This window comes from Spinacia oleracea, chromosome 5 (genome assembly GCF_020520425.1).
Source record: "Spinacia oleracea cultivar Varoflay chromosome 5, BTI_SOV_V1, whole genome shotgun sequence".
Taxonomy (NCBI): Eukaryota; Viridiplantae; Streptophyta; class Magnoliopsida; order Caryophyllales; family Amaranthaceae; genus Spinacia; species Spinacia oleracea.
The window spans coordinates 48,724,733-48,785,713 of NC_079491.1; the positions used below are offsets into that span (position 1 = coordinate 48,724,733).

The 60,981-nt window shown below is 38.7% G+C and overlaps 2 protein-coding genes and 1 non-coding gene across 6 annotated transcripts; 2 read left to right on the forward strand and 1 right to left on the reverse strand.

The window, feature by feature from the left end:
- The first annotated feature begins 9,058 nt into the window (after positions 1 to 9,058).
- LOC110801127 (heterogeneous nuclear ribonucleoprotein Q) lies at positions 9,059 to 38,953 on the forward strand. 4 transcript variants are annotated; one of them, XM_022006442.2, is made up of 17 exons: positions 9,059 to 9,360; positions 9,440 to 9,513; positions 10,909 to 10,974; positions 11,079 to 11,150; positions 17,231 to 17,303; positions 17,419 to 17,456; positions 17,537 to 17,653; positions 20,403 to 20,522; positions 20,622 to 20,702; positions 20,788 to 20,856; positions 23,975 to 24,049; positions 24,161 to 24,307; positions 26,270 to 26,377; positions 26,528 to 26,596; positions 26,671 to 26,733; positions 26,803 to 26,969; positions 38,467 to 38,953. In XM_022006442.2, the coding sequence occupies exons 1-17, from the start codon at positions 9,321 to 9,323 to the stop codon at positions 38,759 to 38,761; spliced, it is 1,674 nt and encodes a 557-aa protein (XP_021862134.1). In that variant the 5' UTR covers positions 9,059 to 9,320; the 3' UTR covers positions 38,762 to 38,953. The 4 variants fall into 4 exon arrangements, with proteins under 4 accessions (XP_021862134.1, XP_056686141.1, XP_056686140.1 ...); XM_056830163.1 differs by having other exon boundaries at positions 9,060 to 9,360; positions 26,809 to 26,931; positions 38,467 to 38,607; XM_056830162.1 differs by having other exon boundaries at positions 9,061 to 9,360; positions 26,803 to 26,931; positions 38,467 to 38,607.
- Positions 38,954 to 50,040: 11,087 nt separating this feature from the next.
- Positions 50,041 to 51,190, reverse strand: LOC130461500 (uncharacterized). The gene is made up of 2 exons (XM_056829623.1): positions 50,737 to 51,190; positions 50,041 to 50,585 (listed from the first exon to the last, which is right to left on the reverse strand). The coding sequence occupies exons 1-2, from the start codon at positions 51,188 to 51,190 to the stop codon at positions 50,041 to 50,043; spliced, it is 999 nt and encodes a 332-aa protein (XP_056685601.1).
- Positions 51,191 to 52,339: 1,149 nt separating this feature from the next.
- LOC130462169 (small nucleolar RNA R71) lies at positions 52,340 to 52,445 on the forward strand. The gene has a single exon (XR_008922305.1). It is a non-coding gene; the product is annotated as a small nucleolar RNA R71 (small nucleolar RNA).
- Positions 52,446 to 60,981: the final 8,536 nt, after the last annotated feature.

Sequence of the window (60,981 nt, forward strand, 5' to 3'; positions counted from 1 at the left end):
CAAACTCTACGGATTTCAGGAATCCGAATCTGACTGCCCAGACCCTATTTTCAACGCCTGGCTCTAAGCGCCGAAATCTTCGGCGCCCAGGCCTGGGCGCTGAAAGTACCTGGGTACGTGTTTTTTCCTAATTCTTTGTGGATTAGAACTCTGCAATTCTATCTTTCCACGAAATCTTCCCTATAAATAGACCCCTAAATTCGACATGAAAAGAACACACACACAACACATAATTATATTCTGAGTATTGACTCCAACCCTTAGCCTAAGCCTCACGCTGCGAAATTATTCACGCGTTCTGTCGCAATCGATCCATAAATCGAACAGAACGTATCCTGTCCCATAATTGAGATTCGTTAAATAAAAAGGAGAAATAGCAAAGTCAAAGTGGTTATTTTTCTGAGAACCGTGACGCACCTCTCAAGGGTGCGTCGTAATGTGCCCCTTCTCGATGATTTAATTGCTTTCCTCGCCCTTTTTTATGAACTGTTAAACTAACTAAATCTGATTGTTCTATCACGCCTAACAAATATAATATTTTTGGGAAATCGGATTATCATGCTAGGTCCCTTAATGCTACTTAAATCAGATAATCACGATCGAATTAGTATTATATGTTGCATATTGCTAAAATCAACTCAGATTAGTTTAATAGTTAACGCATGTCCCTTCAATTATTTATGCTGAGCTAGTAAGGATATCCTGCCTCTGGAGTTATCGACGAGCGAAGTACTCCTCTCGGTAGTTACAGTCCCCCGAACCCTCAATCTCTACCTTGCGGGTGTATGTTGAGAGATCCCCACACCAGGGATCACAAGGGAACCTACGGCCATCGTGGTCAAACATAATTGCACTCCCTTTATGTCACGATAACCGGGTTTTGTCGGTTTTTCTCATTGTCGTTAAAAACTGAATGGCGACTCCTATATTACTAGTCAATTGGGTGTAAACTCACAGGAAATCCAATTACACTTGATTGAATAAAAAGAATCGTCACACCACGAGGGACGAGGTCACGTATTAGCCTCGTGCTTTTTCGACCCCCTCACACTTGTTGGCGATTATGACTGTGTCTAGTGGTGAAAGAAGGTCTTTAAGTGAACGGCTACGTCTAGTGGTGAAAGAAGGTCTTTAAGTGAGTTAGTTCGCTTTAGGGAGGGTCAAATCGAGTACTTTAGAGGTCATGGACGCTTGCGCTAGCCCCCATTCAATTGAGGCAAAGCGGTCTTTTGAGTCTTGGCTAAGTGTCTAGGAGTGTGTGTGCTCCTTCTTGGCAAGGGTACGTGCCCTTATTTTTTCGATGCGTGCTCATTAATTTTGGCATCTTGATGACTTGGATTCTTCCTTTGACTTAAGTTTTTCTTTCGACTTGGATTAAATTTCAATAAGGGACTCTATTTTTTATTCTTGTTATTCTATAGGCTTTAACATCTTTGCAAATTGGTTGGACCGAATCATGGATTGCCTACGTATCCGCCTTAAATAGATTTAATTTGGAATCAGGTCTTGCGTAGTTCTTAGCCAGAAAATGGTTTCTTAGAATGCCGATTTTAAACAAGTACGTTCTGAGGTGGAAACATATTATTTGAAACGGTAGAATAAGTGAAGTTTATTATTATTTTAATCTGCTGCCTTGCCGTAATCCAAAAATTTGTTTTATATTTTTTTGAGTACATGTATTTTTTGGTGGTACGTATATCTGAATACGTGCTGTACCCCCCCCCCAAGTGTTCGTTATTTTTCCGTGTATATGCGGATAAAATGACGAGCACTTCTGAACAAAATTTGGCAAGCAGAGAGACTCAGCGCCCAAGCTGGGGCGTTAAAGATTTCGGCGCCCAGAGGTGGGCGCTGAAAATGTTTTCTGGGCGGATCCTTTTTGGTGCGCTAAATGCTTCTTTTCCTTTTTAGACGAACTTTTAAAGGCGCTTTGCAAAGTTTGCTTTTTTATTATTTATTATCTTTTTGTACTTTTCATTTGTCTTCTTTTTTTACTCGTGACTCAAGACGGTTTGAAAGATGGATTGAATGAGATAGGATAATTTGTATAGGTATTGGTCAAGCATGAGGATTATATCTGCTAGGACTCACAATTTGCAGCCTCAAGCTAGTGTCACGAGTTTACATCAATCAAGGCCAATGAGTAGCATGGGGACGGCTCAAGGGTATATCAACAGGATGTATCCACACAAGTTATATGGTCATTATGCTAATGGTGGTGTAAGAACAGGTTTGGGCTTTGGAAATAATGGGTATGACGCACGTGTCAATGGCCGTGCGTGGTTTGCGGTTGACAACAAGTTCAAGAACAAGAGTCGAGGTAATGGTTTCTTGGGTTATGGCAATGAGAACATGGATGGGTTAAATGAGCTGAACAGGGGCCCCAGAGCGAAGGCGTCTAAGAACATAAAGATTGGAAAGGGTAGACCTCGTAGAATTTTATGATTTGGATTGGTTGACTCAATTCTTTTCCTTCGTTTACTTGGGTAAATTTCGCACTTTGGGAGGTAGGGGCTAAGTATTTCATGGCTCGCTCTTTTCGCTCTCCCTTTTCTCTTTCTTTATAAGTATATCATGGCTTGCTCTTTTCCCTCTCCCTTTTCTCTTTCTTTTTAAGTATTTCATGGCTTGCTCTTTTCGCTCTCCCTTTTCTCTTTCTATTTTTTCTTTTTGCTTGGGATTTCTCCCCAACATAAATCCTTCAAAATCTTTTATTTGGGCTAAGAGGTAGATGGTTGTGGTCTTTGAGTCACGAGGCGAGACTGAGTGAGCCTCGTTTGGTAGGCCTATAGTGGACCTTTAATTTTAGCGGGCCTAGGGTGGACCTTTAGTTTTAGTAGGCCTAGGGTGGACCTTTAAATTGTCTTACTTTGCAAGCGTATTTAGTCGTTTCTTAAAATGTGCAAATAGCGTAGATTCAAAATGTTGTTTTTACTTTATTGAAATTTAACGAAAGAATTACATCGAAAATAATTTTTTTGCTTCTTTTCAGATTCCCGGGATTTAATTGGAAGTTGTGATTTAGACTCGAACTTTCATTAATTTTTCTGATTATAACCCGTGTAGGAATACAAGGAGGTGGCCTAGACTCGAAATGATGACGTGGCGTAAGCCTATAATACTTTGACCAAGCAACTTTCAGACTTTAGGCTAATTGGACCATAACTTTTGTTGGTTGACACTTTAGATTTTAACCCTTGGGTGTTCATTTGTCATGCGCCATTTTGCTTAATGTTGGCAAGGTAATTAGTTGGGGAGATCGAATTTTTATTTTTGCAAGACTAGAATCACTAGTGCGGCTTCCCTCTTAGTGTGTATTGCTTTACCCCAATGGTAGCCTTATGGTATGCCGATTTGGGTATTTTCATGGTTCGTCATGTTGCATTCATGGAAAATCTTTTAGTCCGTACTTTGGAGTATTTCAAGGAGCGAGTGGCTCGAAAGGACTATGATAGTCATGACCCAATGTGATCATAAGCCTTGAGGCCATTAATTTTTGCTAATGGTATTGACACCTTAGGTTCACTTTGGGGGTTGTGCGACTATGGGGGTTTGATTTTCAGAATGCGACTGTTTCAATTTTGCAAATACTATAATATATTATTTTTATTGGTGAGAGAGAGTATTGAGGCCGTAGATTCTTAGCGAGGGATGACAATTACATATGGGTGCTTATTGATTTAAATGTTAGGAAGGGAGACTCAATATGTTTTAACCTTTTTATTTGCAGAACGACACCAAGCATTAGGACCGATTCTATGGATAAGACAACTAAGACTTAGGATTTAGATTGTACTTTGGCATAGCCTAGTCTAGACTCGGATTTATTTTTTATTCGAACATTATTTTCCCTTGAAAACTTCGTTTGAACATTATTTTTTAAATACTTTGCCCATGTGACATTCAAGGTTATTTCAATTAGCGTGCTCGGTTTTGGAGCCGAACATTGTCGTCATAGGAGGCCTAACAACGACACAAAGAGTTATTTATTTTTTATTTTTAGTCGCTTTTAGAATCGAGTGCCTTTTCATACGCCCTTGCAGCAATTTTTACGAAAAGTTTTTTTTTGCTACGTATATATTTTTTTTACGTGGGCACCGAGGCTGTTGCGCCTGACCAAAAGGCCAGGCAGCAACTTCAGCGCCCAGCGTAGGGCGTGAGAAATTCTGGCACCCAGCCAGGGGCGTTGAAAATGCGTCCCTGGCTGGTTCTCATTCTCTGTTTGCGTACACTTTTGTTTTTGCGACTTTAATTTTGCGTGCTTGCCTTATAACGTCCTTTACGTGTTGTGCAGCGTTCGTGGGATTCGTTACAGGCCATCCCGAGCGTCGCATATTTTTGTGGCGATCGTTCGGGTTTGCGGAACACGCACTTTGGTATAACTTTTGGCCAATTGGTTTATGAATGTTTGGGCAATTTTTAAGGTCGTTGGTTTTCTAACATTATTTGTCACACACAATCACGTATTTCGCTACACATAACTAACATTACATCATGAGGCAAGATAATAATATGTCATGTAGTTTATGATAGGCTTCTATGGGTAGTATTTGCGCCGGCTTGGTACCGCTTCTATCGCAGATCCAACACATGCCCCGGTCGAGGTAGTGCCTTCAACAGACGAATTTCGCCCAAGAGGCCAATCACGATGTAAGCCAAGGGGGCATGCACCAATGAGAGGGACCTAATGGGCGAGCGATTGGGTTTGGGACGGGTGTACTACTAGCGAAAGTGCCGAGTGGACAACATTCGAAGCGTATGCACCCCCCGGTTGGCGATGGGTATCCTTAGTCCCAACTCCCGAGATGAAACATCCAAGGGAGCCAAGATTCGTTATGCGGTTCTGTCCGTTCACATTAATATGCTGATTTTCAGGTCGTCCCAACTTGATGGGGAAATAAACGCGGGGTAGGATCGTTTCACCCTTCGGCTATTTTGATTACCTACAAGCACGAGTATTTCCTTCACTATCCCTAGTGGAGTCGCCACTGTGAGGGGGTCGAAAAAGCACGAGGCTAATACGTGACCTCGTCCCTCGTGGTGTGACGATTCTTTTTATTCAATCAAGTGTAATTGGATTTCCTGTGAGTTTACACCCAATTGACTAGTAATATAGGAGTCGCCATTCAGTTTTTAACGACAATGAGAAAAACTGACAAAACCCGGTTATCGTGACATAAAGGGAGTGCAATTATGTTTGACCACGGCGGCCGTAGGTTCCCTTGTGATCCCTGGTGTGGGGATCTCTCAACATACACCCGCAAGGTAGAGATTGAGGGTTCGGGGGACTGTAACTACCGAGAGGAGTACTCGCTCTTCGAAAACTCCAGAGGCAGGATATCCTTACTAGCTCAGCATAAATAATTGAAGGGACATGCGTTAACTATTAAACTAATCTGAGTTGATTTTAACAATATGCAACATATAATACTAGATCGATCGCGATTATCTGATTTAGATTGTTTTAAGGGACCTAGCATGATAATCCAATTTCCCAACATATTATCTTTATTAGGTGTGATAGAAAAATCAGATTTAATTAGTTTAACGGTTCATAAAAGGGCGAGGAAAGCAATTAAACCATGGAAGAGGGACACATTACGACGCACCCTTGAGAGGTGCGTCACGGTTCTCAGAAAACTAACCACTTTGACTTTGCTATTTCTCCTTTTATTTAACGAATCTCAAATTATAGGATAGGATACGTTCTGTTCGATTTTTGGATCGATTGCGACAGAACGCGTGATCAGTTTTGCAGCGTGAGGCTTAGGCTTAGGGGTTTAGAGTCAATACTCAGAATAATAATTGTGTGTTGTGTTTCACGTCGAACCTGGGGCTATATTTATAAAAAAGAGTTCGTGGAAAGATAGAATTGTAGAACTCTAATCCACGAGGAATTAGGAAAGAATACGTCCCAGGTAATTTCAGCGCCCAGGGCTGGGCGTCAAAGATTTCGGCGCCCAGCTCTGGGCGTTGAAAATAGGATCCAGGCTATTTCAGCGCCCAGGGCTGGGCGTTGAAAATGATGTTTGGGCCGAGTTCTTTGTCAGATTTGGACTCTTAGAATCCGGAGTGTTTGAGACTTATCCGAGTCTTTTAGCGCGTATTAACTTTATGACGGAATGCGTCTGGGCCCGTTACGAACTCTAGGCTCGTTAGGGTTTTAATTAATACGTAACCCTTATTTTCGAATCATATTAGGAATAGGATTCTCTCGCAATTTCTATCTCATTTAGGATTTATGTTGGAGTGCAACACCTAATTCTGACAGGTTTCTATCTTTTATGACTTGCCACTTTTAACAGCTACCCATTACGGCAGTTACTATTTTTAGCAGGTTTCCATAAATAGCGGGTTTCTATAAATAGCAGGTTTCGGGTGAAATGAAAAGGGGGATTGAGATTCGTTATTTTATAGGAGATGCGTTGTCAAGTGAAGATTTATGTTCTCATCATCGAACCTTCCCTTTCGGGAATGGGGACAAAAGCAGGTGTCTACACCATCTCTCCCCTGTAACTCAACATCAATTGAACCCATTGTATCACCAAAATTGTAAATTCTTGCAGCACCATAAAATAACAGAAAAAGAAATGTTGAAACAGTAAATATTCCAATTCAATTAAACCAGCCATAATTCAACAAAATCAACAATTAAACCCAAGAAACTAAACCGGCCCTAATCTGGAAACTTCTGAGAAAAGAGAATCATACCAGGAGAAAGAGCCGAATTGATGGTGAGGAGATTCAAAAGGAGTACGCGTTGTGAGGAAGAAAATTTCAATCTTCGTTCATATCAACACGCATTCTACAAAAAATAGTCTGTTTAGTATGGATATTCGCCAGGAAAAACCAATCAAAGGCATATAAATCATGAAAAAAGAAAGGGCTGACCTTCGATCGGAGATGGCCATACAAAATTCCATAAACAATCAACAAAAATAGCTTTAAATCGCATCAAATTGATCAAAACATCGTGAAGATCTGACATTTTCTGAAGAATTGAAACCCTAATTTTGCAAAAATCTTCAGAAATCATCGATCACTTTGTAAATTTGGATTTGAGATTGATAGTTATGAGTGATAATGGTTTGGTAGTTGATGGAGTGAATTATGAAAAGGAAAATGAAAGCTTAGAACCCTAGAAATAGATGGTCTCGAATGGCTGGGAGTGTTTACAAAGAAAATGAGGAGGGAGAAAGGGGAAGATCTGAATAAAGGAAGGGTTTGACGCTGAAGCAACGTGACAACGGCTGAGATGAAGGGTACAAAAGATAAATTGTAGAAACTTAAGGGCATTTTAGTCATCACACTATTAGATGAATAGTGAAAATCAACTCCTTGCTTTTAAAGGTTGTAAGATAGAAAAAATAATTGTAATTGTTGCAAGTGGATTTTAACTCAAGGACCTAAACTTTTAACTAAAGGGACTAATCTTTTGTATGTTTGGGTTAAATTTGACCGGAAAATGAATAGTAGGTCCTTAACGGTGAAAAAAAAAGGTACAGGTCCCAAACGGTGAAAATTGTGAAAGGTTGGACCCCAACTTTATGCTTAACTCCTACTCCCTCCGTCCCGGAATACTTGACCTGTTTTCCTTATCGGGCCGTCCCTTAATACTTGACATGTTTCTAAAAATGGAAATATTCTAACAATATTATATTATTTCTCACTCCACCCCTATTAACCCACCTACCCCCTACTCCATACAAAATATAATTAAAAATTCAACCCCTACTCTCCCCCAACCCCACCTCTTAACCCACCTCCCACTAACTACATTAAAATAATACCCCACTATCAACTACTACCTATTAAATTAAATAAGTCAATTCAAGTCCCTTAAACTCTGTGCCGGTCAAACCGGATCGAGTATTCCGGGACGGAGGGAGTATTACATATGTAACACCAAAGGATATTTGAGTCTTTTCTATAGGGGACACGAAAAGTTGACTTACCAAACTGCCCCTCTCCTCTTGGCTTATTCAATAGAGATAAATTTTATCAGGTAAGGATTAGTAACTCGTAAAAGTAATGTATTAGTGATGCGAGACTATTAAGAAAAGATTCAAATCACTTTTCTAATAATATTGATTTAATATAATTTTAAATGTATAAGAAACAACAAAATAAGTTGTGGCATAGTGATTAAATCATGTGACAATTAAATGAGAGGTCAGTGACATACGACGAGATGACATTTTTTGCCTTGAAGTTTTTATAATAGTGTAGATGTCCTTAATTTACCTTATGCATAACCCGTATATGTTCGGGCAAAAAAAGTAAAAAACTGGTTCTAGTTAAAAAAAAAAAATCCCGAAAGGAGGTTGGCTAGGCCGCTGGTCACCAGCGACAAATTTATCCACACCCAACCCCCCCCCCCCCAAGAAAGGAAGAGATGACCAACCCTTAAATAAATGTGTAAAAGTGTTGCTAGCTTGTTATATTGTTAGCGGTAATATAAGTGTTGTCATTGTTGTATTAAACACTGTCACAATCACAAAAAAGGAAATGAAATGAAATAGAAAAAGTAAAGGGATCATTTAAATGAATGGGTAAAAAGTAAAGGGTTCACTTAAATGAATGGGTAAAAGTGTTACATATTAAATGAATGGGTAAAAGTGTTATATATTAAATGAATGAGTAAAAGTATGTATACGAAGTGTTATATTTCCTCCGTTCCGGAAATTCGCATCATTTATTTTTTACATTATTCACACTACGACTTTGGCTGTTTTTATGATTTGTATGTAAGAAAATTTTAATCATGTGGGGTCATGTTAGATTCGGGTTGATATATATTTTTTAAATATTATTTTTTTTTATAATTTTTAGTTGTACACGATTTGAGATATTAGGAGTCAAAGTAGTAAAAGTCATCCATGGTGCAATATTTCCGGAATGGAGGATATAAATATTGTCACCGTTTGCATAAATATTATCATTATTGTATTAATTAATGTCATTGTTGCCGATGATTTGTACTTTGTTTGACTTTTCAACATATTGTATGAAAATACTATTTTACCTGTAAGTATAGATAAATTTGTCGCTGGTGACCGGGGCCTAACCGACCTCTCCCGAAAGGGACGATTTTGTAACTTTGCCGATCAATCTGTGTCTAATTCTCTATCCCTCCTCTCCCCTTCTCTCCTCTCCTCCCCCAGCAAAGGCGCAAAGCATCCACATACAGTGAGGTTCGACGAGTTCAAGGTCCTACCAATTTTCTCCCAAAAAATCCCCCTCAAAGATATTCGGCTTCAACCTCAAATTCCGCTGAACTAAGTGGTTGCTGTTATTGTCAAATTATTTTTTGTTTAAAGATGAATAATAATTATTTTGATAATAGTTCAGCAGATCACCGTAAGTATTCAATAATTATGTTGAATTTTTTTGTCAATTGTTTTTTGAATTTTATTGATTGGTTTTGTTTTTTTTGAAGAATATCGTGTCAAAGGAACGGAAATCTTTGTTGGTGGACTTGCTCAATCAGTTACTGAAGCCTTAATTCGAGAGGTTTATTCTTATACCTATCTAAATTGGTCTTTTATTTGTTGTAAACTATTTTTTTCTTGAAAGTTTTGTTTTTACGAGTCGAATTTGTGTGCATGCTATTATCCTTGAAAGGATAGATTATGGCCTGGTTGGAGGAATTGGAAGTAAAAGAAAAGAAAGGAAAGGAAAAATAACGTTTTTTGTGTTTAGTTCCAAAAATTATATGGGAAAGGGAAGGGAAGGAAAGGAAGGGAATTGGAAGGGAAACTGCCTTAATAAAAGTTTTACGAAAGAGAAAATTAATATATGTCAAACAAAATATTAAATCTTATTCCCACGTTTTCCCCTTCCCTTCTCTTACCTCCTTTACTATTGTTGTACCAAATATGAGATTCCTATCACTTCCTTTCATCATACCAAACGTGGGAAAATATATTTTATTTGTTGCAAACTATTTTTTTCTTGAATTTTATGTTTTTATGAGTTGAATTTGTGTGCATGCTATTGATATTATCCTTGAAAGGATAGATTATAACTTGACACATTTATGAGATGGGAAATTAGTAGAATACAACTTGTGCTTGTTGTTTTCTCTTGTTGATACATTATCCCCTTTCGGAAAATATTGGAGGATGTTTTCCCAGTGGTTATGTATTGTCGACATTGGTGGCGTATCCAGTAAATTTTCTGAGTGGGTCCACCTTTTCTCTAGAAGAATGCACCAACTGTTAATATAGGTTGTTTTGATTGATAACTGCAAAAAAAATATATATATGTGGCCCCTTAAGATATGAACTTGTTCCTATAAGAAAAAAATAAAAAGACTTGAACTTGAGATCCAAATACATGCATTCACCGCTATGCTACTAGCAGCTAATGTAAGATAATGTGAGTTAAAAAGTCTAATACCACTTAAGATACTATGGATCCATCTCCTACGGTTACTTTTGAGGAGCGCTGGTGTGGTATTGCAGAAAGTTCTTGGTGTGGGGTGGTGGATTTCTGTTTGGAATTCTTCTATGGTAGGAAGCCCAAAATTTTCTTAAGTCATGGTCGTTAGAATTTTGAGTTAGCCAATTGGAGTTCTTAGTAACCAAAAAGAGTGTTATTCAATTTGATTTCATTTTTCAACTCAAACTTTTGAGTCAACACAACAGGGATTTAAATCTTGGAAGTGGCCACAATTAAGATAAGCAGACAACAATTTATGGAAGAACTTTTGTGGCAGATTTGGATGGTTCATGGCTGTTGCGGCTTTATATAAAGGTCGCGGTTAGCTCGAAAAACCGCCACAACGCGGTCACTATTTTTTGATGCAACTGGATTTAGTTCCCTGTTGTCTATATTGGGTGTTTGAAAGTGCAACGCTATCTTGGTCATTTTCGCTTATCTTTATTTTTAAAAAATGCTTTTTAGGTGTTCTCCACATGTGGGGAAGTCGTGGAGGTACGGATGATTAAGGACCAGAAAGGCAATGCGAAGGTTCACTTTTCTGTCCCTTTCAATTATTGATTAGTTTTATTTTATTTTATCGTGTTATGTTATATTGCTATCAGAATTTTATTTGGCATATCATCCTATTTCAGGGGTATTGCTTTCTTCGTTTCTCAACCAAAGAAGCTGCTGTTAGAGCTGTGAAGGACAAAGCTGGAATTCTGGTAAGAGTGAGTTGCATTATGTAACTGCTTGGAAATTATTACAAAACTCAAAACTCTAACAATCTAAATCAAAACGTGCTTGAAAATAAAAACGTAAGGCCCTTTATATAGGCAATATAAGAATTTTAAAATACGTAGGAAACAAACACCTAATTATACAAGCACTCCTAATAAAAATAAAATACGTTATTGTTTAAGACTTCTACTAAAACACTAAAAGATACGACTTATCTTAGTTAGACTAAGATTAAGCCTAGAAGACTCCTTGTACGCCACTGATTCTTTTTTCTAGTACAACTCTTTAAACCCGAACTGTGATGTTGACTTTGAATCTTGACCATAACTATTCAAATCCACATCATCTTGCCTTTCCGAAATTGTATCGTCACCCTATGGCTTTAGCTCTATAATATGCTTTTTTTTTTTTTCTCATTTCATTCATAGAGCCGGTCCAGTGTAGTTGATTGGTTTTTTTGAGTGCTTTATTTAATATGGTGGGTGAGAACTTCGGCATAAGTGCTTGTCCATAAAAATTTGAGAGATCTTTTGTTGGTCAATTGTGGTAGGAGAAGGTTTTCCGTCGGGTGAATTTGATGAGATTTGTCACTTAAAGGTTATAGACAATCTTTCTCTTAAGAAAATTGTATGACTTATGGGTAAGTGGATGGTGTGACATAAATGAAAAAAGTTGAAAGTAAATTAGTTAATCATGTCCTTGGGAAAGGAAGCCTTCTAGAAGAGTTCTATTATGATGAAGTATGGGATTGATAGGTTAGGTTGGTAGGGTTAGGTTGGATGGCATGCCAATCACTTCACCTGATATTTACTAAATTAATTGAATTATTATGATGAACACACTTTTTACTGGTTGAAATTGATTTTAATCGATTCACCAGTGGATTTTTTTTAAATTGAGATTACTAAGGTTCTATTTTCTAAAATTGATTTTTACTTATTAAAACTAATTTTAGCTGAATATTAAGTATGTTTTTAAGTTGAAGAGAGCATGCCTAGTAAGACTTCTTATTGTGTTAGTGTTTGTACTTTGGAACCCCATCATGTTAGGTTTGGAGTTTTTATAGCGAGTTCTGCTAGGGTTTATAACGAGTACGTTCAAGGCACTTGTTAGATGGTTTATAAAGAGTCAAAAATCTTCTTTTGGTACCATGCCTGGTGTGAGAAGTTCTTTGAAAGGTTTGCTTTTATGTAGATTGAAGGCAGTATCTCTCGAGGGGGCTGATGTTTATCAAGTAATTCCATAGGACAATAATCACAAGCATTTGGAAAATGTACTTTTGAACATTCCCAAGTGATTAGGAACAGGAAGCTATGCTTATTTGTTGCAATTTCTCTTACCATTTAGGACTTTAAAGACAATGATGCTATGATCTTGTACTTTGATTGAATGCTGATGATCTTATGACAGTATTATCTTGTTTGTACAACATCATTGTGAGGCGTTGAAATGTTGCCACTCTACGTATCCAATAAATTATTAATTAAAAAGTAGAAAAAACAATTACGTGATAAACAAGTTAGTTCGGTGCAAATAGATGTCGTCGTTTAAACTTTTATCTTTTCTTTTCACTTGGGGTTGATGTGCTTGGTAAGATAATGGAGAAAAGATAGTTGAACTGAGTCAAGGTGGGGAGAGAGGAGAGTCATGTGTCTTGTTTACGTCACTGTGCATGACCCAAATCCATTTATGTTGATTTGTTTACGTCACTGTAGGCATGACCCAAATCCATTTATGGCGCCTAATGTATTAAATAAATGACAGTCAAATTTAAATAGGCAAATGTAATTTAAAAGCCCAAATTAATTAATTTTATTTATCATTTCTAATTAATGGAAGTCAACCTTTGACTTTTATATGGCATTTATAATTTTTTAATGCCTACATTTACATAGATTATACACACTGTTATGGTCGCTGACGTTGCTATATTCAATAGAAGGTCCAAATGTTGCAATCTTTGATGTGATTTAAGAATTGAGGATCAACGTCTCCAAATGTTGCTTAGCAGAGATTAACTCAATCATAACATTATCGGAGGTGTTATTGAATCAGATACGCAAATTCATAGCTGACTATTATTTGTTTAAGTCTGCTTCTAAGAGTGTTCAGCTGAGAAGTTCTATGGGTATCTTTTGATTGGAAGAATTGTGAGGAAGTAAGGACTTTATGAGTGGAAGGATGTCTTAGTTTCATAGGATGCTCTTAACTTGCTTACACGGTTTCCCTTTCTATTACTTTTCCTTACTTAAGATTCCATGGTTGTTGTAGATACGGCCAAGAATATTACGAGATATTGGGGGCGTTGGTTGGTTAAAAGAACAAGAAACAAGTTTGTGAAGAGGTATATAGTGTGTCGGTCAAAATGGAAGGAAGTTTGGGATTCGATAGTTTTTCTTGCAAATGTTTCTCGTGGGAATGTGGCGGTGAGAGGATGATGTGGATTCCATGTAGTATTGTGTTATTAGGGGAAAATCTAGGTAGTGCCAAAATGGATGTTTTGCGGTGACACTTGTTTGTCCGTGGAAATTTATATTTTGGGTGCCCTCTTCTTCTCCCCGTTGGCTATATTTTAGGTAGTGAGTAGAGGACGTTTGAAAAGAATTTAGCTTTTTAAACAAAAGTTGAATTTGATTTTTTTAAATGTGTATCCTTTGCCTTATTATTTCCATTTATTATCACCGGGCAATACTCTTTTTTTTTTTAATTTTTATATATATATATATATATATATATATATTTTTATATATATATTTTTTTTATATATATATATTTTTTTACCTGTAGAATGCTTGGGATTTTCATGAGTGCTTACTTCGATGTTCGAGATTCTTGATCTTCTGTTTTATGATATGTTAGATTTTTGGTTACGGATAGGTGATTCAAGAGGGACATTTTCTTTTCAGTTTATTTATTTCTTTTTACTTCGCCTCCTCGATACCTTTTCCACATGAAAGGCTAATGTTCCTCTTTAGGTGCGAGCTGTTGTGTGGAAGGCAAAAGCCAGGCTGTTTTAGATACGTGTATGGGGCGGTTTTGTGTGGAAGGCACTTCTTGCACTCTTTGTATGTGGAACTTTCTAGTTTTCCCCTTACTATTTAAATTCCTTCCATTGCATGTTTGGGGGATAACATCTTATTTGGAAAATATTAGCACTTAAAATTAATAATTAGTTGTTTGTATAGTTTTTTCATGAAATGCACCAAATACCCTTAACTTTTCAGAAATGCACCAAATACCCCTGAGGTTTTGTAAACATGCACAATATGCTATTAATGACCATTTTCCATTAATTCCGTGAACTTTTCCGTTAACATTGACTCTAATTTTTCAATAAAAAAAAACCATTGGCTCTAATTTTTTTCCCCCCTTTTTTTCTTTTCTCCATGGCAGTCTCTCTCCTTTTCTTCTCCTTCCATAGCTTCTCACCATCTCTAATTCTCAGCCAACCATCTGCGGCCCTTCCTCTACTTCTCTACCCCAAGACCATTGTTAATTAATCCCCAATTTCCGATGTCCTTAAAAAAAAAAGAATTATGAAGAAACTAGCCGCGAATGTCGGTGCTACACCAACGATAACGCCACCGTGAAGTCGTGAACATTGCAGCCCAACTACCATCTCTGCCAGCACTGGCTGCCATGGCCGCCCCCGTATTCGATTTTACTTCAATATTTTTTTTTAATTTGATGTGCAAAAATTGGGGTGTGTTTTGTTGCAAATTTTGTTAATGGTTTTATGGATTTTGACGAGAATGTTTAGGGTGGTTTTAACAATTTTTTGGGGTGATATAATGGCTTATTTTGGTTGGTATGGCTGGGTTTTATGATGATGATGATGGTGAAGAACAGGTGAGAGAAAGTTGGGCAAGAATGAGAAGGGAAAAGGAGGCGGGCTGCGGGAAGTGGAGGCGATAGTACTGGTACTCTGGTAGACAAAAGGTGGCCACGTGGGTACCCACTTCCCACCTTTTCTTTTTATGATTAATTATATGTGAGTGGTACTTTTATTTAAAACAAAAGGTAAAAAGAAATGCAAATCTCCCACTCACCGTCACCAACGACGCAAAACTCACCGGAAGAAAATAAAGACATAGCCATGGCGATTATCTAGGCTAGTCAATTATCAGCGAAACCAAAAATTAAAGAGTGCAATCAACTCGTTTTTTCTTCAACAACAAATGCCCCAATATAGTTGTTCTTCTCCCGCCTTTCCCTACCGTCAATTTCTAGATATAGGGCTTCAAATTCTTCAAGATACAATGTCTTTGTTTCCGGGTAAGGCCTGGTAAGGCCTAGATCTGAGAAAAAGAGAGGAAAAAGAGAGAAGGGTACATCTTAAAGCTTTAAAATCCGTCCCCAAAACGTCCCCATCAACTTCCCTAGCCGTCCCCTACTGAACTTGACGTACCCACCATTCAAAAGTCGTCCAGGGGACGTGTCTCCGACGTATCCGTCCCGTACCTGCACCCACACTGTACCGTACCCGTCCCCGGTACAGGAAAGGACACTCCGGGGAAGTACCCGTGCTTCATAGGTAATCTGCACCAATCTGTCCAGATTTTGTCCAGATCGGCACCGATATCTCTAGATCATGTCTAGATCAGTGGTATTATGTCCAGATCATGTACAGATCATAACCAATATGTCCAGATCAAATCAATATAAGAGAACCGATCTATCAAGATCATTTCCAAATTTACACCAATTTGTCCATGACCAGACGAGAATTGATATGTCCAAATAATATCTAATCAGAACGGATCCGTCCAAATCATGTCCACCATCAAAGCTGATATGTCTAGATCATATCCAGATTAGAACCGATCTAGATCAGAACCGAGCGATTTGTCTAGAACCGATCTGTCCAGATCATAACCTATAGTCCGGATCATGTATAGATCATAAATAATATGTCCAAACCAAACCCATTTGTCGATTTCATGTAGAGACCAGAACCGTATGTCCTACTCCTAGATCATAACATTAATACAATATTTGATGTTAATATTAATATAATGTTTCATGTTAATATTAATAAAATAGTTCATGTTAATACAATAGGTAATTTTTTTTTCTTTTTTCAATTTTTTCGTTATTATTAATATTAATACCTTATTTCATGTTAATACGTTTTATTTTTTGAATAAAAAATATTTAGATGAAGAACTCAAGTTAGAACTCAAGTTCTATATAAATAAAAAGTAGTTAAATCACGAGCATAGTCAAATCGATAATGTATAATTTACAATGACTATATTATAAATTTGAATGACATTTTTTACTAGTAATATTGATTATAACTATAATAATTTAACCTTTTAAATTAATAATAATTGTAAGTTTTTATTCAAATCTTAATTCTTAAGAATCAGACAGAAAAAAATAAGTTCATATTGGATCAGACCTGATCATATCAGGAGAAATAAGGTGAACTCTATACGTTTTCCAGTGCTTCTGATGCAGTATTGGCACTTGGTTGTATGGTGTCCTCCTTAGGAAGTATTGTCTTTATTGCGGTTTTTGCAAGAGGAAAAACCACATTATGTAATCTCTACTTTGGGCCGATTACCAAAAAGAATCTGTATCTGAACTATGATGACTTTCAGATATGGTCCCAGACATAATGATGTTAATTCTTCATTAGAACTATACTTTTTTTAATAAAATTTTATGTGGAAGTTTATGATTACATGCATCGACACTCCCCCACCAGCCTGTCAGACACAATACACAGGCTCTAAATATCACATACTTCGTATGTTATTTTAGATGAAATATTTTATACGAAGTATTAAAATTTTAATATTTAACAGAGTTAGCACTGTTATGCCTGTTACCATTTTAGAATGTCATCTTCACAATTGGGATTATTTTGGAATACTTCAATGCACAGAAAGTTTTCGGCAAATTTGCCAAAGTAGGGATTTTATGAAGTGGTTTTGTTTTGTACTATATTATACCTGAGAAATGAGAAATTTGAGGTACTCGGATTTTTAGAGTATTCATGTATCTCAAGCTACTTGTTTTTTTGCGACGGTTTCACCTTCCTCTTCTTTTATGTCAGCTAGAAGGCAGGAAAATTGGGGTTCTTCCATCAACTGAGCAGAATTCACTGTTTCTGGGTAATCTTCCCAAAGGTCAGTTCCAGTTTCTTCCTCTATCTTTCAGTCATTGACGAATGATAAAAAGCTTTATGTCTTTCATTATTACTGTCAATGCTAAGATTTTATGTTTGAACTTTGTTTCTTTCAGAGTGGAGTCCGGATGAGTTTGGCAGAGTGGTTAGGCAGGTATGCCTGTAGTTGCGTGACTGTTTGTAAATTTGTGTAGTGTTGTTTTGGCTGAAAAAAGAGGCTCTCTTTTCCTGCAGGCTTTTCAGGATGTGGATTCTGTAAACCTTGTCATGCTGTCTAGCGATGGAGTTACCCTTGCTACTCAAAAGCAACAAAATCGGGGATTTGGTTTTGTGCATTTCTCATCACATGCTGTGAGTAATTTTCCTCTCCTTCTGAATGTTTACTTTCCTAAGTTTGACCTGTGGAGATGATGGGTGACTTATTATTGCATCTGAATTCGTACAGGCTAGAGGCTCAGGTTCGTGAGGTTGACACTTGGTTCAGCATGTGTTGGATAGGGTTATATTAAAATAAGGGCTTCAAAAAAATAAAATTAATAACTGACATCAATTAATAGCTTTTTTGGAACCAAGAACAAAGTCTGAATTCCAAGTTCCAGCCAATTAGGTATTGAAAATCAGAAAGATTCACTCTATGTTGACCAGCATCTGGAATTTTTTTGATTCCCAGGTGTTGTTCATCATCCATAGCAATTTAAACTAATAGAATATATAATTACTTTTGGAATGTAAATTTTTCCTTCCATTAACAATGTGGTTTATGAGATTCGTGGTTTCTCGATTGCAATTTGCCCTTCTCCACATTCAATAACAATATTGTTTCCCATTCCATGCTTATTCGTATTGCCTTATTGCCAATGTGCTTTATACTTTATCAATTCTCATAATCGTTCAATGCTATTTCATGGCAACTTGTTTTCTGCCGTCTCTCATGCTGTCATGCATCAAAGAATATCAGAAGTGCTAAAATAAGCTGTTAGACAATTCAAACATCTTAACAGAAAACGAAATATCAGTGTTCTAATTAAATTATGATTAGAACTATTCTTGTTACTCTGAAGTATCAAGTACAGTTCAACATCCACAGTTCATACTCTACCTGTTCTTGAATACTCGCAACACTTTGTTTGCGCGTAATTTATATGACAATAACACAGTCGTGCATCTTTTCCACCTTAGGATTTTTTATTTTTTATTTTTAACATTTTTCCTGGGGGTAGATGCTTCCTTGTTGACGAGTTTGATTTCCCAGTACATATTATGGCTGAATTTCCAGATTGCTGTATAAAAATAAGGAAGTTCCATGTTGGTATGCCATTTTGGTGTATACAAATAGTGAACTGTTGCTGGATTCGAAAAGAAAAGAAAAAAATACATGTGCCTATTCTATCCAACATTTAGCCGTAATTGTTTTCATATTTGACAATCTGTATTCCAATTTGTCAATGGAGTTTTGTCTGGCATTAATGTGGCAAATTCCCTTACTTCAGTATATATATATAATCTCGACCGCTCAATCAACAAGATCTAACGGAGCAAATTCTCTCTGTATAATTAAGGGCTACGGGGCATCTGGTATGAGTAATTTTAAAAAATAAACTGCAAAACCCAGCTTTTCCAAAAATCGGTCCTCGTGTTAGCTGCTTGTTTCTTTCTCTCCCCCCTTCTTTTCCAACTCAACTATAATTAAATTCAATTCCATGAACATATTCATTTTTCTCTCCTCTCCTCTCCTCTCCTCTGCCCAACCAGCCACCCCACCACAAACGTTGTAATTCCACCGAACTTCCTTAATCCATAATTAGGCTCATTTTCTCTCTCCTCAAGCATCCAACTATATGAGCCAACATCTTGACCCTCATGTTTCTCTATCACCCCCTCCTCCCAAACAACCACCGCACCACCACAGGGAATAATTTAAAAAGTTAAGTGCAATATTCATGAAGTAATTGAATCAATAAACACAATTCACTTGAACACATTATTTTTGGCAATAGAATTTGCTTATTTGTTTCCGGAAAATTTACTCATTTGATATTCTTTTTGCTCATTTACGAAATGAGCAAATTGTTTTGCTCATTTTCACGAAATGAGCAAAATGTTTCCAACTCCTCCTTCCTATCCCGTTGTTCTAAAATTTATTGATTACTTGTTCATCAAGTTATAATGTAGGTTCTTTATTTTTCATCCCCAATTATGTGAAATTTGAAGACCCTTTTTTTCTACTCAAGTATACTCATTCTCTCTCCTCAAAGAATTAATGAAGTTTTAAAGCTAAATTCAATAAATTTCTTTACATTCCCCCATTTCTTTTCTACTAAAAAACACTCATTCTCTCTCCTCAAATAGAATCCATTGAAACTTTTAGCTTAAACTCAACAAAGTTTTTTAAGTTCAACTAATCTTAACAGCACAACATAAACATGATTGAATCAACTACTCTAATGATGATGAAAGAAGAGAGAGAAAGAGGAGGAATAGAAACATGGATGAAAATCTTTTTCTTTTAATTAAGATGAAAAATGGCTTATTCTAGTTCAAATTTAGAAGATTATATGCAAGTATTATAACAAAATTTTAAATAATTTGAAGATTAAATACGAACTTAATTTGAACAAATTTGGGAAATTTGGTGAGCAGAAGTGGAGTTGAAGTTTATGTATGGTTTCTTTCATGTTCTGAGAAAACATAAAGCTTTAAAAAAAATAATATATAAAATATGTTCTACAAAAACATACATCATGTTCTAAACAAACATACAACATGTTCTAACTTGTATAAGACAAATCTGTTTATTTACAACTTTGATATTAATGAACGCGGCTAATCATGCGGTTAGATCCCTCCTAATCCAATGGCCTAGATTCATTTTTATATAAGGAGTGTACTCACAAGAGTGGTGTTTAAGGTAAATCATTAATTGTTACCAATCAAAGAAATCTCTCGCTGACACAAATACTCTGTATCTGCTTATCAGTTTCTGCTCAGCACCTAAAATCTTATTTCAAAATTGTAATTACTAATGCTGATATTGCCTAATTAGGGCTTATCAGTTCCACAATCACCTATCTCAATACCTCCTTAAAATTGATAATTACAGGCTGCTGGACATGCATTTAGATTGAGCTCAAAATCAGAATTTGTTCTTGGTGGTAAATGTCATCCAACTGTGCAGTGGGCTGAGGAGGAACCTGAAATTGATCCAGAGGAACTTGCCAAGGTGGCCTGTGGCTTGTGTTTTATCTTTTTTTTCTTTTAGTGCCTCTTTCCCTCGCTGTGAATACGGAATATACTTGACATGTTGATTGCTTAACATCAGGTGAAGATTGCATTTATCAGAAACCTTCCGACTGATGTAACTGAAGGGTTTTTGAAGAAGTTGTTTGGTTCTTATGGAGAGGTATGAGCCAATTTTCAGAAGTTTGTGTAAGTAGCAAAAGGTGATTCTGTATGAAACTAATTTTGCAACATCTATGGCATTTCAGATAGAAAAAGTAGTTCTGTCTATGAAGGGTCAGTCACAAGTTGGGTTTGTCCATTATGTTAAAAGACAGGTAATATATCCTTTTCTACTATATTACTCCTATGGAGATGCATTCTTTACCTTTGTTTTTAGTCTAGTGGTAATACTCTTTTATTTCATTAAACGTCTGATGTAAGTGAACTGCTTTCCTAACTTCCACACACACATGTGGTGGTGGGGTGGGATGGGGGGGGGGGGGGGGTGTATGTGCATGTATAATGTGTGCGTGCGTGCTTCGTGTATGATAAGAACAAAGAACCAATATCATCCGTCAAAACTCAACATTATAGCAAAAAAAAATATTAACCTAATGATTCAATCTCAGTGTTACCTGGTTCGCCCCTAACCCCCGCGAACCGCGAACCGGTTCGCCTGTACCAATTCGTGGTTCTCCGGCGATCCAATTCGCGATTTTTCACGAACCAAACCAAAACCCTAGTTTTAACGATTGAAAGTCCGGGAAAGCGATAGAAGATAAAATATGTTGGGGCTTTTGTTTGAGAATTACATATGTGTTGATTCCTACCTTCAATTGTTGTTTTTGTTGTTCTTTCGTCTTGCTGAAAATAATAGCCATGGATGAGGTCGAGGTGAAGAACTGGAAAGCCGAACTGCCGAAGAATGAAGATGGTGGTTGCTTTTTATTTGTTAATTTGAATTTTAAAAAAAATAAAATAATCCATACCGCTACCCGCGAACCTAAAATCAGCTACCCGCGAACCGCGAACCCGAACTCGTACCCCGTACCAAAGCGAACCACGAACCAGGTAACTCTGTTCAATCTTAAACATCCACTGATGGAAATCTTTGATCGCAAGTTTAAAATTTTTAATGCAAATGCAATCATTAATAAATATAATCAGCATAGCCTTGAAAACAAACTTCAAAATTTATTTGTATTGAAAAAGTAGAGAACAAATTGATAAGGGGTGTTTGGTTCATCATAGGAATGTGGTATGGGGTTAGATATCAAACCCATGGGTTTGGGATGAGTCATACTTGAAATCCCATACTTTGAAAACATATGTGTAATGTCCAACCTTTTACACCTTGGATGATACCTGAAATCAGGATTCTCAGAGAGAGCAGACAAGCCCCTTGGCAGGTATTCCATTCCCAGAACCTTTCTTAAGCCTTTCTTAGCAGGGATAGGAGTAGTGGGAAAGCCATTAATCAGAATAAAATCTAGTCGGAAACCCCAATTCAGACAACGTGTAATGTCCAACCTTTTACACCTTGGATGGTACCTGAAATCAGGATTCTCAGAGAGATCAGACAAGCACCTTCACAGGTATTCCATTCCCAGAGCCTTTCTTAGCAGGGATAGGAGTAGTGGGAAAGCCATTAATCAGAATAAAAGCTAGTTGGAAGCCCCAATTCAGTCCAGTGAGTCTTAAGCTTTCTTCAGATCAACCTTAATCATACTTCTTGGAGTAACATTTTATCAGTTCACAGAAGGATGTTATAAGAAATAGCTCTTTTAGGAATAAAGGCCGCTTGAGAACAATTGACCACATCACCAATAACTGCCTGCGTTCTGAGATGAACTGATAAATTTGAGCATAAAAATAAAGGCAGAAATTATATTAACTAGCTTGATGGATGAAGAACACAAAAGGGGATAAAAGTAGTGACTTGAGGCCACCAATCTCTAGGTTTAGTGACTTGAGATCACCACTCTCCAAAGCCTAAGCTTTACCAAATTCTCAACATATCCTTCTAAACCTAGTGTTCCCTTATTTATAGCCTCTCTACTCTAACCACCTAATTTGTCTTCTAGCGTTAATACTACTTGCACTACCCATTATAACCTTTACTATTTAGTTCATTACACGTTCTAGAAGTGAGAATCTTGGAGATGAGTTTATAGACAACTGAACAACAAGCAATTGGCCTGAAGTGCTTAATACTTGTAGCATTCTGAACCTTAGGCATGAGGGTGACAGAGGTGTTGTTAACTCCTGTAACAAAGAACTCCTTCACTGCCTCATAGGTATCAGATTTCACAACACCGCCACCGCCACCCCCCCCCCCCCCCCATCCAAAAAAAAAACTATCTAAACCAGGGGCCTTATTTATATCAATTCCTTGAAGAGCAAGATCAATTTCTGAATCTGAAATGAATCTGAACTGGACAAGAGATTCTGCAGCAGATGCAGAAAGTTGCTTCCCTTTCCTCACAATGTTCACATTAATGCCAGTCAACCTAGCAGAGGCAGTGCCAATCAAACTCTTATAAAACCCACTTATTTCAGTCTTGATCTCATCCACAGTTTTCAATTTCCTCCCTGTACTATCATACAACACATCAATACTATTTCCGGAATGCCTCTCTTTCATTGCACTGAAGAAAAATTTATTTGAATCACCAGCTTGCAACTATCTACTCTAAACTTTTACTACAATTTTTAATATCACCAGCTTGCAACACATCTACTTCTTCCGGATATTATGAAAAGGCCTTGTAGTTTTTGCGAGATAGGGGCATAGGGCCGAACCCTTACTTTTAACATATGTATTTTTTATGAAAAATATGCAAGAGAGTTGTATTTGTGCACAAGTATTTTTAAGATAATTGTAAAGATATGGGGCCTGTTAGCTAGCTTACAAGTATCTACAAGATTTTGGCCAAGTTTCTATCTAATAGTTGGATTTTTCTTACCTGGTACGGTATCTCTACCAACCATAGTGTGTTTTTTATTTCTTTTGTAGCTAATGAGGTAATGGATGATCCTTGTAGGGGTGGGCACTCGGCAGTCTGGGTTTTATATTTTGAGAAAAAGTTGCGTGAGTCTTGTTGGAATTTTTTGGATGAGGCGAGTAAGAACAAGGATTTTGGTCCTAGGTGGAGGACTTTTTTGAGGTTGTCTTTCACCGTATGTGTTTCCTGTCCTAGGTGGTGGTTTGGGGCTAAAAATACCTATTCATGGTTCAGTTTTGTTCTGCTCAGAAGACCAATCAAGTGATGGGTAATTTTCATATGTATAAAAAGTACCTTTGGGCATATCTCATGTTATCAGTTCACTTTGTAGTGTTTGTGCTGTTGCCGGTAAAAAATTTCCTTTTGATTTTTACATTGCCATTTTGCATAGCGGGCGCTTCTTATTCCTAGGTTTTCTCAAATAAAAATGAGTACTTTTTTTTTTCAGGATCTTGACATTGCAGTCAAGGAGTTGAATGATAGGACAGTCCATGGGCCAAATTCTGGTTGGTTTAAGCTCCAGGTATGTATTTGTGCGACCGCAGAGATGTTACTTATGACTCTCATTGTTGTCTCTCATAAGTCCAATGATTTTTTTGCTATTGAATATATAAAAGGAATTTTGTATTCACAGGTGGAAGTTGCAAGACCCTTTGGGAAAAACAAGAAGCGAGCCCGTGAGGGATCAAGTAGGGCAGTGACTAATATGAGTCCATCCAAAGTCTTCAAAGCTGAACCTGGTTTCACTTCTTCGGGTGGCCCTATGTTTAAAGTCCTAGAGGTTGGTTGATTTATGTATTTATTAGGTTTCTTTCCTGGAATTTTGTCACACGTATGAGATAAATTTTCTTTGGGATGTATTGATAATTGCGTATTTGCGTGAAGAAAGTTTGTGGACTTTGTTAGGTATTGGTATTGGTATTGGATATGGATATGAATGTGAATCCAAATACCTAATACAGAAACTAAAATTTAGGATGTGGGCTGTCCTATATTTGGACTTCAATATGGGGATATCACATTTATTAAATCATACGAAGTTGTAAAATGATAGGAATTTATAAAATAATGGGGAGAGAGAAGATACTAGGTGTCTGTTAAAAAAGGTTTTTCAATTTAAATACTCCATCTTAGTCTTTTTGAAAATTCAGAAGCTGAAAAAACTTAACATATCAAATAAGAGCCACCTTTTCAGATCTTCTTTCTTGTTCTTTTGGGTGTAAATTGTTTGTTTTTTATATAAATGTGAAGGTATGAACTTGATTTGACTGCAGTCGCGTTGTCTATTTAATTTAAGGCATACTTTATACATGTAGACCTGTCAAAATTCGAAAATTTACACGATCCGAACCTGCTTCGAAAAATACTGGATTTAGAACAACAGTTGACCTGAAACCCAACTTTTTGATTGGCCTTCTTTAGTTCAAAACGGCCGAGTAAACATCTTATGCATCGACACACGGTTTTTATTGGGAGACAAACCCAATACTCCCTCCGTTTTTATTTAATTGCATTACTTGCATGGACACACGGTTTTTATTGGGAGACAAACCCAATAATCCCTCCGTTTTTATTTAATTGCATCACTTGCATGGACACACGGTTTTAAGTGGCCCATGCAAGAATAATATAAATGGTGCAAGTGAGAATTCTTTTTTGTAAAATTGCAAGTGGGGTGAATAAAGAAATGAATGAATAAGAAGTGGGGACTGTGCTTTTTGAGGGGTAAGGCTGGGGGTGTCATATTTTATTATTTCATGGGAACCATAGATTGGGGGAAAATATAAATAAATAAGAAGTGGGGACCAAAGGTTGGGAGAGAAAGTATAAAATAATGAAGAAACCTTCCAAAAGAGGAAGTGACATTTTAATAAAAAACGGAGGGAGTAACATTTTACATAATAATACTTGTTCTTATTTATTAGTAGAAATTATGGTCAAAATAAGATAAATGAATAGTATCAAAAGTAAAAAAGGTGCAACTATTTAGAAACGGGGTAGTATGTTTTTTATAAATTGTTATTGTACTCGTGGTTTTTGTATATTTTTTATTTATTGAGATATGGTTATATATGTCAAACTAAAAAATGGAAATAAAACAATTGCTAACCCGTTGGTTGACCCAAATCCAAAAGATTTGGCTCATGAACAAGCATGCTGCGACTGAAACCTGAAACGTAACATCCTGAACTCGAAAATTTGCAACCCTAACCCGACCAGCAGATCGAGCTGTTTGACACAGGTCTACTTGAATCCAATAAACAACATAATTACACTTTTGTCTAAATGATCTCCACTAAATATCGATAATCCATATCTTACACAGTTGAACCGAATCCAAAATTCAAGTCATCAACTTAAGTGATGATGTTATCGTCTCAGAAGTAAACCTATTTTTAAGTAAACTTGCCATTACACTTCATTGAATATCGAGAAACGTAATTTATCTCTTTCTAAGTGAAGTAACACAGTTGTCGTGTTCCTAGTTCCTTAATCCTGCGATGATTTTTATTGTAGAAGTTGTCAAAGTTTGTGTCTGATTTTGACAAGCCCTTCGTGTTATGCTTAGTTAATAGTTTTCTACGTTGGCAATTGACTCCTTTTTATGTGGGTTAATGTGTTTAAATAGTAGCTTGAGCTGAATTTGATTCTTCTGTAAGTTGATTCTTTTGAAGAGCGGGGAAATGAACACAAATCATTGTTTCTGCTGTGTTATTTTTTTGACATGGAGATTTACTATCAGGAACGTATTGTTGCTGATCCATATGAAGCAGCTGTAGTCTCACTACCTGCTGCTGTCCAAGATCGTTTGCTTCGGATACTTCGACTGGATATTGCTACCCGTTATGATGTAAGCGCTGACAATATAACCTCTTAGCATGTGCTGTTTCTAATTTCTTGCAAACAGCTATTTGTCTTTATTTTGTAGATAAAAGATCATTGTTGCCTTTGTTAATAATTCTTCTCTTGTATTTTTTTGATATGTGATTATTGCTGGTAGATTGACATCCGATGCTTGAGAAGTCTAAAGGAGATCCCAGAATCAGCTGCTATATCTGTCCTTGATCAGGTTGGATTTTAGTTGTGTCTTTGTCTCCATTTCTCATTTGATGCATGAAACCAACTATACTCTCCTGTATGCAGTTCCTGTTATCAGGAGGAGAAGAAATTGACAAAGGAGCATTTCTTGCTGGACTAATTACCAAGGTATAGCCTGGATCCTTTAATACATGTTCTATTGAGGATTTCTCTCACCTGAAACATTGTCTTGTTTAGTACCAGGTCAGAAGTCTAAGGACAAGTCAAGTACCGGAATATATACCAAGAGATTATACATCAAGAGAAAATGAATTTATCAGCGTAAGGTCGGAATTCGCACGGCTACCAAGTCGAAGCCAGGTTCCAGTTACGGACTCCTTTTCTTCTCATGTGGCCACCTCACGGTCAGTTGTATCCATTTCTTTCCAGCCTTACACATTTATGCATGCACACAATGAGTAACTCATGCACACTTTCACTTACCAAGGAAAAGAACTCAAGACTAAGTGGAAGATATCCTTTAAGACGATGAGATCTATGATTTTTCTATCTGGTTAATTTTTGCACACGCATCGAAACACTAGTTGATCTTATGCTGAGGGAGTGAGAATACTTATTCTAAAGTCAGCATATTAATTGTTTTAATGATATGAATAAGAAATCGAGCTTCAGTTCTTCTATAGAGTTTCTGTTGTGAGGATCTATTTTTTCATCTGGCCAGTGTTTGTAGACAAAATCTATTCTACTTTTTTCAGAAATGGGTGCTAGTGTTGGGAATATAATATATATAAGTTTCAGATATTCTCAGGGTTTTAAATTTATTTCACTGTGGACTGGCCTAAAATTGGACTTAGGTGGGGGTGTGTTGCTGGCAGTCGACTACATCCCCAGCCGTACCTCTGGGGCTGTGTCGATGTGACGCGACCCAGACTGGATGCCCACATGGAACACGGGTCGGATCTGCAAGGGAGAAACTGGATTGAGCAGTTTCTCAACAACATTGTTGTTCAATTCGGAAAAGGATTTTCTTGCTATTCTACTTCTATTTTCTTTTATATGGGATGGGGATAGGTGTTGGAACCGGGAAAGTGAACCACAAACACGTGACATCTTATCTGCATGTACTCTCTTGTACTTTTACCCTTTTTTATTTTATGGTCAAAAGATGTATGGTAAAAGTATTCTTACTTGTTAACGTGACATCTTTTACTTGGTAAACTGTTAACCATACAGTTTCACTTTATTATGCTAAAATTTTCTAATAACACTAGAATTTTTTTAAAAATTCAAAAGAACGATGAAAATAATTTTGGTTTTAAAATGTCATGTTCCGAATCCGTATTTAAAATTTGCACACTTCTTTATTGTGTCCTGATTTTCGAATTTCCCATGTCGAAGCTTTGAATCCATCCCGAGTCGGACACTCGTATCAGACTCCGGGCATCCTTGGTTTGGGGACATGACATTCATGAAACATGTTTCTGATTTTACTCTTATAGAAGACTTTTGCGTGTGCTTTACACTTTTACTTTTCAGGCCGACTTGTTAGTTTGGAAGTTAAATTCTGATCTCAAGCTCTGTTGTAAGCGTAAAGTCGATCCATCTCGAAAGGTTGTCTCGTCTTATTGTGCATAATTTTCTCCTATCACTTTTTTTTTCTTCCTATTTTCTTTTTCTAAAAATACATGGTTAGAGATTTTTGAAGTGTGGTGAAAAATTGAAGAGTGCCAAGTGTTTGACATGGGCATGTTAGACAACATGAAGGTCTAATTAGCATAGTAGTTAGAACCTTCACATTCTTTTTATTCTCCTCATCACATTCATTTTTCAACTCATTTTTTTTTCCAACAACAATCATGATAAGAAGAACTTCCCTTTTCAATACTCAACATGCTCAAAATGTACCACACTACAACTCCCTCACCTCACTACTATTAGCTCCCCCAAGCTAGGCTTGGGACTAGTAACCAATGGGGAATTCACGAGCTTGTAATGTGGTTAGTCACCGAATAAAGGCACAAGCACAACATGGGTAGAAAAAGAGGGAACAAATGTATCTAAATTATCTGAAGGCTACCTAAACAGAAAAATGCCTTCGTCTTCCACAATGTGCATGTATATGAGTCATAAAACGCTACTAACAGTTGCAAACCAATACTCAAATTCAAAGACACACCAGGAAGCTATCACACATCCTAACCAAGTCAACTAGCCAAGCACCAAGTCCACAAATAGTTAGTCAGAGTTGACTCATGCTAAGGCATCAAAGTAATCGAATATTAAATCATGGCTAACACATCTACATTGCTCATCATCAAATACCAAGAATCAAAACAATTGTCAATCAAGGGGCACAGTGAAGCATGATTTTGTATTCATCGAAACGTATTTTTGTATATATTTTTTTTCCAAAGCAATAAACTACTCTAGAAAGCAATAAACACACCAAAATAAATAAAATGGAAAAATAAAAAGAAAACATACCTAATATGTACAGGTAAGTGAAACATCCCCCAAGCTAAATCAGACAATGTACTCATTGGCTCAAGGGGTATCGAACCATCTCGATCATCCTCGGCATCACTGATGGCCTTGACCATCATCACCATCATCACCACCTCGACCATCATGACCGCTAGTGCCCGCTCCATACCCACCGTAGTGGGTGGGTGTGAAGGTGCCCATGGAACCGGGAGCTCCATATCCCTCCGCGGGATAGGTAAACCAGGAAGGGTGCTGAGCATCCGGAGCAATATGCCCTGCTGGCATACTGATCATAGATAGGGAACATGGCCCCCTGGTGATCACTCGCGAACTCATGAAAACCAATCTCAAGCCTGCCCAACCTCTCATGAACGGACCCCTGCTCCTCCTCTAGTGTCTGAGGCCTCCCCTCATCCCCTCGACGCCCCCTCCTAAAGTAGGTGCGAGGCTCGGGCTGAAACTGGTGGGGCTCTGGCTGTGGGTCAGGCTGCTGCTCTTGCTCAATCCCAACATATAAATAGTGAGCCTGTCCGGGTATGAAATGGGTGGGTCTGAAATGGGTGCGGCCCTGAGGGTCAGGCAAGGAGAAAAGCCTGTTCCCTTCGAACAACCAATACATGGCACCCGGCCTATACAACCCATGCTCACCCTGCAAACGGCGAAGCCCAGCAAAATAGGCTTACGGAGTTTGGTAGGGAGGAGACTCAGAATATTAGGAGTACGGAGTTGGAGATTTTGGGTGGCTATTTTGCTGGGCTTCGCCGTTTGCAGGGTGAGCATGGGTTGTATAGGCCGGGTGCCATGTATTGGTTGTTCGAAGGGAACAGGCTTTTCTCCTTGCCTGACCCTCAGGGCCGCACCCATTTCAGACCCACCCATTTCATACCCGGACAGGCTCACTATTTATATGTTGGGATTGAGCAAGAGCAGCAGCCTGACCCACAGCCAGAGCCCCACCAGTTTCAGCCCGAGCCTCGCACCTACTTTAGGAGGGGGCGTCGAGGGGATGAGGGGAGGCCTCAGACACTAGAGGAGGAGCAGGGGTCCGTTCATGAGAGGTTGGGCAGGCTTGAGATTGGTTTTCATGAGTTCGCGAGTGATCACCAGGGGGCCATGTTCCCTATCTATGATCAGTATGCCAGGCAGGGCTATATTGCTCCGGATGCTCAGCACCCTTCCTGTTTTACCTATCCCGCGGAGGGATATGGAGCTCCCGGTTCCATGGGCACATTCACACCCACCCACTACGATGGGTATGGAGCGGTCATAGTGGTCGAGGTGGTGATGATGGTGATGATGGTCAAGGCCATCAATGATGCCGAGGATGATCGAGATGGTTCGATACCCCTTGAGCCAATGAGGACATTGTCTGATTTAGCTCGGGGGGTGTTTCACTTACCTGTACATATTAGGTATGTTTTCTTTTTATTTTTGCATTTTATTTATTTTGGTGTGTTTATTGCTTTCTAGAGTAGTTTATTGCTTTGAAAAAAAAAATATACAAAAATACGTTCCGATGAATACAAAATCATGCTTCCCTACCCCGGCAACGGCGCCAAAATTTGATAGGCTAAAGTCGTAACACCTAATCAAAGATAAACCTAAAAACACTAGCTAAGCAGCAAGGGACGTCAGGATCGAATCCACAGGGAAACAGTGTTCTTTCTACTATTAATCAATTAAACTAGACTATTGGGAAACAGGAATTGGTTGATTTGTATGCTAATATTACGACGATAATTAAACAATTAAGAATTCAGGAATTAAAGAATCTAAGGCATAGGTTCACCAACAAATAACAATCCAGGACGATAAACAATCACAATAATCAACAAAGTAATTAGTTAGACTAGCATGCTCTCTCGAATCGATATTAATCATAGACTTGGAATTAACGGGTTCTCGCTACGTATTAATTCTAATTCCGCCTATTGACACAAGCCTAAACATCAAATTGCATCTCTCGAATCTTAACTTGATATTGCTAGACTATCACAATTAAACCTGCGCAAATCTAATTGTATAATAGAATAATTGACAATAAACAAAGCAATCATATTAATTGAAAGCATAATTGAAACAAAGTAATAGATCAAAGTAAGAAAATAATACCTAAAAGAGGAGAATGGAAATTGAAAGCTTGAATTTTTATAGAAATTGAAACTAAGTGTTGGAACAAATTTGAGAGAATAATAAACTAAGGAAAAATAAACTAACTCTTCAATACTAGAAAATAAGATGCCTCTAAAAATAACAAAGGCTAGTATATATAGTTTGCCCAAAATAAAGCCTAAGAACGGAAAAATAAACTCGCGAAAAAACTTCAGAGGTTGGCGTCGCCCGATCGGGCGACGCTTCACCCGATCGGGCGATGTGCTCGATAGTCGGCCCGATCAGGCCAAATTCCGCCCGATCGGGCGGTTTGCGATAGGCTTCCAACAGCTCACAGAATGCCGCCCGATCTGGACCGGGCGAAGTGCGCCCAATCGGGCGCGCACGGAACACTTTAATTCTCTTTTCTTTCCGCCCGATCGTCGCGTTTCGCCCTCAGCGATTTGCAATCATCAACATCCTTTGCCAATATCACCGAGTCTAACTCCCGGGGCTCAACCATAAGCATCTAGGGCTCCCGAAAGTGGACGATAATGGTCCCGGACTTCCTCGGGCTCGTGTACTCGTGTAGTGGCCTAAATCACCATGAAACGGGTCTTAAAAGACCAATTTCTCACTAATCAAACCTGAAACTCAAGGCACACTCAATAACACATATTAGTACTAAAAACGGCTCCTAAGAGTCCATTTGACGCATAAAAGTACTAAGGGACGGGGGTAAAACTCTATATAAAACACACATATCAACATGCCAATGACCTCGTCATTATAATACAGTATATGTACGAAATACATGCAATTGACCTCCTCATTTAATTTGTTAATTAAAACATAGTATTATGTAAATATATGCACATTTGTTAAAACATGTAAGTATACTTGTTTGAAACTAAAGATAAAAAGTAAACATATTTATATTTCACAAAAATCATTTTAGGAATTATACTTCGTAACTAATTGATTAAAATAAACGTAAAAGATTGTGTTATTGACTTGTTTGTTTTTTGCGGTTTTTGCCGCAAGGTGCTTGTATAACCATATAAAATTGGGGCGTGATTAGGAAGGCTATGTTTGATTTTGTAAAAAAAAAAAATTATACACAAGTTTTGACAGATTTTTTCTTTGGGCAAATAAAGCTTCATTCATTAAGCTCACCAAATAAACAAGCACCAAACCCTTAACACCAAGATTCTGTTTACAAAGTGTCCTCTCTGTTTAACCTTCTAGGAAGGACTAACACTAGACCCTTTAACTAAACATATGTTACAAACTTTCTAAGAGATGCTTATCTCCTTTCCACCTACATGCTACTCTGAAAACAATTTATTTACAGATGCTAGAAGAACTCTAACGCGAAGACGGAAGACCTTCTGATTCCTACATATCCATATAGAATCTATAGCTTCCACAAAAAACATACCATGCAACTGTTACCTTAGGATTTGACCTTCTGCAAGCAGTAGCAGCAGCTAACACCTCCTCATCAAAGGTTACAGCATTCCTGTTCTTGCCTAACAGCTTCAAAATTTCACCCCAAACCTGATCTGAGAAACTGCAATAAAAAAATAAGTGACTCAAGGTTTCGTTTGAACCACAACATATGCTGCATTTCATATCTGTATTCACATTCCACCTTAGGAGTCGGTCCTTAGTAGCTAATTTTCCATGAAGCGCTAGCCAAGCAATAAAAATGCTACATTATTCTTTTCTAAGCCACTGTTGCAAATTGTCCTCTCATCCGAACATATGACTTCTGGATTGAAAACTTATGTTTATAAACACATTGAGCTACACCTCCATTTGTTGTAATAACCTCCCTACACTAAAAAATCTTCCTAAATGCCTAAGATAGGCTTGTAGGAATACTTATTGACCACACATCCTTACCTTTCACGAGTTTTACCTAATAAGAATTCAACCACTTTATTCACAATTATCTTTTTTCTCAGACAGAGGTCGAAATGTTATCACAGCTGTTTTATTCCAAACACAAAGCTCCTTAATATTCCACCCACCTACAATGAGAGGTTCACACAACTGATGCCACTGATGCTTTCCTTGAGAAGGTGTGCCCACCAGTCCATAGGAATACTCTGTAAGCTCTTTGCACTTATTTCATAATTTTTTTAGGAACTATAAATATTTGGCACCGGATTGGATGCCAAATAAAATAGCCTTCACTAACTGAAACGGCCAGCGTATGACGATTGTTTAGCAGCCCACGATTTCACTCGAGCTTTAATTTTTTAAATTAAAGGCTTACACTCACTGAAAGTAAGCTTTCTTGAGGCCAGAGGGACCCGAGTTATCTAAAAGGAGGTTCACCAGGTGCCATTCCAAGCATACTCCTCACCCTTTCCGCCTCAACATTTGAAACACCACAAAAATAGACATTGCTTTTGTCCAAGTTAGCTTCCAAACCTGATGCCTGTGAAAACTTCATAAAAGCCTCAAACATAGCTTGACAGATACATAATCAGCTCTAGCGAACATTAATAATCATCTGCAAACATCATTTGTGTGATATGCAGTTTTTCATATCTTGGATTGTTATTAAAATCTGGCACAAAATTCAACTCTCCCAATTCTCCCACCTTTTCCAGGCACCTAGATCAATACTCCTTTCCTAAAGCGAACAAAAATGGTGACATGGGGTCTACTTTCCTCAATCCCTTCTTTGCAGCAACAGGGGAGCAAGGGTGTCCGTTAAGTAGTATTGAGTAGGACACAATTGTCACAACACAAGCCAACACAAGCCAACACAAGCCATAATCCACTGCATGAATCGGCTAGGAAAGCCTAATTCAGAAAGAACAATCTCTAAATGACTCCATTCTATTGAATCATAGACTTCCCTTAAATCCACTTTCATCATACATCTAGGAGACATATGCTTCCTCAAATAGCCGTTGATGAGCTCTGCAGCTAGCAATATATTATCTGAAATGTGCCTTTGAGGAATGAAGCCGACCAAATCTATATGTTATCACTTTGGAGATAATCTTTTAAACCAAAGAATAAATGCAATAGGCCTGAAATCTTTCACAAGAGTAGGATTAGGAACCTTTGGAACCAGAGTAATAGAAGTACAATTAACTTGCCTCAACATATTTCTAGTGTGAAAGAATTCCTTGACTGCAGCATACACATCACCCTTGGTCACGTAGCAGGACTTCTTGAAGAAAACAACATTAAGACCATCCAATCCAGGAGTCTTACGATCATTGATACCGTTCAAGCAACATCAATCTCGGCCTCAGAAACAGGTTGAACTAGCTCGTGACAAGCAGAACCACTTAACTGTGGACCCTTCCGTAGAACTGATATGTCCACCCCATGTAAAATCGAAGCCCTAGAACCCAACATTTTTTTTGTAATAACCTGTACTTTCTTGCTGTATCTCCACTTCAGTAGACAACCTCTTGCCTGCATTATCAAACAAACATCTATACTGTTCCTAGCAAACCTCTCCTTCATAGCAGTAAAGAAAAAGTGGTTATTTCTTGACTTCTGTTTCAAAGCACTCTCTTTTACTCTCAACCACTTCTTGAGTAGCTCACTCTTCTCCCTTTCTTGACTATGCAAGTTTCCATCTGAGAGATTCACTTTTAAATGACCTTGAACACCATTCAACTCTTCTCGTACTAATTCAATTCTTAAACTGATATTGGCAAACACCTGAATATGCAGTTGCTTCACTGTCCTTAAACTTTTTTCAGTTTTTCCCAAACCTGGAACCATGCACAATTTCGCTCCATTTATTTTTAACCAAATCTAAGAAATTCGGGTGATCAGCCATATTATTAAAGAACTTAAATGGCTTGCTCCTAGTACTTCCTATAATGTGACAGTCTACCATAAGAGGAGAGTGATCAGACAAGGATGGGTTCATATACTCGACAACTGCTTTTCCGTATAAGGTCCACCTATGACTATTGCCAAAGGCCTTGTCAATTCTAGAAGTAACTTTATCATCCCTGTGCCCTTTACCTCTCCAAGAAAAGAAATGCCCACAGCTCTTCAACTCAACCATATCAGTAGCTTCCAGGAGATTGACAAAATCCCTGGTTTTGTAACCAGAAAAAGTGGCCCCATTAATTTTATCATGAACTGAATTAACAACATCAAAGTCTCCCATAATTAACCATGGGCTATTGATTATAGCAGTCGGGTTTTGAAGCTTATTCCACAACGGTTTCCTGTCGTCTACAGAATGCAGACCATAAATGGCTGTAAAAAGTAACCCCATCTTATGATGCCTATCAGAAATATAACAATGATTAAGCTAGTCTGTGGTTTCCAGCACAACAACCTTGAATTCTTGGAATTTCCACCCAACCCAGATTCTTCCCCTTATGATCAGAATTATTTGGTCAACTCCAACTTCCTCCAAACTTCTTCTTAACTTTCTCCTGGTTTTTATTTCGAACTCTAGTTTTAAGCAAAGCAATAACTGAAACTTTATATGCATAATAAATACCTCCCCCATTTTGATAGGCTCATTTAGCCCTCGCACATTCCAAGTGCACATTTTCATTGTACTGGAAATGGAATAGGGTCATCATCTCCCACTCTTACAGTAAAACTCTCCTGCCCAGGGGTGAAATTCTTCCTGCCATTATAATGTACTGTTTTCCAGCCATCTTGTTCTGTATTATTCTGCTGCAGCGTCCCTGTCAATGTTATGGAATCAGTGCGTCGATACTAGTACTAGGCTGTGCAAGTTGCTTCTCCTTTGGGATCCATTTTCTCACCAATATTTTTTTACAATATCCTCAGAGTGCCATTTGTGAGAGCAGTCATGACCAACTGCTTGATATTACAAGCAAAATGGAGGCCTCCAATCATGAACCACAGTTTGTTCAAAAACCTTACCAGTAGGGTCTTCAATCATTATTTGGTCAGGCATTCCATTACAAGAGTGAGGCCCATCAGATAATACAACATTCTTATCTTCTAATGAAGCAAATTTTATTAGTAAATAACCATCATCATGGAAGTATACTATTGATTTACTCGCGTAGTTCCAATCACGAGCAATAAACCTCTAACTGCACCTATAGAAGTATCACCCATGAGTCAGAACACCATTACTGTGACAGTTGCTCAATCTCACTCTGCTCCAATTGCACAACAGATTGTCCATCTTTGACCACTGGTGCAACGAAAGCAAGGGGAGCACCCTTTGCAGTGAAATTACCACTAACTGATGGTCATGACCACTAATTATTGTTCATATTCAGTCTCCGCACCACCTGAACACATCCACTCCCAATGAACTTCCCGTGATTGGCAGGAATTGCATCTGGTCCACTATTGTTCAATATCCTCAATAATTTTTGAGTTTCCCGAATAATCTCTGGATTTTGACCAATCACTTTATCTACGGCAGAGATTATATCTTGCAAATGTAGGTGTAACTCCACAACCGCAGTGTCTCGATTTCTCGCAGAGGATTTCTCCCCAATTTGGTTGCCAGAATTTATTGGAGTTGGTGTATTCAACTCTCGCCCACCATTAGATCGATTTAAAGTATCAGCATAAGAATCAATTACTCCTGAAGCTACGGCGACGCCTACGTGCAGTTGGATGTGGTGGATGTGGTGGCACTGCTCGTCGAAGCAGTGGTGCTGTTCCGCTGAAAATGGGTCTCTTATTTGATTCATTTCCAATAGGCAATAGTCCCCTATTACTCATCTCAGAACCAGAAAGAGATTTTCCGTTGAACGCCATAGCAACCGGTGATTTTACCTTCTTCCTTGCATTAAGCTACCGGCACCTGCCTGGTCTGATTGTTAAGCGGCCGTTTGAATCAGACCTTTATTTTGGTACTATAGAGATACAAAGCGCACGCTAGCTATAAAACTTAACATACGCCTATATCGCTATTAAGGTTTGACTGTTTTGTCTAATTGTCTTCCCCTTATGAATTTTGATTGAATTATGCGTATTAGCTTTGATTGAAAATTATTTTCCATATTCAATGTTTATATGGATCATGTGCATCGACTTTGATGGGAAAGTAAGTTGCGATAATGATCAGACCCATACTTATAGGGAGAAGATATGCCCTATTTATTTTTAGGCGCATGATTTATGCTTTATTTAATATAATTATTATTAGGGGTATTTTAGACTATAGTATAGAGAAACACCAAAAGATCATTACCTTAATGAATTCAAGATCTCCCTTTTATAATAGAGATTTAACCATGTGAATTGTTTGGTGAAACGTTGAACTAATTTATTTTTTTATTTTTGTTTTAAAGCATTTTGGGATTTTGAGAATCACGTCAGTGAGAGAGTTTCTTGGTTAATTTTCAGACGTCATTTCTTCCCATTGATTCAATTCAATTCTTGATTAAGAGTTGTGATGAACCCAAAAAGAATCAATCAATATGTTTCAAGGGAAAGTTCAAGTTTCTTAAAAACCTATTGGAATACAATGAGATTAATCAACTTGTTCAGGGCTTCGACTGGGGCAGCTTGCCAGGGAGTAGATGCAAGGAGTCTCTCCTGCGGAATAAGAGTCTATTACCTGTATAGACGGCTATCTCGAATTATAACTCCTTCTCCTTTTATCCTAGCGCTCTCAAGCTAAGGTAGGTGGATCCCCCGCCCTTCAAAGCCACGCGAATCTTTTCTTCGCCGCAAGTGTGCTGTGTGCCTGGAATTAGTTATGTTTGTTTGAGGAATAACCATTTCTATGACTTCCTGGATGAGTATTAGAGAGCCTTTATGTCCCAACGAATAGCCTGATGAGTTTGGAAGGTGGAATCTTTGTCAATTGAAAGTAGCAATGGATCTTGAGGTAGTTGAAATCCGACCATGCTATTGATATAAGTGACGATGAGAATGAGAGTATTGATGTTAGTGATGTCGAAAATGTGAATGTTAGAGTCGAAATTATCAATGTTGATGACCTGAGGTTGATACTATTCATTTGAGCAGTGATATGTTGGAGACAAGGAAGGACATGTATAGTAAAATTGGGGGCCTAAAAATAAAGTTGATAATCTTGACATCATGTATTAAAATGTGAATGAAATAGGGTGTGATCTGTGAATGTAATACTTTATGTGAATCTGTTTGGCTGTCCAAATTTAGTATTTTCCTTTTTACAATGTTAGCTGGTTTCCTTGTGCTTTTTTCCCCTCCCTTTTCTGTTAGCCTCAACTCTTGACCATTATGAATGAAAGACATGTGATGTACATAGTTCATTTCGTTTAAGATGGAGTTATAGTTTTTGTTGGCAAGTTTGTTCTTTTGATGTGTATGCTTTAATCATTTGCATGTATCCCACAGGTATGAGAAATATTCTCCTCATTTGCCCTATTTTGACTACTCTGTATCACCTCAAGCTGGCATTACGAGAACGTTTGAGGAAAGGAACACTTCTCCAGTGTACTTACCGGGCTCTTCATCAAGCTATGGAAATTTGGGAATGAAGTCACCCGTGTCAGCGGGTGCATCTCATCAACCTACACGACCGCAAGTTAGATTTGATCCGTACACAGGCGAACCTTACAAATTCGATCCTTACACAGGTGAACCTATTCAACCAGATTCTCTTTCTCGCAGCGGTCGAAGCTTCTATTGATGCTGATGGAAGCTTTTAGAAAGAGAATTTCGACCCTTATCTTGTGGTGACCTATGAGAAGATGATACCATGTTTAAGTTGTACAATATCGAGGGTTGTGGGGTTTTTTTTTTCAGTAGTAAATTTGTTAGTTGATCTACTTGGTTTGAAAATGATTAGATTATCATAATTGGTTGTTATTCCTTTAGTCTATCATTTATGTTTTATATTCTGATCATGGCTTACAAAGTTAACAATTTCCATGTTAAGAAAGCCCTTGGAAACAAGTTCTCGTCCAAAAGGTCTTGCGCGCACAAGGTGTACAATAAATTTATTGTACACCAAAATAACTTTAACCCATTTTTTTGTAACTTTAACCTAGTTTTGATTAACTTTTATATTAGTAAAAAAAAGGTTGATAGATAAACATTTTAAAGGATTAAATAATTAATTTTATACATTATTAGTGATTTTGAAGAAATAAGTTTTATTAAAATGAAAAAATTTATCACTAAAAATTAGATAACTTTTACATATATACGCATAACTTTTAAGCATTTTGAGTTAACTTTTATTCCGGTGTACAATAATTATTGTACAACCATTGTAAATAAGAATTTGTGGTTCCCGTAGAAGCAATCGATCGCTCGTTGAACCAACAAGAAGGGACAACTGCACTTTGACACGTTCTTTGTTTTGTTTGAGAATCGCCTCCAATCTGCCTTTAATTCAACAGCAACGGCGACACGTAATTTCAATCAGCACCCCCATTTAAAAGTCATAGAAAATAGAGTGATTTCCTTCAATATAGTTTAAAGAACGTCAAATTTTTAAAACGCGCTACTTTCTAACTTAATTCTCACCATACCGTCCACGTCATTATTAAAACCGGTCTATTTTTTTTAACAAAGCGGCACTAAACCGCTATTTCAGATAGTGGTTGACATAAGTAAACCGCTATTTCAGGTAGCGGTTTAAATACTCCCTAAATCAAAACTGACAGTGAGCTTCCAAAACAAAAACTTACTGTACCCCTGTTATGATCTGAGATAGCGGTTTTGTTTTAAAGCAAACCGCTACCTTAGATAGCGGTTTATAACATTGAACCGCCATCTAAGATGGCGGTTTGCTTTAAAACGAAATTGATATCTCAGATTGGCAGTTCAACGTTGAACCGGAAAAAAAAAATTACTTATCTTTCCCCCTTGCGGACTGGACGGTATGGTGGGAATTAACTTAAAAAGTAACGTATTTTGAGAATTATTGGATCTTTATGCAATATTGAAGGAAATCGCTCTAGAAAATAGTCCACTCTCTTAAAATAAGGAAATTGTACACAATCTAATCTGAGTCTCAAATACCACCTTTTCTCCCGCGTACTTTGCATATTTCTAACTTGTTTTTTATAAAATCATTTTTCAGAAACACTAGTCATAACAAGAGATTGCGTTTGTAAAGTAATTTAACTTCCATCCTACCATTAGACTCCAATTATGTAGAGAGTTGTAACTATAATCGTGTATACTTGTACTCTGTAGTTGTTATACACATTTTGATATTTGCCCTTAGAAAAGGTATGTGACTAATCAAATGGATTCAAAACTATATAGGAGCCTAATTAGATGGTCAGGCTCAACAGTCGAAGGTCCATAAAGGAGAAGCGAAGTCAGCCCAAGGGAAAGCAAGTCGGCCCAAGAAAGCGAAGCCTAACGAACTCACAAGAAAAAGGAAAGAAAAGGGGGAAAGAAACGGAAAAGAAAAGTAAGGAAAAGAAATGAAAGAAAAAGGAAAGAAATACAAAATAAAGAAAGAAAAAGGAAAACAACTCAAAACAAAAGGAACCTAAAATTAAAGAAACTAAACAAGAAATATACACAAGAGCACACAAATACACGCAATCAATGACATAAAAATCATAATGGCAACCACACAATAAAATCTTCCCCCAAGCTCGAATTAGGCCATGTCCTCAAGGCCTAAAACGAAACAAGAAGGGGCACATCTACCCATCCAACCTATGCCCCACATGAATAATGCCCAATCCCAAAGAATGCAAGTGAGTTAGAAGGATATTACCGGAGATGTCGTGGGAGCAAGTCCCGCAAAGAACCGGAATAACTAACGAACTCACCAATATGATAACCGGGCATGGCAACGGTGGATGAAATGATATCCACACCAAGAGAGCGCACAAAAAGCAAAACACAAAAAGAATCAAGAAGCCACAGGATGCCTCCCGGGAGCGCTTCTTTAACGTCACTAGCTTGACGGTGCCCCCCAAATCATGGGGGGTCTTGGAGGTCAATGATGGCAAAAGTGCCATTAGAATCACCTACAAAATAATGCTTGAGCCGGTGTCTATTTACTTTGAAATTTCCGGCATCACGACCCCAAATCTCGATAGCACCATGTGGAGAAACTCTCACCACTTCAAACGGGCCGCTCCAACGGGACTTGAGCTTTCCCGGGAACAATTTCAAACGAGAGTTATAAAGGAGAACTTTATCCCCCTCCTTGAACTCCCTCTTGTTAATAAGTGCGTCGTGATATTTCTTGTAACGAGCTATGTAGATACTTGTCGAATCATAGGCATTCATTCGGAGCTCTTCAAGCTCATGGAGGTCAAGTAAACGACGCTCACCCGCACAAGTAAGCTTGAAATTCAATGTTTTTATGGTCCACATGGCCCTATGTTCTAGCTCGACCGGAAAATGGAAATTCTTTCCATACACAAGCGTGTACGAGGTCATCCCAATTGGGGTCTTGAAAGTCGTCCTATAAGCCCATAAGGCATCATCAAGCTTGATGGTCCAATCCTTCCGGTTCTTAACAACCGTCTTCTCAAGGATCGACTTAATCTCGCGGTTGGTGACCTCCACTTGACCACTAGTTTGGGGGTGGCATGCCAAATCGACTTTGTGATGCACACCATACTTCTTCAAAAGGGCCTTGAACTTCCCATGAGCAAAGTGGGATCCTCCGTCACTTATCACCGCTCTAGTGACTCCGAAGTTGGGGAAGATAATCTTCTTGAAAAAAGAAAGCACCACCTTATGATCATTGGCGGGAGAGGAGATTGCTTCCGCCCATTTAGAAACGTAGTCAACGGCCACTAGGATGTACAAATTGCCATATGAAGAAGGAAAAGGGCCTATGAAGTCAATGCCCCAAACATCAAACAACTCTAGCTCGATAATAGAAGATTGGGGCATCTCTTGCCTCTTAGATACATTTCCCGTGCGTTGACAACGATCACAAGTTTTGGCAAAGGCCCAAGCATCCCGGAATAGAGTGGGCCACCATAGCATGCTTTGTAGGACCTTGGAGGCGGTTTTATCCGCCCCCCCCCCCATATGCCCCCCACAAGGAGAGGAGTGACACATGTGGAGAATATTAGCAAACTCATCATTAGGTACACACCTCTGTAATAGCCTATCCGGGCCTCTTCTCAACAAAATAGGCTCATCCCACACATATCGCCTAGCATCATACTTCAATTTCCTCCGTTGTTGAGTTGAGAAATTCTCTGGGATTTCCCCACAAGAAAGGTAGTTCACAAGGTCAGAGAACCAAGGTAGAGAGGAGCTTTCAACCATATACAAAGTATCATCGCGCAAGGCGTCCTCAATTGGCAAATCATCAATATCCCCATTGCCAAGCTCAAGTCTAGAAAAATGATCGGCAACCACATTTTCGGCTCCCTTTTTGTCACGAATCTCAATATCGAATTTTTGGAGGAGGAGAACCTACCGAATGAGCCTAGGCTTTGCCTCTTTCTTGGACATAAGATATCGGATGTCTGCATGGTCGGTGTACACAATGGTTTTTGAACCCACCAAGTAGGTCCGGAATTTCTCGAAGGCATGAATAATTGCAAGGAACTCTTTTTCGGTGGTGGTATCGTTGGATTGGGCTTGGTTGAGTGTCTTGGACATGTAATAAATGACATTGAGCTTTTTATCCTTCCTTTGACCTAAGACACCCCCAACCGAATAGTCACTTGCATAGCACATTAGTTCAAAAGGGAGGGACCAATCGGGAGCTTGCACGATAGGAGTGGAAACCAAAGCGAGCTTGAGCTTATTGAAAGCATTAAGGAATGCGGCATCAAATTGAAAATCACACTCCTTTTGAAGGAGATTAGTAAGGGGTCGTGCAATCAACGAAAAGTCCTTGATGAACCTTCTATAAAAACCCGCATGCCCAAAGGAAGGAGCGGATTCCCTTAACATTGACTGGAGGAGGGAGCTTTTCAATTACCTCAATTTTCTCCCTATCCACTTCATTACCAAGGTGTGATACCTTATGCCCTAGGACTATCCCCTCTTGCACCATAAAGTGACACTTCTCCCAATTAAGCACTAAATGAACCTTTTCACATCTCTCAAGACACTTTTCAAGATTGAGGAGGCATTCATCATAGGTGGTCCCACCTACCAAAAAATCATCCATGAAAACCTCCATCTCCTCCTCAAGCATGTCACCGAAAATGCTCATCATGCATCTTTGGAATGTCCATGGGGCGTTGCAAAGCCCAAATGGCATTCTCCTATAAGCAAATGTTCCATATGGACAAGTGAAAGTAGTTTTCTCTTGGTCTTCCAAGTTTATGGGGATTTGGAAGAACCCGGAATAACCATCGAGGAAATTAAAGTACTTGTGCTTTGTTAGTCGCTCAAGCATTTGATCTATGAAGGGCAAAGGAAAATGGTCCTTCTTGGTGGAAAGGTTAAGTTGAGGGTAGTCAATGCACATCCTCCACCCGGTAACTGTTCGGGTAGAAATTAGCTCACCTTATGCATTTTTTACCACCGTCATCCCACCTTTCTTGGGGACAATGATATGTTCATATTTTATAGTGTTTTTACCCCCGTCCCTTAGTACTTTTTGATCTCAAATGAGCTCTTCGGAGCGATTTTAGTACTAATGTGCTCCTTGTAGTGTGTTTGTAGTTTCAGGTTCATCATTGTAGGAATTAGCATACTTTTGTGCATTTCCTACTCATTTGAATCAATACAAGAGATTATGTACTTTCGAGAGCACAAACATTAAGTTGGAAGAGTTTTGAAGCAAAGCGAATAACGAAAGAAGTACAAAAATGACTATAGTCCACTATTTTAATCATAACTCAAGTTCTACAACTCCAAATGAACTAATTCCAATTGTGTTGGATTCTAGACTTCCATATCTTTCCAAAAAGTGGTCACTCGCCTAGTTCCGACGAATAACGAAGGAGATATGGCGTTTTGAAGATAGAGGATCGTGCAGTTTCGACACGCGCCCGATCGGGCGGGCTTCGCCCGATCCAGATCGGGCGGTCATTCTGGGCGCTGTTCTGGGCATTTCGCAACCGCCCGATCGGGCGGAATTTCGCCCGCTCGGGCCGACTATCGAGCAGAATGCCCGATCAGGCGGGCGTTCGCCCGGTCGGGCGACGCCAACCCCTGCTGCTTTTTCGCGAGTTTTTATTTCCGATTTTGGGCTATATTTTTGGCAAACTATAAATACTAGCCCCTTTTATTTTTAGTGGAACTTTATTTTCTAGGATTGAAACCTTAGTATTATTTTCCTTAGCCTAGTTTTCTCTCTAGTTTATGCAAAAACACTTAGTTTAATTCTCAATAAAAATTCAAGCTTTCACTTCCCTTTGTTCTTCAAATAGGTATTATTTCTTATTTCAATTCATTGTCTTGCTTTAATAATGCTTTCAATTATGATTATTGCTTTGTTTATTGTCAACATGCTTGAGTAGTTTAATTTCTAGGGTTGGGGATCCATGAATAATATGAAGGGATGATTGAATGATTATGATTGTTGGCATTGTAATTGATTCCTATTCATTGGTTTATTTCACTATACAATTAGATTTGCGCAGGTTTAATTGTGGTTGTTATGAAATATCAAATTAAGATTCGAGAGATGCAATTTGATGTTTAGCCTTGTGTCAATAGGTTGAATTAGAGTTAATACGTAGCGAGAGCCCGTTAATTCTAAGTCTATGATTAGTATCGACTTGAGGGAGCATGCTAGTCTAATTAATTACTTTGTTGATTATTGTGATTGTTCAATGTCCTGGATTATTATTTGTTGGCGAACCTATACCCTAGATTCCTTAATATATTGATTCATTCGTGTTTAATTATCGTTCGTAATCTTAGTATACAAACCACCAACCAACTCTTGTTCACAATAGTCTAGATTAATTAATTGATAGTAGAAAGAACGCCTGTTTCCCTGTGGATTCGATCCTGACTTCCCTTGCTACCTAGCTAGTGGACCTTAGGTTATTTTTGATTAGGTGATACGACTTTAGCCTGTCAAAATTTGGCACCGTTGCCGGAAAAACGGTTTTATTTTCTACTATTAATTTTGTGGTCTAGATTATTTTCTTGAGTCTCGGAGAACTTCCAGTTCTTTGAGACCATGTATATATTTTATTATATTTAGTTTATTTTTATTTTTATTTTTATTTTTTCTGTTTTTTTATTTTTTTGTTTTGTTTTCGTTTTTTTGTTTTTTTTTGAAAATAAATGGATTATTATTCTTTCCCTCAATTCGTAAATGAGCCTTTTTGGGTGTATTTTGATAGGCTTAATGATTTTATTGGTTACCACAATCTTAATCTTTGGGATTCTTGTGGTTTTGCTTATGGTGGTTTAAATGAGTATACAAGGAATGTGATAGAAAGTAGATTTAATGGTGATTTTCGAGCCTTGTCTTTGGATGATATGTGGGATTACTATATGTGGTTTGCAAGGGATTTGTATGAGCGTGAAATGGCCATTCATGTTACATGTGCTAATCCAAATTATGAGCATAATCTACATGGTTCTACCCCCTCTCCCTTGAATGCTTGTTATAATGAGGTGCATTCTAATGTTTATGATAATCATGTCTATTCTAATGACTTATCTAACCCTTGCATGGATATCAATGTTTTGCCTCATGATTCCACTGTTGCTTCTCCCGTGTATTATTGTGAACCCTTGCCCAATCCTGTTCAACCCGAATCAGAAAGTAGAGATAGCTTCTTAGAGGAATTAAGAAGATTAAACTCTGAGATTGAGATTCAGTGTACTAGATCTAAAGAGGCTACTAATGAGATTATTAAAGCTAGTAAGGCTACTCTTGAGAGATTTAGAAAAGTTCAAGAAATTATTGAAAATAATGATTCGAGTTGTGTTGGGGATGGGGGTCAACTGAGTGAACCCATAGGCAACCAAGAGTTGGAGGAACTTATAGCAGAGTTTGAGGATGAGTTGGAGGATGATGATGTGACTGTTGGATCAATGGATGAAGGATTTGTTGAAACTGAAAAGCCATATGTTATAGAGCAAGTCCATGAGGAAGTTGAAGTTGATAAAACCCTTGTTGTTGTGTCAACCCCTACCCCTCATATTCCAAGTCCAAGAAGGGTTATTCTTAGCCCCGTTTACACCGTCTCACTCCCCTTCTCTTTCCCCATAAAACCTTTGCTTGAGGATCTTCCTCCTCCCCACGAAAATCAAAAGCCCAATGACCCAATAGAGTATGTTCCTCTTTGTGAATCTTTTGCAGGTACTTATAGTACTTACAAAGAAGAGGTGGATGCTTTGCAGAGAGCTCTATATGGTGAAGAGCCTGCCCACCATGAATTCCAAAACACAGAGAGAGATATTTCATTGATCATTGAGGTTGAAGAATCAATAGTCCGCAAAAACAACTTCCATAAGGAGAGTATGCCTACTTTCTCTTTTCCTTCCTTTTCTTATTCTTCTTTTATTATTGTTTTTTCTTTTTGTTCTTCTTCCTTTAGGCATCCCACTCCTTACTGGCATAGAGTTCATTCGGACTTTATGCAAATGTTGTTGTTGATTATCGTGCATGTCTTGTTGCACGAAAGTTGTGCGAGTGCGCATGACAAGCTTCTGCGCTCGTTCGTTGGTTATCTACTAACCAATCTCTTTGCGGGAGGCATATAAGAGTTGGAGCCGGAGGGGCTTAATGAAGATTGAGACCCTCGATCTCCACTCCTTGAAGCACTGAGGACATTGCTGAGTTTGGCTTGGGGGAGGTATGTGTTATTGCTTTCTAGAGTAGTTTATCGCTTTTGAAAAAAAAAAAAAACAAAACAAAAATACGTTCCGATGAATACAAAATCATGCTTCCCTGTGCCCCTTTGATTGAAAATTGTTTTGATTCTTGGTTTTTGATGACAAGCAATGTTGATATGTTAGCCATGATTTGATATTTGATTACTTTGATGCCTTGATATGAGTCAACTTTGACCAACTATTTGTGGACTTGGTGCTTGGCTAATTGATTTGTTTAGGAATGTGTGATAGCTTCCTGGTGTGTCATTGATTTTGAGTATTGATTTGCAACTGTTAGTAATGTTTTATGACTCATATACATGCACATTGAGGAGGACGAAGGCATTTTTTTTTATTTAGGTAGCCTTCGGATGAAATTAGATACATTTGTTCCCTCTTTTCTGCCCATGTTGTTGCTTGTGCCCCTTTATTCGGTGACTAGCCATATTACAAGCCCATGAAAGCCCCATTGGTTACTAGTCCCAAGCCTAGCTTGGGGGAGCTAATAGTAAGTGAGGTGAGGGAGTTGTAGTGTGCTACATTTTGAGCACAAAGTGAGTGTTGAAATGGAAATAAGGGAGTTCTTCTTATCTTGTTTGTTGTTTGAAAAAGAGAAAAAAAAAATGAAGAGTGAAAGAGATGAGAAGAATAGAAAATATGAAGGTTTCCAAAGGAAAAAAAAAGGAAATTGAAAAAAAATAAAAAGAAAAAAATTCATTACTCTCAGAAAAATTCAAAGCATTGTTTCACTCAAATATTGTAATTTCTTATCTTTATGAGTGATTGATTTTAATTGTGAAAGAAAGGCAAGAAAGTATAGTGAGGTTTGTTTGTTGTTTCATCATGAGTTGAGTGGGAGAGTTGTGGTCATCATTTGTGGTTGATCATGGTTTTGTTAGGATTTATGCTCCCCAAAGCCAAGGCTTTAAGCTCATATTTTACCCAAATTTACCGCACCCCTACCTAAGCCTATCATTACAAGCTTTGAAGACCTTCCGACCTTTGTGCAGAGAGTCATATTAATGTGAAAGTAGTTTTTATTCAATGCAAGTTATGACATGACATATTCCGAGTCGACTATTAGGTTGAGTGCATGTTCTTTTAAACACACGAGTGTTGTGAGTTTGGGAGGGCATTGTTCACATACATATTGGGAGGAGAGCGAACGGGTACATCTTTTACCCGCCACATAAATGAGTGAAGAGTGTGTGAGCACTAGTCTTGAATTCCATTGTGCACTTGTGGTTCGCTCTGCGTGACGATTGTTAGGGAGGATTTATGGTCGAATGGATTTGATTGGTTGGCATTGATGCATGTTTGTTAAATTTTACTTTGAATCGTATCCATTGTTTTAAGATGTGTTTGGGGTGAAGTTGATTTATGTATTCATCTATGATTTCTTTGCTTAGGGACAAGCAAAGATCTAGCTTGGGGGAGTTTGATATGTTCATATTTTATAGTGTTTTTACCTCCGTCCCTTAGTACTTTTTGATCTCAAATGAGCTCTTCGGAGCGATTTTTAGTACTAATGTGCTCCTTATAGTGTGTTTGTAGTTTCAGGTTCATCATTGTAGGAATTAGCATATTTTTGTGCATTTCCTACTCATTTGAATCAATACAAGAGATTATGTACTTTCGAGAGCACAAACATTAAGTTGGAAGAGTTTTGAAGCAAAGCGAATAACGAAAGAAGTAGAAAAATGACTATAGTCCACTATTTTAATCATAACTCAAGTTCTACAACTCCAAATGAACTAATCCCAATTGGGTTGGATTCTAGACTTCAATAGCTTTCCAACAAGTGGTCACTCTCCTAATTCCGACGAATAATGAAGGAGATATGGCGTTTTGAAGATAGAGGATCGTGCAGTTTCGACACGCGCCCGATCGGGCGGGCTTCGCCCGATCCGGATCGGGCGGTCATTCTGGGCGCTATTCTGGGCATTTCGCAACCGCCCGATCGGGCCGACTATCGAGCAGAATGCCCGATCGGGCGGGCGTTCGCCCGATCGGGCGACGCCAACCCCTGCTGCTTTTTCGCGAGTTTTTATTTCCGGTTTTGGGCTATATTTTTGGCAAACTATAAATACTAGCCCCTTTTATTTTTAGTGGCACTTTATTTTCTAGGATTGAAACCTTAGTATTATTTTCCTTAGCCTAGTTTTCTCTCTAGTTTATGCAAAAACACTTAGTTTAATTCTCAATAAAAATTCAAGCTTTCACTTCCCTTTGTTCTTCAAATAGGTATTATTTCTTATTTCAATTCATTGTCTTGCTTTAATAATGCTTTCAATTATGATTATTGCTTTGTTTATTGTCAACATGCTTGAGTAGTTTAATTTCTATGGTTGGGGATCCATGAATAATATGAAGGGATGATTGAATGATTATGATTGTTGGCATTGTAATTGATTCCTATTGATTGGTTTATTTCACTATACAATTAGATTTGCGCAGGTTTAATTGTGGTAGTTATGCAATATCAAATTAAGATTCGAGAGATGCAATTTGATGTTTAGGCTTGTGTCAATAGGTGGAATTAGAGTTAATACGTAGCGAGAGCCCGTTAATTCTAAGTCTATGATTAGTATCGACTTGAGAGAGCATGCTAGTCTAATTAATTACTTTGTTGATTATCGTGATTGTTCAATGTCCTGGATTATTATTTGTTGGCGAACCTATACCCTAGATTCCTTAATATATTGATTCATTCGTGTTTAATTATCGTTCGTAATCTTAGTATACAAACCACCAACCAACTCTTGTTCACAATAGTCTAGATTAATTAATTGATAGTAGAAAGAACGCATGTTTCCCTGTGGATTCGATCCTGACTTCCCTTGCTACCTAGCTAGCGGACCTTAGGTTATTTTTGATTAGGTGATACGACTTTAGCCGTTAGACAACGTGGACTGGGGATACCCACCGACTATTAGATATAGGGTAGATGATCCCGGCCGGCAAGAGTTTGACAATCTCTTTCTTAACCATCTCACCCATTAGTGGGTTAAGCTTGCGTTGCCTATCCCGACGAGGGACGGCATTATCCTCAAGTTCAATGTGGTGCATGCAAAGTATCGGGCTTATACCTTTCAAGTCATCTATGGTATACCCCAAAGCACTTTGATGCCGCCTCAAAACATGAACGGGCTTGAGGACTTGCTCATCATCCAAACTAGCATTAACAATGACGGGGAAGGAGGAATTAGGACCAAGGAAGACATACCTCTAGCTCAAAGGTAGAGCTTTGAGCTCAACCTTGGGAGCTTCCTTACCATCTCGTTGCTTTAGGTCATCAAGAACATCCTCCCGGTCAAGCAAAAGACAACATTCCCCGGGTTGGTTATCAAGTGGGGTAGAGTTTAATTGCTCCTTGTATGTGGCCGCTTCAACCCCTATATTCCCTAAACCTTCCCTATTCAAGATAACAAGCTCAAGAGGATCGTTATTAATGAGAAAGTGCTCATGCATGTCATGTACAAGGGGATCAAGGGAGTCAACAAAGAAACAATTTTCACTAGGTGAGCTAGGATAGTGCATAGTATGAGTCAAATCAAAAGTAAGACTATCCTTTCCCATCTTCAAGGTGATTACCCCTTGTTTCACATCAATGATGGCCCCCGCCGTGACCACGAACGGCCTACCAAGAATAATAGGGACATGAGAGTCCTCATCAATATCAAGCACAACGAAGTCGACGGGGATGATAATGAACTTTACTACCCTCAATGGTACATCCTCAACCTTTCCAATAGGATATTTGACCGATCGGTCTGCAAGTTGCAATGTAATATTGGTAGGGACAATTCTCCAATTTCTAGTTTAGTAAATACCGAGTATGACATCAAACTAACACTAGCCCCAAATCGTATAAGGCGTTCCCAATTACAAGGGATTTGATTAGACAAGGGATAGAGAAACTACCCGGATCCTTGAGTTTTGGAGGCATTTGATTGAGAATAGTGGCACTACAATTCTCGGTTAAATTGACCGTTTCCTTTACGTCGCAATCTCTCTTCCCACTCAAAATTTCCTTAAGAAATCTAGAGTAGGTAGGCATTTGTTTCAAGGCATCCGTAAAGGGAATGGAAACATGTAACTTCCTAAGAACTTCAAGGAACTTTGAGAATTGAACATCCAATTTGTGTCTCATAAACCTTTGGGGGTAGGGAAGTTTAGGAGTGGGGAGAGGTAAAAGAGTAGCCTCCGTTGGCTTCGGAACATCACTCACGTCATCAACGTGAGGCTCCTCTTCTATCACATCATCATCATTTGACTCAACAACCCCTTTTTGTTCTTCCCTTTTTGACTCGGGGACATTACTGGCTCTAACACCATCACCTAGAATCTTTGCACTCCTAGTCACAATGGCATTCATTTTCCGTGGTGCTTGACCTTGGGGGGGGGGGGGGGGGGAGAGACATGTGTGCACTTGATGCTCTTTGATGGTATTATCTAGTTGAGCTAGTTTAGTTTCAATCATCTTGAGATGAGTATTGAATTGCTTGAATCCATCCTCAAATTCCACATTCTTTTTGGCTTGCTCCCCCACAAACGACTCCATAAGAGCCTCAAGATTAGACTTAGGAGGCGGGAGTGGTGGAGGAGCATTACCAAATCCGGAAGGATTAGGTGGAAATTGAGTGCCATGGGTCCTAGGCGCATTGAATCCGGGAGGAGGATATTGGGAATTGCCATATTGGTTTCCCGAATTCAATGGATAACCCCCACTAGAATCTCCCCTATATTGCCCATATTGGTAATTATAACCCCCTCCACCTTGGTGGTTTGGGTTATAACTAGCTTGGTGGTAAGGAGCTTGATTACCCAGGCCATGGGGTTGGCCATAGGGAGTTTGGCCTTGATAGCCTTGCCCCGACCTTGGGAATCAAACCCTCCTCCTTGGTTTTGGCCTTGGTAGGATCCACCTTGATAGGCATGCATAGGAGGGCCTCTAGGTGCTTGTCTATTGAAGTTTGGGTTTGGGGGGCCATCATACCTAGACCTTTTATTCAAATCATTGGCTTACTCCATATCAAACTCTTGCTCATAAGATGAGCCATGTTCAACATAGGAAACATTTTGCAATAATTGGCACATGTTAGGGAAATGACCATGCTCACCACAAATATCACAAAAAGATGTATCAAGAGGCATGGTGTTGTAGGAACTAACCTTGCCCTTCCCTTTGGTGAGAAGGGTGGCCGACAATGGAGGAATTTTTGATGGAGATTGTGGTTGACTAGGAGCACTCTCAAGCTTCTCAAGCATTGAGCTAAGCTTTTCAATTATATTGGCTTGCTCCAAAGCATAAGCCGAACCTTTACCATCTCCACACTTGCTTTTACCCTCATAGTTCCTCGTTCCCACATGCCAAGATTGATAATTCTGCACCACATCTTCAATTATCTCTTCAATTTGGTCCTCCGTCTTATTCATGATTGAAACACCCGCCCCCGCATCAAGGCTTGTTTTGTAGGTCGGGCTAAGACCCAAGTAGAAAGTTTGGAGGAGGAGTCACTTTGGCATTCCGTGGTGAGGACACTCCCTTTGGTACTCCTTAAATCTATCCCAAGCTTCAAATAGGGATTCATCACGTTTTTGCTCAAAGGATTGAATCTTATCCCGGTACTCCGCGGTCTTCCCATGCAAGTAGAACTTACTAAGGAATGCACTTGTGACCTAGTTCCAAGTTCTTAGTGAATTTTTCTTGACCTCCTTGTCAAGCCAATCACTAGCTCGCCCCAATAGAGAAAACCGGAATAGATTCAATCTAACATACTCGGAAGTCACACCGTTATGCTTAATGGTGTAGCAATAGTGCTCAAATTGCTTCAAGTGTTCATGCGGCGACTCACTAATTTTTCCGCAAAACGGGTGGCTTTGGACTAGGGTGATCAAGGCGGGCCTTATCTCAAAATTGTTGGCATTAGTGGTTGGGGCTTGTATCCCACAATTTGCCTCAAAAGCGCCCGGTATGCCCAGATTCTTAACCGGTAGAGCCATATTCTCAACCGTAGGACTTGAAAGCTCTTGATCCGGAATCTCGCTCAAAGGATCAAATCTATTGTAGCTTGAGGATCGGGTTCGAATTCGCCTTAAACTCCGCAATGTCCTCTCTAACTCTAGGTCGAGAGGGAAAAGAGGCCTATGACAAGCGCGCCCCTTATCTTGCATACAATCTCAAGGAAATGTGAGCAATGGCAAGGAAACTAAAACAATAATGAAATTTTGGTTAAGCTAGATTTGACTAAACTAAACTCAAAAACAACAACCGCTCCTCGGCAACGGCGCCATTTTGATGAGGAGTTTTCCATGTCGTTGAATCGGAATCCACCAAATCAAACAATATTTGTAAGATCCTAAACCGACACACCATATGAATTATAGTGGCAAACTAAGGTATCGTCCCAAGAGAACGGTTTGGTTTGAGTCTAAGCACCAAGCTAGTTTAGAAAGCAAATTCAAAAGAATGTGTCACAACTAAGGAAATTAAGCTAATTAGGCAACAATTATGGAAAGAGTTAGAGAACCGGGGGTCAACTTGGGTTCATTGGGGAAAACGAGATGTAATGCAAGCATGATAATGTAAGGATATGCAATTAACGAAGCAACCAACAATTATGGTTCGGCACCCCTCTCGGTTAGCGAACCTTGCCAATTCTAACTCTAATGATACACTTTCGCGTCACCTTAGAACTAGGATGAGAATCTAAATCAACTAGCCACTCCAAATTCATTCATAGACTCTCAATTTCTTGACAAATCCACGAAGAACGCTCTAATTATAATGACAAGCATAGTATTTGCAACTACTAAACCAATCAAACATGGAAATTCTAAATTGCAAGTCATAATTTAATCACATCACCAATCAACAAATCAACTCTACATCCCCGATTACTCCCCAAGAATCACCCCTAACCCTAAAAATTGAACTACTCACTACACATTGTGCTAAGGAATGAAATCAAGCAATTGAACTTAGCCATGAAATCCAAAACGAAATTGATGAGTAAACTAGGAATTGAAATTGAAATGATGAGAATTAAAGGAAATAACAATCAAAAAGAGCAATCACAAAATTCAGAAATTAAAGCAATTAAGAAAGCAGTTAGAAGAAGTAGAAGAGAATAAGAGGAAGAGAAATTACAATGAAGCTTCAAAAATTCTGCACTAATCTTCAAATTTGATTTCTCAACCAAGTGTTCTTGACTTTCTCTCTCTAGGAATTGAAACTAACTTTCTGAAAATGTAATTCTAAACTATCCAAAAACTAAACTTCAAAACTTATAAAATAATAAAAATCGAAAACTATTTATATGTTTCCAAAAGTAGAAGTTTAAATTCGTGAAAAGAAGTCATCCCGCGTCGACGTGCGAGCGCACAGATTTCCTGTGTGGGCGCACAGACTGGAATTTTCCTCTATGACTCTTTTCCTTCACTGTGCAAGCGCATAGAATTCCTGTGCGATCACACAGGCCTGATTCTTGCACAATCTACCCTTGAACTCCACGTTTTCTGAACATATACCTATAAAAGAACAAGGTGGAAAAGAACATATAAATGGCACTAAAACTACACAAAAATCACACAAATCATAATAAAAACGACAAGAAATCATAAGCTAAGAGCGACATAAATGCCGCTCATCAACGAGCAGCACGCAAGGGCGAGGGCGAGGGCACGAGGCACAACGAGCAGCAGTGCTCGGCTGGTGCGGGGAGACGGGCACGAAGAGCCGGGCGAGAGGAAGCAAAAGAGAGGAGAGAGAAAGTTAATAAAATTATGTGGGGGATTTTCAATGCAAGGGTTTGTATTTATAGTTACCTAGTCCCTAGTGGGCTTAGATTTTAGGAACTTAATTGGGCTTGGAGTTTGGGCTAGCTTATAATTGTATGCTTTAGTTTTAGTTGGTTTTGCCAACGGAATTGGGTTGGAATTAATTCAAACTTTCTGAAAATGGCCCAATAAATTCCCGGTAATAAAAAATGAATTTATTTAAAACATTACGGGTTTTATAAAAATATTAATTATTTTATTTAAATAAAAATACATTTAAATTAGCATTATATGCAATTTAATTTCTGAAAATCCCAAAAATACTTTATAAATATAATAAAATATATTTATAAATTCAGAAAAATACGAGGTATTACAATCCCAATTACTACCGAATTTCTATCCAATTCATAAGCCCAAACCAAGGAATCTAAGAGGAAACTTTATCGGAATTAAAGGAAGAATAAAAATCTAAAAGTCAATATAAAGGTTGTTTTAAAGCTAAAAGGAGGCTCTGCTAAGACGAGTGGTAAGTGTTGCTTAGAACCGCAGTGTAGCCTACGCTATACTGTAACCTGAGATCCATTTGCTTTCACCACCATATAATTAAATCTGTTCACCTATTCTATTTATTTAATCATGCCTAATAAGATAATCTCTGGACAAATCTGATATTGCTAGGCTCCTTAAATCAACCTAAATCAGCGTTTTGGCATCTATTTAATAATATTTATGCATTAAAATCAATCAAGAGTAGTAATGTAGCATAACGCATGTCCCATCATCGTCACAATTGAACTAGTAAGTGTGAGGGGGTCGAAAAAGCACGAGGCTAATGCGTGACCTCGTCCCTCGTGGGTGTTACGATTCTTTTTATTCAATCAAGTGTAATTGGATTTCCTGTGAGTTTACACCCAATTGACTAGTAATATAGGAGTCGCCATTCAGTTTTTAACGACAATGAGAAAAACTGACAAAACCCGGTTATCGTGACATAAAGGGAGTGCAATTATGTTTGACCACGACGGCCGTAGTTTCCCTTGTGATCCCTGGTGTGGGGATCTCTCAACATACACCCGCAAGGTAGAGATTGAGGGTTCGGGGGACTGTAACTACCGAGAGGAGTACTTCGCTTGTCGATAACTCCAAAGGCAGGATATCCTTACTAGCTCAGCATAAATAATTGAAGGGACATGCGTTAACTATTAAACTAATCTGAATTGATTTTAGCAATATGCAACATATAATACTAATTCGATCGTGATTATCTGATTTAAATAGCATTAAGGGACCTAGCATGATAATCCGATTTCCCAAAAAATATTATATTTGTTAGGCGTGATAGAACAATCAGATTAGGTTAGTTTAACAGTTCATAAAAAGGGCGAGGAAAGCAGTTAAATCATCGAAAAGGGACACATTACGACGCACCCTTGAGAGGTGCGTCACGGTTCTCAGAAAACTAGCCACTTTGACTTTGCTATTTCTCCTTTTTATTTAACGAATCTCAATTATGGGACAGGATACGTTCTGTTCGATTTATGGATCGATTGCGACAGAACGCGTGAACAATTTCGCAGCGAGAGGCTTAGGCTAAGGGTTGGAGTCAATACTCAGAATATAATTGTGTGTTGTTGTGTGTTCTTTCACGTCGAATTTAGGGGGCTATTTATAGGGAAGAGTTCGTGGAAAGATAGAATTGCAGAGTTCTAATCCACAAAGAATTAGGAAAAAACACGTACCCAGGTATTTTCAGCGCCCAGGCCTGGGCGCCGAAGATTTCGGCGCCCAGAGCCAGGCGTTGAAAATAGGGTCTGGGCTGTTTTCTTTAGTCAGATTCGGATTCCTGAAATCCGTAGAGTTTGAGATTAATTCGAGTCTTTTAGCGCGTATCAATTTTATGACGGAATGCGTCTGGGCCCGTTACGAACTCTAGGCTCGTTAGGATTTTAATTAATACGTAACTCTTATTTCTGAATCATATTAGGAATAGGATTCTCGCAGTTTTCTATCTCATTTAGGATTTATGTTGGAATGCAACACCTAATTCTGACAGGTTTCTATCTTTTATGATTTGCCACTTCTAGAAGCTACCTTTTACGGCAGTTACTATTTTTAGCAAGTTTCCATAAATAGCAGGTTTCGGGTGAAATGAAAAGGAGAATTGAGATTCATTTATTTCATAGGAGATGCGTTGTCAAGTGGAGATTTACGTCTTCATCATCGAACCTTTCCCTTGCGGGAATGGGGACAAAAGTAGGTGTCTACAGTTAGCCCCCACTTTGACTGAGTCTTGGAGTAAGAGGATGGTCAAAGTATTAGACGGAGTGCGTCACACAAGCCATGGTGTATGTGACCTGTTTTGCGAGGGTCTCACGAGCCCCCGAGTGATAACATTTGACTTAAGGGTCATCACTTGAAGTGTCGACATATCCCTCACGTGTCATTGGGATTTGTCAACTGATAGAATAGAAACTTCCTCACTTTGTCATTGGAAGAATCTATAGGTGCGTAGAAACTCCCTCACTTTGTCATTGGGAGTAGCTACAGAGTTTTTCGCAATCAAAGCTATAAAGTGTAATTGGGCCTGGCCAAGCCCAATCACGAGGTAAAAACGTTTTTTAAAGATTCTCATTTTCAGGGCTAGCTAAACGAGAAAACCCCCTTGTTTTTATAGGACGTAAAACGAAGGAAAATCCAGCACCCTTGTTTTTATAGGACGTAAAACGAAGGAAAATCCAGCAAAAGTTATCGCTGCAGCGACTAAGGACCTGCGCGGTTAGTGACGCAGACCCCGCCAGCTGAAGATGGCGAGCCTGTCCGCTGAGGGTGGACGCCCCGTCCGATAGAAGTGGACGAATCTGTTTTGATGTTTTGAAAATAAGGACCTACGCGGTTTGTGACGTAGACCCCGCCGGCTGAAGATGGCGAACCTGTCCGCTAAGGGTGGACACCCCGTCCGATAGAAGTGGACGAATCTATTTTGAAATTTATTTTGCTTTTTTGAAAATAAGGACCTACGTGGTTTGCGCCATAGACCCCGCCGGCTGAAGATGGCGAGCCTATTTTAATTTTGAAGATTTTATTTTTTCGAAAACTGAGGACCTGCGCGACTAGTGACGCAGACCCCGCCCGCTGAAGGTGGGCGAGCCCTGTCCGCTAAGGGTGGACGCCCCGCTCGCTGGAGGTGAGCGAACCTGAATTAGTCTTTTCGATTTGGGATTCGTGTGGTTCGTGGCGGGATCTTGCCTGATTGAGGTGGCAAGTCGTGATTTCTTTTGAGAATTTCTTTTATTTATTCTTGCAAGAGCGAATTCTTTCGAGGGATGCTCGGATTTAGTTGTAACCTGAATGTGGGTTGACAACGTGCTTAGACGGACCATTGTCTTGTGGTCATCATCTTTCATGGTTTTGAGCTAGTCTTTATGGCTCAATCTTGCCGCTACCTGGGTCCTTGATTAGGGGACTATGTATAAGTATCAACGGCGACCTTTGTCTTGAGGTCGTAAACCGGTTTTATTTTTTGAGACATCCAAACACGGGACTTCGTACAGCGTAGTCTGGGAATATTGTTTTTATAATATATATTTTCTTTCAAGCCACCAAGCACTCGTGCTTGACGGTCATTTCTTGTCAAAGAGGTTCCTTGGGGATACGCATTTTGTAATGTCCTTGATCGCGTTTTGGGATCGTGCTCGTAAGTGCGAGTGATCTTTGTAGTGGTGTGCTATTCTTTACAAAGTCGTGAGGTGCGACTTTCAGTAAAGAAATCGGCAACTTTCAAGTCAAATCAATATGGCAGGGCCCTATAGAAGTCAGAAAGGGTCTGGGATCATTTTCGGCGCCCAAGCCTGGGTGTTAAAGATTTCGCGAGCTTTCTTGATGACACAGTTGGCTTCTTGTTCGTTCGTTCTTTTTCTTGGAAGTTCTATGTATTCTCTTTTCTTTTGTTTTTTTCTTTGTTTTTAGAACGTGATGATTTTCTTGAGAAGTCGTAGCCGATTGGTGGACTACGGTGCTTGTCGCTTTGGGGCGATTATTTTAAGGAAATGTTGCTCTTAAGGCGTACAGTTATTGCAATAGTTGGGCGAGTCTATATGGCCCGAGGAACATACCTTGAGGTGTAAGACTTTGATCGCTCTTATATTTTTTTGAACGTGTTCGTGAATGATGATATGTATGTGCGAACGAGCGTTCATAGAATGGCCGTTGTGTGCGCTCCATTAATCAGATTGCTTGAATTGTTTCATTTTTTTTTGAGCAACGACTGATTTTGAATAGTTTGCTTAGAAGTTTGATAGGGTTCAGGCCCATTCATGAAGTGGGCTCAAACATCGTGCCCTTTCGATTGTTCAAACATTTGCTTCGAGATTTTTTTTTTATTTTGCTATGGTTGTTTCGTAGCTTGGAGCTCCCAAGTATGTATGTTGGGATGCTTCCTTTTGGCGTACGATTTTTGTAGGTTCTTTCGAGAAAGATGCCTTGGGGTTCCGCTCGTGTAGGTGCGAGCTATCCCTTCCGTGGTAGGTAATATTTTGCTACCTTTAATCCTTAATCTAGAAGTCGTGTGGCTTGCATTTTGAATTTGGGCGATAAGTAGTCTTTGCCTCTTTTACACGTGCTCTTGGTCGTGCCTACATTAGTGCAACATGCCTTACTCTTCTTTTAGACTTGTACCGTGGGACGGTTGAACTTATGGTGCGACGTAGGCTTGTGTGGCCTAACGGCGTGTCTTAGAACATTCTTCCAGGTGTTGGGATATCATTTGCATTGGAGTATTTCATCATGCCTGGTTCAGGTGCTCGAATAAGTGTAGCACCTTTTGCATGGGTTTGCACGGCTTATTACTTCGTTCGATGCGAGGATTCATAGGTGTTTCTTTCTTGTTTTTATATCAGGGCAAGATTTAGCAAGCAGAGATATTCAGCGCCCAGGCTGGGGCGTTAAAGATATCGGCGCCCAGCTCTGGGCGTTGAAAATGATTTATGGGCAGAACTTTGACAGTTTTTTTGATTTTTTTTTTCTTTCGCTTTTGCTTTGGAACGATGTAGACTGTGTAATGGGCGTTTTATAGGGCGAGCGTTACCTACAAGTGGTTTGATCGGAGTTTTGGTGACTCGCGATTTTCAGTTACCCTTGTTAGTGGGGTGACTTTATATATTCTAAGTAGTGCTTTAGAATTTGGGAGGGGTTGTAGCCATTCTAAGGTTCGTTTTGCACGTTTAAAGCTTAGGATTGAGCCCCTATGATGTATGTATAGCATTAGCGTCGAGAATTTGCGGTAAAATCGTCATTTCGAGCATTTTTAGAGTGTTTTTCTCAAGCCCCCAATTGTAGCTACGGGATTGGCTTGGTGCTATAATGCTTTGCATACGTCTTTATACATTCATGGTGACATGGATCATGAATAGTTTGAACCAGACTCGTTTAGTGCGAGGTACGTTCGGGTAGTAATTTGCTACTTTTCTTGTAAATGTAAAATTGTGCGACATTGCCATGGTCAAGGTAATCATACGTTGAAGTGTGCCTTGACCAAAAGCTAGGTGCCTTTCTTTACCCATAATCATATTTATAGATCTTTTTGACTCACTTGCAACATCGAGATAAATGCATACTTAGATTAAACCAATGACACTTTATTATGTTCGAAGAAGTCTTTTGAAAATTATTTGAAATCCGAGTCCTACTATGTACAATCTGAGGTGTCCTAAGTAAGTTTGACTTATAGAAGGGTTCGTACAGGATTACATGAGTGAATCAAAATACTGTTACGATTTTTGGAATGCTGTCTAAGGATTTGCTGGAAGCCAGGGTGCAGGCGTCAAGATATTACTTGTGCCCGTGCGGCACGTGTTTTGGGCTTTTTAGGGCCATCTTTTCCAGAATTGCGGGAATATAAACCGTTTTCAAATTGACTTAGATTTACTTGGTGTATGTCTGTACAAAAGGTCAAGGTATACTTAGTTCTTTCCCTAGCTCTTTCATTTCAATTTTTTAGCCCCCAGTTGCTATTATGTCTTCCCATTAACGATGTTTTTAGATTTCGATCTTAGATGCCCGTGTCATATGTCTGAGTAGGGTGAGCCTTGGTTAAGTGCCGAGTCCTGTTGACAATGTCTGATTTTTTTTTCAAAGGGGATTCGCAAACATTTGAATTACCATGAACGGGTGCCCTGAGTTCGAATGAACAATGGGGCGATGCCGTAGAACAATCCTCTTTATTGCAAGCTTACTCCCTTTACTATTTGTTGGCGATTATGACTGTGTCTAGTGGTGAAAGAAGGCCTTTAAGCGAACGACTATGTCTAGTGGTGAAAGAGAGTCTTTAAGTGAGTTAGTTCGCTTTACGGAGGGTCAAGTCGAGTATTTTAGAGGTCATGGACGCTT

Bases quoted from the DNA above. Each gene is read 5' to 3' on its own strand.
- LOC110801127 (XM_022006442.2), top strand. From the start codon at position 9,321: ATGAATAATAATTATTTTGATAATAGTTCAGCAGATCACC. The intron at 17,457-17,536 runs GTATGCCTGTAG...CTTTTCCTGCAG, and splicing joins TTGGCAGAGTGGTTAGGCAG to GCTTTTCAGGATGTGGATTC. The intron at 17,654-20,402 runs GTGAGTAATTTT...TGATAATTACAG, and splicing joins TGCATTTCTCATCACATGCT to GCTGCTGGACATGCATTTAG.
- LOC130461500 (XM_056829623.1), bottom strand. From the start codon at position 51,190: ATGAATGCCATTGTGACTAGGAGTGCAAAGATTCTAGGTGATGGTGTT. The intron at 50,586-50,736 runs GTAGTTTCTCTA...TGCAACTTGCAG, and splicing joins TCCAAAACTCAAGGATCCGG to ACCGATCGGTCAAATATCCT.